Raw genomic sequence first — 71,556 nt, 5'->3', positions numbered from 1 at the left:
ACTTTCATCGTTCTACGCATAGCTAAGCAAAACTAGGCATATACGAGTTTAAAACAGGTAATATGGTAAATATGGAATAACAAGGGTGGTAATGCACCAATTAGGCTTTTACTTAACTCCTAATCACTTAATGCAGTAACAGAAAGCAAAAGCAAAATTAATTTATAAAATACAAGGTAGGGTTGTATGCATCCGGGGCTTGCCTTCGTTGACGGAAAAGTCCAATTCCTGCGACGTTTCACAAGTATTCGATCCGACCTCAACAGACGGATAAACTTCTTCCATGACTTGATTAACTACCACGTGTTCACCTTCGTTCACTACACGTAATAGCAATGCCATATTTAACATGATGCGGAATACGAAATATGATGCTCGATGATGGATGCAAAGTTAATAATTTGAATACAACTTTCCTTCGCGGTACAGTTGCAAGTCAAACAAACTAAATCTTTTTTGTAACATACATCAACTACCAAGGATCATTAACAACAAATGACCCAAGGTCATCACTCAATCCAAAAGTCCAAACAAAAACCTAAATCATTAAAGGTTACTATTTGCTTTTATGAATTAATTATTTAATTCAAAATTATGAAATAAATCAACTTATTCTATTTGAGCTCAAAATTTTAGTACATGTTCATTACATGTTAACTAAGTGGCAAAACAAATTTCATAATTTTTTTGATAAATAAATAAGCCTAGAAAAATCATGGAAATCCATTTATGAATAAATTGAGTAATTTTTATCACATTTAAAAATTACTGAAAAACACTATTTCATATTTTTCTTAAATACTATACCTCACAGAGAAGTCACTCAAAAATTTTCATAATTTTTGGAGCTCTAAATAAATCTACACAAAAATAACAAAAACAGACACTATTCATTCAAATATGAAAATAGAAAAATTCATTTTGAACGTTGAGTCACTGACATGGTGACCCCACCTGTCATCTTCTACCTCCCGTGTGTTGACTACGACGACGACGGCGCTGACCGGTGCAAACTCACCGACGGTGAGATCAACGGCGACGACCAACGTACCAAAATGACCACATCATCCCGGCGCATCGACTGAAGGCGCTAGCTAGACGAATTACTACGAGTTACGAGCTTGGCGTCGGCCATGGCGGACGCGGTGGCTCGGCAGTGCTACGCCAGCGAAACGAAGCCGAAAACGGGGAAACAGAGGGCATGGGAAGGTCCAGTAGCTCACCACGAACACTACAGAGCAGAAAGCAAGGCTGGAGAAGCAGCGTAGACGCGGGTCGATGTGAACAGCAACGGCGGCAGAGCAAGGATCGTCGGTGATGGTGTGCCGGCGACTACAGTGGATAAAACGACCAATCAATAGTGAAATGAGCACTACGGCATCGAGACGAAGCTAAAGGTACACCAATCAAGGGCAACGGCTCACCGACGGGCTCTGGCCACGGAGATGCGCATGCGACGGTGAGGTTACCGGCCGCGAGGAAGAAGGCGATGAAACTCGAGTTCCCGGTGAAGACAAGCCAAATTGGTGGGTCAGATGCACGCGCAAGGTTCAGGCGGAGCTGGGACTAGCTTATCAGCGACGGTGGAGCACGACAACGACGGCACGGGCTCGCCGGAGATGGAGCAGCGGCGGCGGGAAAAACAGAGAACGAAGAAAGAAGAACGGCGGCGGCTCTAGAGCTTTATAGGGCAGCCAAGGAAGCGCAAAGAAGCCACGACGAAGCCTTCAGCGCGCCAACGCGACGCCCAGACGGCCACGCGCGCGACTGGAAGCAAGCCGAAGCTCGCCGGCGGTGTAGCGCAAGCGGTGAACACTGTTCATCGAAATTACAAGTTTGCCATTCGCCAAAATTCACAAATTACTCCCAAATTTTCATAACAACTCAAAAATCTCCAAAAATAAAAGTTGTTCAAAATCAAAAGTTCTACAACTTTGCTTTTATAACCATCTCCTAATTCGGTCTAGATTTTGAAATGAACTTTTGAATTTGAATAGGGAAATTTACCGAATTACGCCTTTTTGATTTACTCAAAAATTTTCTAAACAACTTGAAAAACTCCAAAGATAAACTTTGTATAACTTATTAAGCTCTACACTTTTGCTTTTGGGCCCAACCCCAAAATATGCTTAGATTTTGAAATGGATTTTCAGGGTAGGGTTTAAATGTTGAAAAGCGGGGTTTTCTAGAAAAATTCCAAATCCAAACAAACATTGAACTTAAGTCAAACAATACATTGCAACACATACCACATAAATATAAACTTGTATTAGTGTATGCATCTCATAGTTTCACCAAATGCCAAATGCTTTGCAATGCATATGATGACATGTCAGATTTTAATATTTAAACACCCGAGGTGTTACACTTTCTCTCCTTGTCAATTGCAGGGTCAAATTGACTGGCGCGTCTTAGGAGGATTGCACAGGATCGACCACCCTTACGCTGAAGCTAGGCGGATCTGCTACATCGAGCGGACCCTTCCGGCTTGCTGCATGTGTCCTCGGCACAGAGACGAAAATTTTGTGTCAACACACGTTTCTGGCACGCTCGGTGGGACACCACAATCATCATGACGGTTCACAACAACGACAACATCCTTATGGTACATTATGAAGAACTGCCTGATGAAGATAAGGATACCATCAACAAAGCTACGGAAGAATTTCAGAAGAAGTGTTTGTTGTCCTACACCAAAACATGTGACAGCACAATTATTTAGAAATTTCCATTACCAAGAGTTCTACTATACGGACAGACAGATACAGTCGAAGTTGAAGAAAGGCGTTTCTTTACGGAAGCCATAGACAAATCTATTCATGATGCTCTATCAAGCCGCAATGAAGCTTTCATTGACGCATTTCACAATGCCATGAAAGAGGCGATTAATGTAATTCTAGTTGGTCAGGCTGGATCGACTTGTTATAATATTCCAGATCTGTCGACTCAAGGGACTAATCAAGTCAGTACCAGCCATCAAGAAGCAGCACCAGCTGGTAATGATGACATCCAGACACTTCAAGATTCATCTAAACAAACTCTAGGTACTACTATAAATCAGATACAATATAATCCTAGACCGTCAGTACAGCATATGCAGCAGCCAGCGGGGCAAAGTCAGAACCAGATGATCAATTTTGGCACATCAGGCCACATACCATCGTCGGCTTAAAAGATAGCACCATCAATTCAAAGGATCCATAGAGATATAGATCCTTGTGTCTATAATCAGAGACTTCAAGTGGCAAGCCAGCAAAGGACCCAACAGATTAAAATTCCACAATGCTATCACTATGGCATGGATTATAACACCCTCCACATGATACCAAATCTAGGATATTAAGGTACGCAGGATTTCAATCCACAAATGAGTCGACAAGTACCAAGAAATCCAAATCCGCAAGCTGACGAGTTGTTGCTGAAGGTGACTGAGATGATGAAGAATCAGTTCGGTCTAAAGCCAAAAGGAATGACTTTTTCGTACAAATGCCCATATCCAGAATGGTATGATTTGGTCGCTCTTCCTACAAATTATAGACTCCCAGAACTCACCAAGTTCACTAGACGGTACAAGCACAATAGAACATGTCAGTTGGTATCTTACACAATTGGGCAAAGCATCAGTTGAGGATGCCCATCGAGTTCGTTTCTTCTCCTTGTCCCTATCAGGGCCAGCCTTCACTTGGTTCTCGTCACTACCAGTCAACTCCATTACCAATTGGACTGACCTAGAGAAGAAGTTTCATACATATTTCTACACGGGGACTGGGGAAAAGAAGATAACTGATTTGACAACCGTGAGATAGAGGACTAATAAATCGGGCACTGAGTTTCTTCAAAGATTCTGGGAGACTAGGAATTTGTGCTTCTCCCTGAGCTTGGCCGATGATCAGCTAGCTACTTCAGCTGTCCAAGGAATGCTGCCAATGTGGAAGGAAAAGCTGCTAGGACAAGAATTTGACAACTTGGGTCAATTGGCTCAATGAATAGCAGCGCTCAATAGCCAATTCTAGAGTATGCGTAGAGATACCCGATTCCAGAAGAGTACCACCATAGCCAAAGCTTATGATCCATACTTAGCAGATGACGGCTATGAAGATGAAGAAGAGGAGGTTGCTGCAGCTGAATGGAATTGGGGCAAGAAGACAGTAATGGTACCAAATCCTTGGGAAAGAGGAATCGAGGAGAGCTATGACTTTGATGTCACAAAATCAGACAAGCTCTTTGAATTTTTACTTGAGAAGGGCAGATTAAATTGCCGGATAATCATGTTATGTTGCCCCCTAAATAGTTGAAGAATAAGAAGTTCTGCAAGTTCCATAATGCTACTTCTCATTCCACTAATGAGTGCAGAATTTTTCGGCAGCATATATAGAGGGCTATCCAGCAAGGGAGGCTCAAGTTCAATACGCCTCGAAAAATGAAAGTCGATGATAATGCTTTCCTAGGAGATCAAAATATGGTTGATGTTGGGTTATTCAAAGGAAAAACTAAGGTCCTAACATCGACCAAGTCGAGAGAAGCTGGAACAGTTGACCCCAAGATGTAAATATCGGCTGATGAATATAGAGAGATTAGAAAACATCGTGATCAGTAGAAGAGCCGATATGAGCAGGGGGGAACGTCAAAGGATGGAGCGACAAAGCCACGAGTCACATCTCGGATCCTATTGAATAAGTGGCAGCTGCAGAAGGAAAAGGATTATCAGTGATGGCTAGAGGATAAAAAATACCAGTGTCAACTGGAAGAAGAAAGGTATGAAAGGAAGCAAGCTGAATTGCACTGGAATTGTCCTTTCTTCAGATATTGCTGGAACGAAGGTTTGAAATTGCCTACCAGACATGACTGTCTAGAATGCAGCAATCAATATTGAGAATTTAGATAGTCTCAAATCAACCGTCAGTCTATCCATGCCCAAGATACATATCAACATAATAACATGGATCGGCGTTTAAAAATTAAAAGTGTTCATGATCGGCTGGGAAAAAGAGTTATTGACCAAGACTAGGTTGATCATGAGGAAGGAGGTAGCCAGAGGGAACATGTCTGGCAGGAAGACCAATGGTGCCCCAGAGGATTGATAAGAAGCCAGAAAAGAAGGGTGCAGCGCCTAAGGAATAAAGAGATGGAACAAGCTCAGCCATCCAGTAAAACTCAAGTATGGCGTGCCAAGCAAATAGCCGATAGAAAGCAACCATCGGCTAATATCCAAATGACTTTTCTGTTGCCATTAGAATTCAGAGCTCCGGCAGATCAGGAAGTTTATTCGGACTTTGATGAATCAGAGTATGAAGAGACAGTTGCCAAGTTAATGGTTGTGCAGCAAGCAATATTGATAAGCTAGACAAGCATCGGCACTTAAAGGCTTTATATATGAAAGGTTTTATTAATGGGAAACCGATGAACAAGATGTTGGTAGACGGGGGTGCTTCTGTTAATCTTATGCCTTACACTACTTTTCGTAAACTTGGCAAGGGACTAGGAGATCTGCTTGAGACCGATATGATGCTTAGAGAATTCAGAGGAAATACATCCAAGACCTAGGGGGCAATAAACATCAAGTTGACAATCGGGAATAAAACTCTACTCACCACATTCTTTGTCATCGATGGAAAAGGCTCATACAGTTTACTCCTTGGTCATGACTGGATTCATGCCAACTGTTGTGTGCCATCAACCATGCATCAATATTTGATCCAATGGCATGGGAATGATGTCGAGGTGGTTCGCGCTGATGAGTCTATGAATGTCGCAATAGCCGACCCAGTGTTTTGGGAGCTAGGAGACTTCGAATGCCTTTCTGACAAAACATGGAAAGGAGGCTTCGTCAGGATTAATAATGAAGGCCAATAGCTGGTTCAAGCAATCGGCTCTAAGAGTTTGTTTTGATTAATAGTCGTGGCATTGCGTCGGTCATTGAGTTAAGGAAAAATAAGCATTGAGTCTTGGAGATGGGTTTAGACTGACGTACGTGAATGCTGAGTTAAAATGTAAGTGCGATCAGAGTTAATGGATTTCTTAAGAGAAGTTCTATTTCGCTTAATAGGATGCTTGACTTGGATTGATTGATCGTTTGATCTTTAGAATGAAAAATGCATGAAGAGATGTTGTCCTGACATCTGAATTTGACAGCCGATTCATTCTTGGCTCCAATAGCCGGTACCAGGAGGGTATCGCCTCTAGTTCAAAAAGTAAAGATCTTCAAAGATAGTAAAAGTCGATACGATATGTATCGCCTATAGAGCAAAAACAAAAAGCAAAAATAGTAATACGCAAGGATGTCACACTGAAGCACAATCATAAAGAAATAGGAGTCTTCATTCATCGGTTTATCCTAAGTACAAACTAATCGAAGACCTTGTTCACCACATCCTGAGCGGGTGTGATGTCCACGATGGCCTCTGCCGCTGCGGTGAAATCTTCTATTAGATCTTCATGTCCCTTAGGGCCATCGTCGGTCGGGAAGCCAACCTCCATGGTATGGAGATCATGCCCGGTTTGGACCTGCACCACAGTTAGTGCCACCACCGCACCATGATGAATGCCATGGAGAGCAATCTCTTGGACATAGGCTAGGATGTCTTGGAGACGAACGTCATTAGGGGACCCCCCTCGCATTGACGACATCTGCGGCCGCATTCATCGCCAACTGAAGAGATTCCAGTTGCACCGTTTGAGCTGGCAATTGCAAAAGAATATCAAGACAAAGGCAACGGAAACCAGGATAGAAACATTCATGGAGCTCATCTTACCTGCTACCGTGGCATCAGACTTAGCCAGCCGCGCTCGACCGGCATTGGTCTCCTCCTCCGCCGCATTAAGGGTAGCCTGGAGGACTCCTAGACGAATCTCCAGCTAGCCATTGTTCAAAATCGCCTTGGAATAGCGGTCCTCAGCCGCCCTCCATTCTTGGAAGAAGCACCGGGCATCATCACCATCATACAGTTGGAAGAACCCGACGATGAAGCCAGCGCGGAAGATGCAGTGTCAGCGGGATTATCAGTCCTAGAAAAGGGGTAAAGGCTGTCATTCACAATGAGCTTATAGGCAAGTCAGAACAGATCATCATCATGAATAGGGGTTGCCAATCTTACCTTATGCGCCGGGGATGCTGGTTCATCGGCATGTCTTCTACCAAGATTTCCTCTACCGCACGCTTACCTCGATTACCTTCGCTGGCCATGAGGAATGATTGAATCTACAGAAAAGAGGAGTGGAACCGCTACAAGGTTTTGGCAGATCGAAGAAAGTGAAGGAACATTTGTAGATAGAGAGGCGTTTGAAGCCGAAGCCCTCAGTTGGTATTTGAAGATATGAAACGAAGAGGCGGACGCCTCAGGACACGCAAAAGGCAACTGCAATTAATAGAAGGCGAAACGCCACTCCACAAATGTCGAAGATAATACAACACCATATAACTGAGGATAGGAGATCGATGGGCTCTCTTGATAGAAGATGTGTTTTCAAACCTAAGTAGGATTGAGAATGGAAGACTGGAATCAGTTATTTACAGAAGAATCGTCTCATTAGCCGAAGCGGATGTGATCAGTCGATTGTAGTGGATCTTTAAGCCTCCTGCCTATTCGAGTGCCCCTTGGCCAAAAAGGGTTCGCGGTCAAGCAAACTCCTCTGAGCCTACTTCACCCTCAGGACCTAATCTTCAAAAAATATAAAAGGTGGACAAAACTCTAGAGAAGGCTGAGAATACATTGCCCTTAATGACCAAGAGCAAAGGAGCTAATGTGATCACCTTATGAGATCATGCATGGACACAATGCAATCTTTCTTTGGGAAGTTCAAACTGGATCAAGGCGTGTCGCGTTGCAACACGATTTGTCAAACCGAAGTCTACCAGAATTTTGTGATGGATGACTTTAAGGACTTGAGTTGCCTTCAGCTACATGCTCTTGAAAAAACATTGAAGCCAATAAACCGAGGATTGTGAGATATTACGATTAAAAGGTCAAGATCAAGCAATTTTCTGAAGGAGACTTAGCCTAAAAATCAAATCGCCGATCGGGGCGGAGAACAGCAAGTTCGGTGAAAAGTCACCCAACTGGGAAAGGCCTTATCGGATCAAATGTTATGCGCCTGGTGATATTTGTATTTTGGGGGTACTGAGAAGAGAAGGAAATTTGGTAGAGTAATCAAGTGGGAAATATTTGAAGGAATATTAACCTAGCATTTGGATTGACACTTGATAACTGATTTGCTCGACCGTTAGTTTTAATAGTGGATACCGAAAGGGTATCGTTGCTAGCAAGAGGGTAAACCCGGAGGGGTGAAAGCTAGTACGATGCGTATCAAGTATGCCAATAGAGTGGTGCGTACAAAATGAAGCACGAAACAAAGAGAAAATGCTCAAAGCAAGAAAATTGTTCGCTAAATACTGCCTATTACAAGTTATGGGCCAGAAAACACTCTATCTACTATGTCATCGGCCAGGGTATTGAAGGCCATGGAGTCGACAGCGCTAAGTAAATCTTTAGTCAGACGCTCATGATCCCCAGGGTGCACCGCATCCGGGAAACCATGAGGAAGAAGCCGAAGATTGTGGCCAGAACATGCCTGTGCAGCAGCCAACGCCATGGCAGCACCATGATGAACACCATGAAGAGAGACCTCCCTGACGTGATTCGGGATGTCATACAGGCGAACTATTGGGATGGTACCTCTGGCATTGACAAATCCTGCCACGTACTCCGCAACTAGTTGAAGGCTCTCTAGTTGGGTGGACAAATCTAAAAGGTTCAAGAGAGAGAGATGATCAGAATCCTAAAGGTGAAATTGAAAGGAAATGAAGGTTATGATATCTCACCCGTAATTCTGGCCTCGGCTTTGGCCAATTCATCATCCACTGAATTAGCCATGGGAGGCGATCGGCATCGAGCCAGGGCTAGGGTTGATTCTATGAGAGAGAGACATTCGGCAAGACCCTGGCCATGATGGTCAATGATGGCGAGCAGGTCATCATTGCCAATCCACCACCTCAGGTAGTGAAGGGTCGAGATGGCGGACTAGAGGGGGGGTGAATAGTCTTTTTAAAATTAATCGCGTCGGCTAACCAAAACAAGTGCGGAATTATAACTATTGGTCTAGCCAAGACTATACCCCTCTATCTATGTTCTCTAGCACCTTCCAAAGATACTAATCAAGCAACAAAGGTGCCGGGCTAGCTAGAGCTCACCTAACCAATTCTAGGAGCAAGGTTACACAAACCTATGCCACTAGTACTTTAAGCAACAAGGGAGCTCCTACACATGCTAGTAAGCAAAAGCACAAAGCTAACTAAGCTCACTAGCAATGCTCAATAACAAGGCAACCAATGCCTAATTAGAGAGCGCAAAAACTTAGCTACACAAACTAAGCAATGTGACTAACAAGGTTACTAAAACCAAATTAGCCACGCAAGGGAGCTACTTCTATGCTACACAAGCAAGAAGGTAATTAGCAAGCTACACAAGCTATCTAATTACAAGTGCAACTACACAAGCTTAATATGTATAAAAGTAATTGCAAACTTGTGTAACGGGGATGCAAACCAACAGGAAGAATAAGGTTGACACGATGATTTTTCTCCTGAGGTTCATGTGTTTGCCAACACGCTAGTCCCCGTTGTGTCAACCGCTCACTTGGTGGTTCGGTGGCTAATTAGCATCACCCGCTAAGCCTACACGTCAGGCGCCGCAAGAACCTACCCCAGAAGTGAGGGTAGCTCAATGACACGCTTTACTAGAGTTGCTCTTCGCGGCTCCCACGGGGCGAGCACAATGCCCCTCACAAGCACTTCTCTGGAGCGCCGCACAAGCTTCTTGCGCGCTTCAACGGAGACCACCACCAAGCCGTCTAGGAGGTGGCAACCTCCAAGAGTAACAAGCACCACCGGCTTGTAACTCGATCACCTAGTGCCACTCGATGCAACCTCACGATGCAATCGCACTAGAATCGCTCACTCACACAATCGGATGATCGCTATCAAGTATGTGTGAGATGGAGGGCTCCTAAGCACTCTCAAGCATGGACACAAAGTCCCCCAAGGTGCTCCCTGCCAGCCATGGCCGAAGGCCACTTCTATTTATAGCCCCAAGGGCTAAACTAGCCGTTACCCCTTCACTGGGCAAAAATCGGGCCGACCGGACGCTCCGGTCGTGTTGACCGGACGCTAGACCTCAGCGTCTGGTCGCGCGCAGACGGCCACGTGTCTCGATTCCAACGGTCACTTGACCTGACCGGACGCAGCAGCTTCAACTGACCAGACGCTGGACCCCAGCGTCCGATCATTTCCAGTAAGGTACCCGAGGCATATTTCTTCGACCGAACGCGTCCAGTCGCATGTGATCGGACGTAGCCCAGCGTCCGATCACACGCCAGCTTCTGCGTCACCGTACGTCAGCCTGACCGAACGCACCCTGCCAGCGTCCGGTGCTTTTAGATCCAGCATCTAGTCAGTTGACCGACGCCAGCATCTTCGCGATCAACTCATTTTCACTTCTAACTTCTTCACCCTTGCTCTAATATGCCAACCACAAGAATTTGTATCCGGCGCAATAGAAAATAGGCATTCCATTTTCCCGAAAACGCCAAACACCACCTCCTTTGTAAATGTGCCAACATCACTAAGTGTACACCACCATGTGTATGTGTGTTAGCTTTTCACAATCATTTCCCAAAGGATGTTAGCCACTCAACTTGCCATACCACTCGATCCTAGCGACGATGCAAAGTTAGATCACTCGAGTGGCACTAGATGACCAATATGCAAACAAGTTTGCCTCTCTTGATAGTACGGCCATCTATCCTAAACCCGGTCATAAACTTCTCTACACACCTATGACCGATGGAATGAAATACCCTAGGTTATACCTTTGCCTTGCGCATTCCATTCCATCTCCTTCAATGTCGATGCAACACATGCACCAACACGATCAATAATGATATGATCCACTTCATATCATCACGTGATCCTATTGGTTCATCGATCTTGACTTCACTTGCTCTTCACCGTTGCCATCGTCCATCGGCGTTAAGTCTTGCTCAAGCTTCACCGCCACGCGGTCCATCACTCCAAAGCCTTTGACTTGCCCTAAGTTGTCACTCAATTATCAAAACTAAACAAGGACCTTTCAGGTAGCAAGGAAGCTGGCGATAAGCTGACGATGAGGAAGACCCCAGAGGCTAGACAGAGTTAGCCCTATAACCTGAGGCAGTGGGCGCATCATGGGCTGCACCCTCTTGACGATGAAGGCGCTGGCGTGATGATGCAGATCCGTTGGGAGCCCCCTCAGCAGACCTTTTGTTGTTCTCTATGATCTCAAGCTTATGGAAAAAACAGGGACTATACTGAGGGTGCCGAGGGATTGAGATGAAAGCGGGTTGTTGCTCGACCCTCAGCCATAGCCCGTATATATAGCCTGGGGAGACAAAATCGGTTCCGCCAGAGGTATGGAATTGAAATCAGAGACAGAAACGGATCGACACTCCAGGAATTCAGGGGATGGATAACGGAGAGGTAACAAATTCGAACTTATCGCTTCCCTAAGTTACGAAGCATCGTGGGACGGATACAAAGAATTTGCATGGATCAGAAATCAACCCACCAAGGCTTCTTTTGGATTGAAGGGAGTCCGGATCCCCACAAGGCCAAATCATAAACCAAGTTACATTAGCCCATTAATAAGATTATGCCAAAGAAAGGGAAAAGTCGCCTGACTAGCAGATACCCAGCTGATTTCTTTGTGACTGGGAAACCGCTAGAAAGAAGCTTGTGGTTTTCCCAATAGGCATTTGATGGAACAAACAAGGGAAACATGTCCACACACTATGGCCCTTGTAAGCACTAGAACAGCTCTACGAGCTTGGTGAGAAGACGATATCATAAGACTTCTTCTAGCCGCAGCAACAGATTCTTTTGCTCGATAAGGTGCTAGAATGAGCGACACAATCACCCTACGCACAAGAATTCTTCTAACCACTCAAGATCTTTATTGCAAAGAGATAAGCCATGGAGGGTCCAGCGGAGTTGGGAGCACTCGAAAAGATGGATGGAAGAGAAACATGGTTGAAGTGGTGAGTTGCTCTCACCAGGGTCGGATAAGTGTTTTATAGCCAGTCCGGTAAGATGAATCTGAATGCCCATGAAACAGTGGTGCTCTTACAAAAGTTTTGAGGCATAGGCTCGTGAATGGACGCAAGCGGCAATGAACGGTGGACCCTAGATCAAGGTTCTTTACCCGTGACTGTGGACCAATCAGGGATGAAGACAGGATAATTTTGGAATAAAATTACTTTTATCCCAAAATTAAGGGGCATGCGTTTACACTGGAATTTGGAGGGAGGATCTCAGAGAGGAATCAATTGCGTGCGAATCGGAACAAGTTGATTCGGATGCAACACTAGAATCGGCTTTCTGCAAATAGCGCCAGCAGATAACGACAAAGGCTATGATTAGCGCTGGGACGAAACATGCTGGACTCTGTAAAAAAGGGAAAGATTAGAGTACAAGTTATCTTAAATTATGAATGTTTTCATTCTTATGCCAAGGGTTGTAACAAATTGTGCTTGAGTAGGATTCATGCTTAGATTCTGGGTATAACTACCAAACCCCGGCTATTGTAAAAGGACATCAACCAATCAAATACAAAGTCAAGTACTTTTTTCGGCTCCGGCCACCCCTTAGGAGTAGGAGTAGAGTAGATCTCGGTGAGTTCTTCAGCAAGTATGGCTGCATCGATCCGGTCGACCTCCACCGCTTGTCTGTAAGTACCGTCATGGTTTATACCTCTGTTTATATGGCTGCATCGATCCGGTCGACTCCCACTACGACTCTAGTATAGGCTAGTTATCGACTCTTGTCTAATTCAAGTATAGCCTATGTGATTCTGCCTCACACCCCACTACTTGAATTAGATCAAGGTCAAGTTATCGGCTCTACCTTAGCATGGCAGTCTTTGGTAGATTCATTAAGTTACCGATATTGCTTATTGCTTTCATTGTTTATCTAATTACAGCAATATCACTCTGCCCGATTGAGATTGATTTGGATCGGCCTTACATCTTGTTTAACTCATCGTTTGCTAATCTAAAACTGATCTAATCTACATCTTAAGCGATGAGTTATATTTTTATCGGCTGTTTTGCGTCAATCTTAATCGTGCATAGCGTGCGGTTAAGGCATGTTCGATCTTGAGTAGATCTATTAGTTAACGAAAACTGTTCCATGGCCCGTCATCATGGCCTATGGGATTCTGCCTCTCACCGCACTGTTGGCACCGTGGAGTGGGGATCGTTAGTTGGTAGACCCGTTCCTGAGAAGGCATGACCTTAACTGTGCGCTATGCCTGAATCGGCTATTTAGCCGATATCGAATGCTTTCATGAATAGTTTGCATTACTAGGTCGTTGAAGTAGAAATAAGTTGAAAGATATGTTAGCCCCATGATCTTGTTATTGTATTACGGCCTATATAATTCTGCCTCATGCCCCACTGATATTAGTAATGAGTTAGGGTTATCGAGTCTATTGTTGTTTCTACGGCCTGCAAGATTCTGCCTCATGCCCCACTGGTCATGGCGATAGATGAGATCTAACATGTTCATTAGATTTATCTTTATTAAATGATTAAGTGATGTTGAATTATTTCTTTATATAAAAAGGAGTTCGGTTACTTATAATCATTGGCCCAGTACAAACCGATCACTGTTGATATCTTATTGTCATTGATTAATAATTGCTTAAATAACGTTTATCCTGAATGATAATCGATTCTTCTTATACAACCCCATGAGCTTTAACCGATTCATTCTTGCGAATATGCTGGGATCGACTATTTAGTCGATCTCCTATCATATCGGCTCTCAGAGCCGCACATTCGGGACTGTCTGGCAACACCGGCACGTTCCGCCCTTAATTACTGATGAGCTTTCTCTCCTTGTCAATTGCAGGGTCAAATTGACTGGCACATCTCGGGAGGATTGCGTAGGATCGACCACCCTTGCGCTGAAGCTAGGCGGATCTGCTCCATCGAGCGGACCCTTCCAACTTGCTGCGTGTGTCCTCGGCACAGAGATGAAAATTTTGTGTCGACAAGTCCATCAACCCAAAGCTAGAATATTAGGAGAGGTAGGGGCTCTTCTACCCTTCCAGTTCCCTAAAAATATATATATATTAGGAGAGCTAAATATTAAAATTTTGTTGATAAATTTAGTACCTGCAACTAATTAAAGATGCTTATCTGAACTTACCCTCTCTCATTGTTCATTTGCCAATACAATACATATTACATAACCTGTAATCTATGTTGGGGTTGTGGTAAATTTACTAATTACTATACATGTTTCGCCATAAGTAATTCTTGTTTTTCACGTTTGCCAATTCTTTGTTTGTGGGGTACAACCCCGGATACCCATGGCAGGCCACATGAGCTACGCCCCCAGGGGCGGCCCAGCCCACAAGACGAAGCCTTGCGGGGCACGACGTTGCTCGGCGTCTCCCGCAAGACACTGGGAAGATATCCTGAAGATACTACGAGATCTGTTAGGATACGTATGATCCCATGATTCCTGTAATCTATTATTACTTTCCGATTATCTTCTAGATCTAACTGACTTGTAACCCTGCCCCCCGAACTATATAAGGCGGACAGGGACCCTCCTCCAAACACACGCAATATCATACGATGGTCAATACAATCCAACAAACCACATGAGTAGGGTATTACGTCATACTGACGGCCTGAACCTGTCTAACTTGTGTGTCTCTGTTGCCTTCTTGTTCTTGATTACACGCCTCTCTGTCGATCAATCTACGTTCGTGGGATACCCCTCGGAGGACTGCCGACGATATTCTGTCGACATTGTTTCTCCAATATATATGTTTAGTTCAAACCTCACAAAAAAAATAATGTTAGCTCTTGTTGAAGCCCATATATTGTGACGTATGAATAATTTTGGCTTTTAAATATTATAATTTTATTAGTCATTGTTAATTTTTATTCACATCTTAAATTGAAACTCTAATGTTTATTTTTATTAACATTCTTTTTTGTATTTTATTAAAAATGATTGTTGGGAAAGGATCCCTTCGGGAAGCCACCCCTCGGCCACGTAGGAAAACGATTCATGCTGTGAGTTCTTTCGCAGGATGTGGACGCGAGACGATGCACGACAGCGAGTCAAGAAAAAAAGACCTTCACCACCGCACCGGCCATGGAGGAGAGGCGAAGGTCCCGGTGAAAGGGCCACCGGACCTCCGCCCGGCAGTGGGAGCGGTTGCCCCATGCCCCCCCCCCCCCCCCCCCCCGGCTCGCCCCTGCCAAACAACATAAAACCTTTGCAACATGAAATTTTTTTTAATACAACATACGTCTAAAAACAGATAAAACACTTAGAAAACGCATTTGCAACATATGTGAACACATAAAACATCCAAAAAATAACCCTTGCAACTTGCAACATGAAACTACTTGCTGCAACATAAGACTGAAACAGCTGAAACATTCTAGAACATACAGTGGCAACATATGTGTGAAACATATACAACATCCAGATAAAAAACGATTGCAACATATATCTGTAAACAGATGAAACATTTTGAACAAACGCTTGCAGCATTCATCTGAAACACTTGCAACATCCCCTCATCTACTTTTGCAACATCAAAATAGAACAATTGCAACATATACATCTTAGGGGACGTGAAGGCCGGGTGCCGGTCGATTCCAGCCACCGGGGTCAGAGCCGGCAGCAAGCGGCGACGTGCGAGCACCACCGCCACTAGCAGCGGGCTTAGCTCGGCCGAGTGGGGCACCAGGCCACCAGCGGCGCACGCGCACCACCACCACCAGCACCGCTCTTGGCTCGGTCGGGTGGGCGACGTGCGCGACGGGCTGAGCGAGCACCACCAGCACCAACGCACATGACAGGAGAGGGCGAGAAGCGCTCGCGACAAGGACGAGCGAGCAGCGTAGGATGGGGCACGCGACGACAGCGAGGTATAGTGGCATCTGCGTTCGGGACGAGGCGAACGGAGTGACAGCCGCAAGGCGATGTGGTGGAGAGGAGAGAGCAGAAGGGATAAGAAGGTTTTTTTCTTTTCTTTTTTAGAACGGTTGGGGGTGAGGGCGAGTGGATGAGCGGTTGTTGGACTGTCGCGGCCCACCATCGGCACCGTCCGTGGCGGACGGACGCCCTATACCCACCATTACTGTTAGGCCTTGTTCGTTTTATATTCAAACCATGGGGTTGAAGGGGACTGAGGAGGATTTAATCCTCTACAAGTCAAAATTCCTCTCATTCCCCTCCAATCCTCTCCATTCCCCTTGGGTTGGGATCAAACAAACAAGCCCGTACTTTTTTGCATTCCTGTCTGGATTATCCCACGTGCGGACCTACGAGCAAGTTTCGTGGGTCACCTGCGAGCTTCAACCTGATCACTAAGACCTATACTACACTTTTTATTTACTGGAATGTTATGAACAATCATTTTTTTTATAAAGCATTTGTGTGAATTTGCAGTACAAATATGACCTGTTTGAGAGCTCCTCCAAAATCTCTGTGGAAGCTTGGACGTTGATTCTCTAACCGAAAATGTTTCTCTATGATTTTCTATGATAAACTCTATGCAAACGGTGACTCTTTGCATAGAATAAATTAGGAGAAGCTATTTTTTTCAGCTCTTAATCTCTAGTTTATTTTAGAGAAACACTTTACAGAATCAGCATAAAACCACTTCTTAATAAAAAATTGTTTGACAGAGCTCTCAGAGCTTCTTCCAAACAGGCCCATGACCATGCAAAACATTTTTCTACCTTTCGGTTTCGAATGAAAAATTGAATACAAATATTGACTACGATAACACATTGCAGCTGTACTGTGAACTCGAACTGTATTTGTTAAGGAAGTAGCAGTCACATGAGGTCAGGGTTTCCCCACGCGAAGGCGAGATATTCTCAACTGTTCATGAAAAGCATCTCAAGAAATCAGAATGGTCCTGATTCTCTGTTCTTTCGTCTTCGTATTCCACTTCACCATCCCAAAGATCCTCCAAGCTATTGTATCTACTTTTCGGGTGAACTGCAAATTCGACTTTTAGCAGCCTAACCTGCATGTCACGAATCAAAAGAAATATCAGATAGGAAAAATAAATGAAAACCTAAATAGAGGAGGTCTGCATTAAAAAAAAGAGAGGATGTCATCATTCATTGCGATTCTCCATGAAATGATCAATGTACAAATACAACATACTAGATTTAGATCATCATATGCATAGACAATATGATGGGAAAGGTTGCTTTGATACATGCCTGTTTGATTGCAGAGAATTTCGCCATCAAATCGTGAGGAATGGACCAATCAAATATGTCGAAGTTCTCTTTGATCCTTCTTTGGTTGGCACTCTTGGGAAGTACACTCTGGCCCAATTGTAGCCCCCAGCGCAGAGCGACCTGGGCAGGCGTTTTCTGCAGCTTCTCAGCAACAGATATGACAATGGGGTTGCTAACCACGCTTGGGCCACTGTATCCAGGTGATCCAGGTGAGCCTAATGGCGAATACGCCTGTAATGTGACAACAGAACCAGAAGTGTAGAAGCAGAAACTCAGCCAATGGAAACTGAAAACAAATGCTGGAATATTTGATTGCTAAATGCTCTCTAAAACTTACAGAAAGATGAACGCCCGTTGACTGGCATAGCTTACGTAGCTTGTCTTGCTGCCAAACTGGATGGCACTCAACCTGGTTGACTGCTGGAGGCACACGTGCAACAGCAAGCAAATCCTGCAGCTTCTTACAGGAAAAGTTACTCACACCGATCGCACGAGCTTTGCCTGCGTAGTATAGCTTCTCCATGGCTCCCCATGTTGCAGGGATATCAGTAGGGATAAGGTTTTCCGGGATAAACATGGTTCCTTTCTTGATACGGATTGGACCATGAATCTGTAAAATAAGGTCGTTACAGTTTACAGCATCACAATCCAGATCTTATATCAGCAGGTAAACAGTGGGCAAACTATCATCTTATAGGTATCAAGATCAAGAGTAGGAATTTACAAGGTACAGATCTACGTAGTCAAGTTGCAAATCTTCAAGGGATGAACCAATATCCTCCTGCACATCTTCAGGTGCATGATTACCAGGCCTGCAAAATTCGGAGTTTCTGATTTTAGAACATAAACTAGTTATCCATTTGCTTGAGATAAGGTTGGGAAGTGAAGCCTAACCATAGCTTGGAGGTGATAAACAAATCTTCACGCTTAACCACGCCATCCTCAAATAATTTCTTTAAAGCCACTCCAACCTATAAAAGAGAATAAACTTCAATCTAACAACTTGACCTTGGCAATGAGTTCATAGGAATTTCATAACTTCCCTCGTGTATCTTGCATGCGGTTCATGCGTTTATATAAAAACTAGCGTGGGTGCCTCCGCTTCGTGTGGGAAAGAGGGCGGGAAAAAAAAGGAGAAAAAAAGATGGAACGGGTGTGCACTGTTCCGTAAAGGACGCATACTGTTCCGTATCGGGTTTGTACTGTTCCGTATCGGATTGGTACTGTTCTTTATCGGGCTGGGATCGTTTCTTGTTGGGTTGAGTACTGTTCATCGCGGATCCGTGCAATGTCCATCGTGGATCCGGTACCCGGTACTGCTGATCTACAGTGTTCTATGTCTTGGGGATGAGCGGATGAACAGTATGTTCTTATATAGATATAGATGCAACAGGCCAGATTGCAAGACAAAAGTGACTTAAATAATTTGGAGATGAAAGTTGGTGGTTAACAATTCCCGTATTGAAGTCTCCTTAGCTACACGGACTTCGGATACCCATGCTGATTCATCATTATATTAAAAAAGGTTGAAATAACCACTTTATTTAATAATAGAGAATTAAGAAAAAAAGACCCAATTTAATTAGAAGGAATTAAGCAGTTTTTCTTAAAAATAGTCATCTAGTATATTCAAGCCAAAGAAATTTGAACCAGAGTGATTGGGATGCACGACCCTACCATCTACCCTAACCAAACCTACACGAACCAGTTTAGTTATGCTCATTTCCTAAGTCCTAACAATCAACAGAAATTGAAAAAAATGTATATAATTTAAATATATCTTTGCAGGACTAGTAGATAAACATGAGTAGTATTGATCAAATGTATCTATATTGATTTTAGGGTTCTCTTAAAGCAACTTATAGGAAATGGAATATAAATGATCTGGTGGAGATGCTCTAACAACTGCAAGGTCATACCGGTCATACCCTTTCTTGTTGCAACACAAGGACAGGGTGGTGCAAGACGTAGGTAGCAAGAGCTGACCAGATTACAACAACAGATGATGTGATACGTCAAAACTCTATGTAAGATTTTAAAGCATGCTTGTCATATCTTACTGTTCAGTTAAAAACGGAATGATGTCATATTCATGTGAAGCGAAAAATCATAAAGTCAAAAATCAATTCCTGAAGGTGCCAACCAGTCCAACTTATTAATCAGTTGCAATGATTCAATGAAAAGTACTAGCATGGAAGGGGTAAAAGGTCATGGGGTGCTATGGTGATCAGTCACCTCGATGGTAGACACCGAGTTACTAATTAGTAATTACCTCCTCCTGATTGCGGTATGCTACAGCAGAATCAATATGCCGATACCCAGCCTGTGTCAGAAAACCAGCAAAAACTTCAGACTGGAATAGGAGAGAAGAAATGTAATCGATAGATACTAGAACTTAAGAACAATAAACTTCCGCCTTGTACTTCTTGCTAAAACAACATTGGAGCATATTACGAACACTTCAAGAGCAAGCTAACCTAGAGCCTGTCAGTTCTTTGTAACAAATGAAACAAGTTAGATGGCTACCTGGGTAAGTTTGTCAAAGCTCAATATAGAGATTCAACAAGCTCAAGATAAAACAAGTATGATTCCGCTCAAACTTATACACACGCAGGGAAAAAAACTTTAGAAACAAAGGAAGAAAAGCAACAATGACCAATCTGGAGAAACTTTATTTTCAAAGGGAAATAGGCCAGAATAGCAACCAGAAAAGACCTTAACAGCAGCATAGATGGCGTCGCTGACAGCTCCAGGCTCTATTTGCCATGTGCCAAGGCCAACCGACGGAATTCTTGCGCCAGTATTGAGAACAAAGGATTCAGCCATCTTAGGGCACGAAGGAAAAACAGAGAGTAGAGGAAATGGCTTGGGAAAAAGGTTGTCAACGAAGGTACGGTCATGGTGTTAGTGGTTATGCTTTTGAATATTTAGGCCGGACGTGTTCTCAAAAAAGAAATATTTAGGCCGGACATCCTGGATCTGGTGGTCCATATCCAAAAGAAAGGAGTCTAGGGATTTCCGGTGGTGGAGGTGGAGCAGGAGCTCAGTCCAACAATTACTAATATATCTGTGCATGACTGGAAGCCGTATGGATGGCACATTGGTACCCCATCATTGGTAGCGCCCAAATTGTTTAGAGTACATCCCTCCCCTCCTTTCGGACCTGTTGGGCTGGTATTGAAGTCAGCTGATAAGCCGGCTGAACCTGTTTTGTTGTGAGAAAAAAATATTATAGATTCTGATAAGCCGGCTGATAAATTCAAGCGAACAGGCGACAACGGTGGGTCGGTACGTGGGACACCAATTTCTTGACTCTTGAAGCACGTTGCTTTTCATAATACTGTTCTTTTAGTTATAACTCAAGAGAGTGCCTCGTATCTAATATTTGTCAAGGAAAACGGTAGCTAGTAAACAAAATGGCAACTTAACATTAAAGCTCTAAAAAGTATAAGTGCATGAAAGGCCAATACGGTCATCCTTTTTTTCCTTTGACCATTTGCCTCCTGTCGGAGCTTGAAAATGACAATAAAATGAAAGTAAAGGAAAAAGAGACATGCAAACATCCTCGTCATAGAAGGACGTCAAGACCGCATAAGCTATTCACCGCCGGTAATGAGATCTAGTAACCACAAAAGAACATCATCTAGGAAAGTCAAGATGATGTAGGTTTACAATCCTTCATCATTGAAACAAAGTGTTGAGAGAAACCGGACCATGCCACAGAACAGATCGAAAGACAAGATCAAAATAGTTGCATCGAAAACGAACCAAATGCTTCCCCGGATGTAAGGACCGAATTGCCCAAGAGAAAGGGTGAATTGAGCTTAAAAATTTTAATGCTACAATATTAGCCTATGCAAACTCTAGCCGTTGAAAAAAAAACTGACAAATGCATACATCACCTGATAATTTGCCGCCCCACGGGCCACGCTAGATCATAGGGTGACGCTAACCTAGTTGATTCCTCTAGCGGCTAGTTGGAAATACACCAAAATATTCCCTTCTGTATAATATGTGGTGGGTCACACAGTCCCAGCGGCAGTGCCGGTCCTATGATCTTGAGGGCCCTCTGGTGAACTCGTCACCATGGCTCCTCTAAAATCTTATAATATATAGGCGCTAATTTTACTTGCAAAGCGAAAATAATATAGTAATATATTTTTAATCTAACACCTAAATTAGAAGGAAACCATAACTATATGAGTATAAAATAGTAGAAGTCTGAAATACTATACAAATAATTAATTTGGATTAAAAAATGAACAAGAAAAAAATACCTAGGACGTGGACATGAATTGAAACAACTGATCGGCGAATGCAATTCACAAGGAGGCAGGAACCAAGATGTCGTCGTCGTGGAGCCTTGCCCGGTCGCCACCGTCGTACGTCTGGCGGTCCAGCTCTCTGCGCGTCAGCGCGTCGCGAACTCATGAGTCGTGATCAGAGTGCGCGGCGTGGTTCCTCGCCTCCTCTCTGCCTTGGAAAGAAAGACCAACATTGGATTCTTGGGTGGCCTAGCCAATTCTCTGCGTATCTTTTGTCTTCCCATTAGTTTGCTGATGATGCCTAATAGACTATTGGTCCTGGGGTTTGTATACCAAGACTTGGGCCCCTCCCCAGCATAGGCCCTCGGCCGTCGCACCTCGTGCCCTCCCCTAGGTCCGGCACTGCCCAGCGGAACATATTGTGCACCATAGAGACTTGGCCAACTGGTCACATAGTCAACATAGGCCACCGGATGATCCTCCACCTTGTCACATACTCCACGCTAGATCATACGATGCATTCTAGTAACTATGCCAACAAGTCACTAAGTCAAGTTGGTCTTTCATCGGATGATCCACCGAGGTCAAACAGTCCTCGCCGGATCATATAAGGTATCAGAGTGAGCTGGCCAACGAGTCACCAATTCAAGCTTGGCCTCATCAGATGATCCATCAATGTCACACAGTACTCCACTATATCATAAGACACTCACATGGTCACTGGGTGTCTTCGCTGCATACTCCGGCACTGTTTTTCAGCCCATTTCAAGTCCAATCTCGACCAGTCCAACTTCTTTGAGATCCTTGACTTGAAATCATTCTTAATGGGGCCACTTTTCATCATAAACTCGACTGTGAGTTAGCCTATTGTACATCAACATGCTCTTGCTTTCTCTCTCCAATTGAACGTCTTAGACCCTCTCCTAATAGTACGATCAAAGAAAAAAGCAAAGCCCTAATACACACTACTAGTGAATGTCTCTGCACGTAGCCTACATTCGCTTTTATAGTGTCCTACTGTCCTTAGTCTTCACGAATATCCTTTGCATCAGGGCGAAGCTACATTCAGCTTAGAGGGTGCAAATGAACCACCTAAAATTTGTTAAAACAACGATTTTCTCTAATTTTTCACTATATATGCACCCACAAGGCAAGAGCACCACCCTCTAATTTGCTCTAGCTTCGCCACTGCTTTGCACCATGCTTCAGTCAATGAACCAAGTCTTGTGGCAAAGACACTTGTCACTCATTGTGACTAACCTAATTGCATTTACCACTGCAAAACACATTGTGTTCATCGATCACGAAAACCTCCAAATCCACCGTATTAGGGACTATGCATTCAATCTCCCTTTTTTGTGATGGATGACAATACAAGACTCCAAAACAAATAAGGATTAGTTGAAAATGCCATTACTGCACTTTATTTGGTCGAAATTGGAACAGTCATCTTTGGATACAATGAAACATAAAGCTTCTAGAGGAATAGCAACAGGGGCAACTATCCTGAGGTTCTTTCTCCAAACCAAGGTAATCATATCTCAGCTGTCCAAGCAAAGCATCTGCCATGTCAGAATAGTTTCCTCATTTGGCTCTTTTATTCTGAAAAAAATTGTATGCTTTCATATTTCACCATCCCAAAAATCCTCCAATGTATTGTAGCCGCCCTGAGGATGAACTGCAAACTCAGCTCTCAGCAGCCTGACCTGCATGTAATAAACCAGAAGGAATATCATATGAGAAGAATGGAAGTGTAAGTACCCAAAGACTTCACTCAGTGCATTTCTACAAGAAACGACTGGTGCATTGTATTGAAATATGCATATTGTTCTGGTACATGAACAGTTGTAGCAATCATAGACGAAGACAATCAATGAAATGCAACTAGCAGAAAAAAAAAAGGTTACATTAGGGCATGCCTGTTTGATTTCAGAGAACTTTGCCATCAAATCTTCAGGAATAGACCAGTCCAATATGTCAATGTTCTCCTTAATCCTTGATTCATTGGCGCTTTTTGGGAGTACACTATGGCCCATTTGAATTCCCCAGCGTAGAGCAACATGGGCAGGTGTTTTCTGCAACTTATCTGCAACAGAGACCACAATGGGGTTCTTGAGGACACTTGGCCCATTGATCCCAGGAGATCCAGGTGAGCCTAAAGGCGAAAATGCCTGAAATAACAGCAGGTTAGCAGCATGAGTTTAGAGAAAGAAGCTTGATTAGTAAAAAATAAAAAATGAAGGTAAGGCTTGCATTTTTAGAGAAAGAAGCCTTAATACACACCACTGTGTAAGCAGGATTAGTAAAGAATAAAAAATGAAGGTAAGGCTTGCATTTTAGAGAAAGAAGCCCTAATACACACTACTTGTGAAAAACTGGGGTGCAAGTAATTACTACCTCCTTCTCATTGTTGTATGCTGCAGCACAATCAATATGCCGATACCCAGCCTGTGTCAGAAAACCAACATCAATTTTAGACTGGGGTAGAAGAGATGCAAACAATCCGATGGCGTATCAATGACTTGGCAACACATTTTGAACAGAAAAAGTTAAAAACAGAAAAAATCTGTTGCGTTCTTCTTCTATATTTAAATTAACATTATGATCCTATTCCCTAAAAAAACATTATGATCCTATTCCTTTGGAGCATATATGAACACTTCGAGGATAAGCTAGCTAGGTTAGCTGAGGTAACTGCATCAACATAGATTTCCAATTGCACATAAGGTTGTCCAATAAGACCTTATAATCTACAGAATACAGGCCCAAGGCATAACAAAGGATATATCCTATCCTAATCCTAGTATCCTGATGAAACGAAACCGGTAATTCAGACTGTTAGCACATACATACACAGGCAACCTTCGAAAGAAAATTTTCGTCTGAATGGGAAAGCAGAAGGGAATCAGAGCAGCGAAAAAGACCTTGACAGCAGCGTAGATGGCGTTGACAGCAGCGTCAGGTTGCATTTGCCATACGCCAAGGCCAACCGATGGGATCCTCGCGCCGGTATTGAGAACAAAGGATTCGGCCATCTTTAGTCAGTCAGGGAAACCCGGGAAGATGGCAAATTAGTTATTGGAATTTGGAATCATCTGTAAGGTGCCGCCTTTATATCTGTCAAAAGCTTCAGACCACGTTACAACGCAGGTGCCGCCTATTTGTTGCCAACTTGCCATGTAGATTCTTTTTTTTTCTGACGTGGAGCACGGAGAAACAAGAGTGACATGCTCCTTTTGATGCCCGGCGCTAGTCTCTAGACTCCAGTCCTGCCCGGCGCTGCTCCTTTTGATGCCGACTTCAGAACAACAGAGCAGTCGTGTCACCTCACCTGGGAACGAAGTGCTCAACAGTTTGACTTCCGAACTCGATTTGAAGCTAGTAGTAGTGTTCTCCAAATTGGGGGCATCAGTCGCAAGTTCAGTAGGGACAATTCCGGATTTTAAGTTTGGTATAATAAAAAACGAATGCCAAATTGTCAAATGACAATGCTGGCAAACTGAAAAAAAGGACAATTGAAAATTATTGGAGTACCGAGTACCCGAACACTACGCACAAATTTATTCTTCCACGCACAAATTTATTCTTCCACGTACGTTTGGCCAAGTTCCGTAACTCAACTCCTCCCAGTCCCAGACAGTCATCGTTCAGATCTCGCCATCCAAAAACTCTTCGATGGATTTGAACACGCCTTCGGGATCAACAAAAAAGCCCGCGCGAATCAACTTCTCCTGCAAATCACAGCCACGGTCACGGAGATGAAAAAGGTAAGACATTTGCAGTGCAGGTGCAGCGGCTGCAGTGTTTCGGGCTTTCAGCTTCCGATTGAGTTTCTGATGCCACTTCACTTGCCTGCTCGATCTCCGAGAACTTGGCAAACAGGTCGTCCGGGATGGACCAGTCGTAGACGTCGATGTTCGCCCTGATCCTCTCCTCATCGGTGCTCTTCGGGAGCACGCTGTGCCCCATCGGGATGCCCCAGCGCAGCGCCACCTGCGCCGGCGTCTTCCCCAGCTTCTCCGCCGCCGAGACGACGACCGGGTGCTCCAGCACCGCGCCCGCCTTCACCATCATCGTGCCTGGCGACCCCAACGGCGAGTAGGCCTACGCGACACGACGACCGATGATCGAGAACCTCTGATCACACTACCTACCATAAAACTTTTCAAAAGAGCTCTCTGCTGAACCGCACGTACGGAGAGGTGTATCCCGTTGGAGTCGCAGAAGGCGCGGAGCTTGCCCTGCTGCCACACGGGGTGGCATTCGACCTGGTCGACGGCCGGGGGCACGCGCACCACGGCGAGCAGGTCCGCCAGCTTCTTGCTCGAGAAGTTGCTGACACAGATGGCGCGCGCCTTGCCGGCGTCGTACAGCTTCTCCATCGCGGCCCACGTCGCGGGGATATCTGACGGAACAACGCTCTGCGGGCCGAAGCCGGCGCCTTTCTTCATTCTCACCGGCCAATGCATCTGACGAACCGCAGGCATGCGTGGTTGGTGTTCTTCCGGACTTACGAGGTAAAGATCCACGTAGTCAGTTTGCAGGTCCCTCAGTGTGCCGTCCAGCGCAACCGGGACGTCCTCCGGCGCATGGTTTGTGTTCCTGCACAAATGTTCCAAGACGTATGCCATTCAGTGACGCTCCGAGATTGCAAGTCCTTGGTGACATTCAAAAAATGTTCAGGTCCCGGAACGAGAGAAAGGACTGACTGACTGACCAGAGCTTGGAGGTGATGAAGAGATTTTCACTCTTGACTATGCCCTCGTCCAGCACTTTCTTGAGACCAAACCCGACCTGCAGTGCAGTGCAGAGCTGTGAGGAGGACATCAGCACATCACCTCTTTTTCGTTGTTGTATGCTTGAGCACAATCAATGTGCCTGTAACCTGCCTGCATGTTATTCAGTAGGGGGGAAATCAGGAATTGCAACACTCAATCAACAGTTCAAGAAAAAGGAGAACTAGTGTGCATGCATTAAGTAGACTGAAGCATTGAAATTGGACCTAGATGAACACAGAAATGACAAATGAACATCCACAAGAACACAGGCTGCGCGGCCGGACAGGAGAACAGTACTAGCTGGAACCAAGAACCAGGATATCAAGGATCAACGATGGGCTTACCTTCACGGCGGCATAGACGGCGTCGCCAACGAGTCCGACCGACGGGATCTTCGCGCCGGTGTTGAGGACGAAGTGGGTGGCCATACGCTCGCTATCCCCGCTGCCGTAACCGCACGCTGCGTACCAACGCTTCGGTACCTGCCTCCAAAGGCTGGAGCCACAGAATATCTGCCTCGACACCCGACAGTGGCAGATGGAAATTGGAATGCACTCGCGTCGGACGCCGAGAGAGCAGCCTACACGGTCCGGTGCAGTTATAGGCCGGGCTCGGCAACCAGCGTTGCATTGTTGTTTGTCGGTGACGCCGATGCGGCAGCGATCCGTGCGGTGGTCCTGACGCGACGCCGCGACGGTGAAGTTTTGGGCGGCTTCGTCCCGGGCTCCCGGCCGGGTGGCTGGCATGGTACGCCAATCGCGATTTCGCGAAAGCGAGACAGGACAGCGGCGTTCGCGCACGAGACAAGGCGAGTGGGCTTGTGCCGCTCGTCGTCCCAAGGAATCCGTGGGCTACTTGAAGAATCTTTAAAAGCCCGTCACGTTACGGCCCAACCCAAATGTGGGTCTAAGTTTTTTTATTAAAAAAATGTAGATGTGCTTTCAAGCTGCCAGTGGCGGACCCAGGATTTCCAAGTTGGGTATGCCCAAGCCCCAAGCTAAAGAAAATATATTATAAATTGAGCAAAGATCAAAGGAGAACTTGAGTTGTTGCCTCAGAATTTGGTTAAGAAAGATACCGAAACCAGATCTGTTTGTGCTTCCAGACGGCTCTAGTGGTGTGCGTCTGTGATGGCGACCACATGCCATCCTAGCCGCTGGTATCTAGTGGGGGTGTGAGGCGACCCGCGGTTGAGCTACACCTGCCTGCTTCCCGAGTGCTCGAGCCACAATAGTGGTAGATCAGCTACAACACTGTGCGTTTTAGGGCAACACCGCACTCGGGTTATTTTTAAGGTTGTCGGGCGGCGTGGTCAACGTCTTCGCTAGGCATGCGTTAGGATTTCATCTCGCGGGAGCATCCGTCGAGCTCGCGGCTATTGCCCTTTGCCTCACGAGTTTCTTGACAAGGGAGGAGAATGGACTAGAATCAGCCTTGATGACCGAGTGAGCAGATAGGTAATGGGCTGCAACGTGGTTTCGTGGGCTGTTTTTAGAGGGCCTGTTCACTTGGAGAAATTCTGAAGAAATTTAGATGGTTTAAAGGAATGCTAAAGGAATTTGTGAGAGAGAAATACTGTTTTGAATGAAAAAAGAAATAGATCAAACCGGATTTAAGGCCACGCCAACGGGGCTGGGTTGCCATGGATTCTGCTGCCGTGGGTTGCCATGGATTCTTCTACCACTGCTGCTTCGCTTCTCCTGTGTTGATGACTTGATGTTTGCTTGTTCATCTCGGCTCCATCGATTTCATCGATACAGGCATACCAACCAAGGAGCAGCGCCGCCATGACGAGCTCGCTAGCAGCCGAGGAGTACCTTCCTTATCCAAGCCCCGTGCAGCACTAGTGCATGCAGCACCCCCATGAGCATAGCCAGGCGCAGGGCTCCACCCATGGCCGCCGATGCACACTGACTACTCCGGCGGACCACTAGTGCATGCGGAGATCAATTTGACGGTGCTGCACTGCTGCAGGACCATGAGCATAGCCATGCAGTGCTGCTGTGTCCATGCACACTGACTACTCCGGCGCCGCGAGGCCCTCGCCGGCAAGGTCCAGTGCCGCCAGCGCGGAGACGGCGCCGGCGATTACAACGACGCGGCCGCAGCTTTCCGTCCCAAGGACCATGTTAGTTAACTGAGCTGAGCGACAATGACATGACACGATGCAGCCCCGCTAGGCGAATTCCGCCACTGTTGTAGGAGCACGCACCACAACAGCGTCGACGACGCCGGCGGCGGCGGCGGCGGGACAGCTCTTCGTTTCTCTTCCTACCAGAGCTTGAGTGACGCAAGGAGCATTACTGCTATAACCCGCCCCAACCCGTTTCTCCTGTATACCCAACCCACCCCGACCCGTGAGCTACTGCTACCCATTCTCACCCATCCACACAGAACCCGTTTTAAAAACCCAACCCATAATACCCGTTGCGCCCCGAGCCATTAGCAGGCCTACCTAAGTACCTAGAGGCAAATGAGCACGGCTTCCTCTATGAAAGACGCCGAGTCCATCGATCGCATTCATGCATGTTCTGTGCGTTCTCAGCAGAAGGAGCTGTTCGGTCGACGGTCTCCCACCCATCCACGCAGACCCCGTTTTAAAAACCCAACCCATAATACCCGTTGCGCCCCGACCCATTAGCAGGCCTACCTAAGTACCTAGAGGCAAATGAGCACGGCTTCCTCTATGAAAGACGCCGAGTCCATCGATCGCATTCATGCATGTTCTGTGCGTTCTCAGCAGAAGGAGCTGTTCGGTCGACGGTCTCTCACCCATCCACACAGACCCCGTTTTAAAAACCCAACCCATAATACCCGTTGCGCCCTGACCCATTAGCAGGCCTACCTAAGTACCTAGAGGCAAATGAGCACGGCTTCCTCTATGAAAGACGCCGAGTCCATCGATCTCATTCATGCATGTTCTGTGCGTTCTCAGTAGAAGGAGCTGTTTGGTCGACGGTCTACGGCTGATGCTGATTTATTACGGCTGATAAACTGGCTGATACTGATTTATTATGAGAGAAAAACACTGTAACATGGCTGATAGGTTGATAAATTTAAGCCAACATGCATGGCCGAAGTACGGTGGAATGTATTCGCAGCCATAGAAAAGCAGTTGTCATCAGCTATGCGGTTCTGGGGACTCTGGACAGTGGACCGGAGCACAAAAGCGCATGGCACTGGCACAAAAGCGTTTGGTCGGGCTTCCGCGGGCTCCGGCTCCTGCACTGTAGCGTCCTGTCGGTCTCCCACGAGCCAATAGGTGCCAACGGGAGCCGGAGCCGCGGGAGCCAGAAAAACGAGCTTCTCTGGCTCCGGTGGTGTTAGTAAGAGAGGAAAGGAGGAGAGAGAAAAACGGCTCCGGTGAACAGTGTAGCGTCCTGTCGGCCACCCACAAGCCGATAGGTGAACAGTGCGGGAGCCGGAGCTGCCGGAGCCCAGCCAAACGGGGCCTAAACGTGACGAGCACATGTGTGGTTTGGCCGTTTGGGATGCCCCTCCAACCCCCCTAGAGCGCTTGTCAACACAAAACGCGTGGTTGTACGATCAAGCTATCGCTCTACTAGGCCTGCACCTGTACGTTCCTTTGGAACCGAGGCCTGCCGTCTGCACGAGAAATTTTTCCTAATCCGTGAATCCCTGCCCCAAAGGGCAAATGCTATCGGCCCCGTCGACGTCGTCCACCTCTGCAAAAAGGCAATGCCTCACTTTCGCTTTCCTAGTACGGTCCGCTCTTTATTACACGTCGGGAAACCGCGGCCTTCCGGTCACTCACCGCCACCCACTCGGCTGACCAGGACCGTCCGTCCGCCCAAATTTTTTACAGTTTGGCCCTTTTTTTAAAAGTTTCTCATGAATAGACCCCTGGCGAAAAGAATTCAGGAAATAGACCCTTAGCTCAGCGCCATTGATGCTGGCGCCAGCGTCTCTGGCGCCGAGCTCCTAGGCATGGCCAATGACCTGCCAGGGGCTCGGCGCTAGTGACTGGCGCCGAGCTCGGCACCGTAGTGACTGGCGCCGAGCTCCCTGCATTTAACCCTGGCCCAACCTTCTTGCCCGAGCGTTCTTCCTCTTCTTTCTTCTCCCTCTCAGGTTTTTCTCTCCCTACTTCACCCTACCTCACGAATCATCATATTGGACCTTGAAAACCTTGATTTGATCCGTAGATCTTCGAGAGCAAGGTATCCTCGCTCCCCTCCTTGTTTTTTTCGCATCGATTCGGTATATATTAGTTAGATTTTTGAACCTAAGAATCGTCATCACTTAGGGTTTCATTGTATCCCTCAATATATGTATTATACAACCGTAGGCTGATTCCAAGGCATGGAAAAAGCTAGCAAACCTAGGCGCATGTAGTTATGTTATGAGTTCATTGTTGTAGATCAAATGAGAAACCCTAGGTTTATGGTTTAATGTTAACTACTTTCGGTTCTTAGAACAAAATTGGTTGTATTGTAGTTATGGTTCTCATTGATATTTATTTGTGATGTTTTGATTTATGTTTGTTAAATTACATCCATTTTGTTAGATGCAAGAAATGTTTCGGGAGGAGTTTTAGCGAAAACAGGGTCGTCCTCAAGAATTATACCCCAACGCGTCTAGCAAAGATGCCCCCGTCCCTCCTAACCTCCTTATCCCTAACTATGACTGTGGTTTCTCGGCCCATGTTTTTCAATCGAAACATTCGGACACAGCGACACGTTGCTTCTACACATGTAGTCGGTTTAATGTAAGAAATTGTTTGCACTATCCTTTTTCTTTATTTGTGTAAGTATGCTACTAATATTTTGTTGGAATCTCGTTGTGTAGGACCATGAGAGGTGTTTTTTCTTTCAGTGGATCGATGGTGCAGACAAGTTTGATCCTAGGTACCTCTTTTTCGACGATTGGTTTAGAGGGAGACATCCACGTGAGCACTTCAAGCGGTGGGTTCCACCCCCCTAACCCTTCGCCAATGATGGCTAAGGAGAAGCACCTAGCCATAGTTAGATGACTCAAGGAACCTCCTCTATGCGATTATGGATATCGAGTTGTGATAAACCCTGAGAATACGTTGGAGTTTGTGTGTCCAAACAAGCATGAAGTAAGTGCAAAGTGTATGTGTTGAAATCTTGAGCTATATGTGTTCATGTACTAATGTCTCATTATTTAGGTGTTTTCAATGGCGAAGTGTCGTTTCAAGGAGTGGTTGTATGGTCCTAAGAACTAATGACTGGAAGAACCACGGAGGGTTAAGGAAAAGAAAAAAGAAAGGGTAATCTGCAAAGCACCTCCTGTTATGTGTGAATGTGCTGTAAAATCCAACTATGGCCTAGTCCCTTCAGAGCTTGGAATAAGAAATTATTGTGGCCATATGATTGAGTATGATGAGGTTCGTTATTTTTCTGTTAAACATGAAATCGTATTTTGTTTGTTTTGCTAAGACATATATGATATAATATTTCTTTTGAACAGAGCACTAGGAAATGCAGTTGGGAATGTTATGATGGTCAAGCTAAGTTCTTGGATGAACTAAAGAAGAGGCAACTAATTGCATGGAAGGGGGGATATGGACCTGACTACATCAACCTATTCATTAAACATCACAAAGAAAAGATGTGTGAGTTTGCTAGACAATGCGGTATTTATAACACGATCGATGTTGGGCTTAACAAATGGGGATTGGAGAGACGGATAACATTAGAGGAGAAGAGGGCAAGGAATGAGGCAAGGGAGGAGACAAGAGTATAGATGCAGGTCTTGAACGAGCATGTTGCTACATTATGTGCCAGTGAGTGCTTGAAAACCTTTTTTTCGTTGCCTGGTTTTAAATGTAATATAACCGTGTTGCTAACTGATTGTGTCAGTCCAGAAAGTGACCAACTAGTGAATATTTGTAGTTTTGCTATACGTTATGATCGGAGGTGGCCTAGCACTCAATGACACGGGATTTATACTAGTTCGGGCAACGTGCCCTACGTCCAGTTGGGGTTGGTTGGTGACTTTATTCCTGAGCCCAGGTGCTCGAAGTCTGTAGTGGGGTTACAAACAAGAAGGAGAAAGGAGGCATGTTCAAGAGGCCCGATCGGGTCCGGCCGGAAGGGCCAAGGGCGACCAGAACTCTGCTATGAGCTAGAAGTCCAGGCGTGTGCTTGAGGGGTTGTGAGCTATCGATCTAGTGAGTCTGAGCTTGAAGAAGTCGACCTCCTCTCGTTGGAGGGAGCGCATCCCCTTTTATAGATGAAGGGGATGACTTTACAGGTGAGAGGGAGAGGGTATGGATGTTTCTAAGCCTTGTTGCCCACGCTAATGAAGACTGGATAATGGTAGGCGCCCCCAACACTATTGATGTCATTGTAGAATGTCGGATGCGCATGGCAGGTCGTGCTATCTTCTTCAGGAAGGATGGATGCCAATACCTGCAAATATTATTTGATGCCTAGTGGCCTGTGAGGAGTCATGCTATGTTCACCCAGTATGGCAAATCCTGATGCCTATACCGCGATCGATGTCCAGAGACACGCGGGAGGCTTACCATATGGGAGTTTTAGCGGCCCCTACAATTCTATAGGGGGAGATGGTGGCTGTAGAGTATTGTTTCATGTAGGGTATGGTCCTTGGTATAGTGGTTTTGACTTGTGAGCCTTGTCTTGCCTTTCTCCACACGTCTTCTGGTTCCTACCGAGCAGGGCGCTCCTGGTCGGATGGCTCCAGTCAGCTCTGAGTGCGCCGGTCAGAGAATAGCGGTGAGCAGGGTTCCCACGAGCCCCGATCGTGGGATCGGAGTCGCGGGGTCAGAGTAGGAAGCAGCATTTTGGGCCAGGCCTTCTAATTGGAGAGACCACTTGGAGACGCCTGGTGCTTAAAGCGAGTGCTCCGGTCAGAGAGGTGGGCCGAATAAGTTGATGAGCGGGCGCTTGTTCTTTTAGGTAGACCTTCCGGTCGGCGACCGGACTACCCTTTCGGCCCATTGTGTTTTAGACTCTTGGGCCGGCCCATGAACTACATGTTGTTTTCCTAGGCCGAGCCCGGGCGTGGAAGCCGGTCCCCGAGGGACCCCGAGTTTATGAACCCGACAGGAACCTCCGAGCCCCCGAGTGATTTGGGTAGAATTGTCTGGGGGATTTTTGTCTTGTGGACGGGTGCGCGCGAGCGCACCCGCGGGTGTAGCCCCCGAGCCCCTGGGCGGTTCGGGTGGAACCGTCTGGGGGGGTTTATTTTTAGCAGTGTGTGTGCATGTTTTTAATCTGAGACAAAATTTTGTTTAACCATGGCATTGTTGTGCAGCCGAGGCATTTTTAGGCGCGGGGATTGGATCGAGACAGAACTTGCTGATCTCAGCGTCGGTGCGCGCTGGGGATCGGGCGAGGAAGTTTAGTTTGGATGCGACAAAGCTTATTGATCTTTTGCGTTGATGCGCACAGTGGGATCAGGTGAGGTGGAGTCATGAGTAGACCTAAGCGTCGGTGCATGCTGTGGATCGAGAGAGTTAGTTTTAGTTAGTTTCAGTTAGTGAAGCCGTTACGCGAGTTTGGAGTCACGGTCCCAAGAGCCGTAGCCGGATGTCGTCGATCCTATCGACGTGAGTTTGGAGTCACGGTCCTAAGAGCCATAGCCGGATGTCATCGATCCTGTCGATGTGAGTTCGGAGTCATGGTCCCAAGAGCCGTAGCTGAATGTCGCCAATCCTATCAACGCGAGTTTGGAGTTGCGGTCCCAAGAGCCGTAGCCGGATGTCACCGATCCTGTCGATGCGAGTTCGGTGTCGCGGTCCCTTAGCATTTGAGCCCCCGAGCCTTGTTGGGCCTTCGTGGGGGTCGATGTGAGTTGTTTTGCGCTACCCCATCCAGTTCCTCACAACCGAAGGGGCTGAGTTTTGTCGCCTATCCCAATCGCTCGGGCTCAAAGACTAGCTCGGTGAGCTCGCTAACAGGTGTGATTGAGCAGAATTCGGGTCCGTCGTTCATGATAGGGTTGGTATAGCCCTCTTGTGGCATTCCACTACTCCTTTACCTGCAACCCAGTAGATGCCTAGGTCATTCCGGAGACCGACCTGGGTGGCCTAATGGCCTCCCCTCGATGGAGATTCTGTGGACTTGGCGAGAGGTTTAGGATCGAACGAGAAGGTTGAGATGACCCAGTTTGCTAGATCGGGCGAAGGCCGCACGGTGCTCATCTATGGTTTTCTCCCCTAGCTTTGTTGTTTTCTCATGTCGAATGAGGCAAACGCCACTTCGTGGCGCAACACAGAGCGTTCTGGTGCATTTCGCTGCACGTGCGGTGCTTAGTTCCCAAGCCCCCGAGCAGTTCATGCCCTAACCATCCAGGGGGTTCAGGCATATGAGATGAATGTGCGTATGGATGTATGAATGATTTGTAAAGAAATAGAGGGGGTAGTGTTTACCTTGACGACTGGAGTGACGGGGCTTAGAGAGCCTCAGTCAAAAAAGTCCAACTAGGACCTTGACGACCTGAGTGACGGGGTTCGGAGAGCTTCAGTCGAAAATGTCCGACCAGGACCCGTGCTCGTCATCCACGACAGAGTCGGCGTGGCCTACATGGGGTGCCCCTTCGCTTCCTTACCTGTCATTTGGTGTCTATCCTTACCTGTCATTCGGGTTCCTATAGGTCTGGCCTGGGGAAGTGGGGAGCCACCTACGTGTGGTGGCGCTTTGGTTCCTGCGCCCATCGTGTGGTAGTGGTTGATCATGCGGTAGTGGTGGGCCATGGCTAGGCCACGTCCCGTCTGATCAGGAGCCGTTCCATTGAGCGAGGCGCATCTCATCGGTTCAGGGCATGTCTTATCTACATTAAATGAAAGAAAGAGAAAATCCCGCCCCATCATTCTAGCTTCACCGATCAGCGTGTCCCTCCATAACCGTTGCTCCCTTTCCCTTAAGTAGGAGAGGGGAGAGGGTTTTTGTTCCGCTCTTTTGCCTATTCCTTGTCTGCCGCCGCCTTCTCTCTTCCTCTTTGGTGTGAGCGTTCCCGAGAGCCACGGAGGTTTCTTGGAAAGAAGGGGAGAGAGCGAGAGAGAAGAGAGGAACTCACCGACATATTAGACTAGAGGTCATCCACTGTGAGGGCGTCGATGCTAGAGGCGTTCATCACAAAGGGGTTCCTACCACCGTAGGAGGTGGTGCACTGGAGGGTCCCCGGGAAGGAGGAGGAGTTCCCACAACCTCATCCTGATGAGGTGGTTTCTTTCCTTACCTTCCATGAGCGTGGATTAGGATACCCCACACACTGGTTCCTGCACGAGCTCCTCAATGAGTGGGGTCTAGAACTACAGCACCTTAATCCGATGGGGTTGCTGCACATTGCTAGTTTTGTGACCGTCTGCGAGGCTTTCCTCGGGATGGAGCCACACGTGGATCTCTTTCAGCTCTTCTTCTCCAGGAGAGCTATGGCGGACTGGAGTTTGACTAAGATCGCACTGGTCAGAGGCTTCGCCCTATAGAGGAAGTTGCATGTGAGAGGCTAGTATCCCACATATTCCCCATGTGACTCCAATCAGGGATGGCATGGGGAGTGGTTCTACATCAGGAATCCAGCGGGGGCGTCGTTTCTAGCGTTTACCGATGGGAGGCCGGTGAAGCAGAAGAGTTGGTCATGGGGCTATGCCCACACAGAGAAGCACAAGGTGGAGACCATCGAGGAGGAGCTCTAGAAGCTCGTAAGGGGCAGCCTCGATGGGGTGTGGGTGTTCCACACCCTTTTCTGCCACCGGGTTGTGCCATTGGCGGAGAGGACGCACCCGATGTGGATGTATGGTGGCCGGTCAGACCTAGACTATGCGTCACCGAAGGAGCTACCGGACGACAAGATCTGGAGTCATGTCGGTCGAGTGCTGTAGCTAAGGCCCAGAGAGACGGTGGTGGGAAAACCCATACCGTTTAATGCCTCGATCGTGCACATGCTGGTATGCTCCCTTATTTTGTTCGTGCTTTTTCTCTGCCCCCCTTCTTTTTTTATTTCGGTTCATTCATTCTGTAGGGGCTTGGGAGGTACAAGTCCTGGCCGCACCTTCCTAAGGGACCAGCGGGTCAGGCCCGGTAGGCCGCCCAGAAGGAGGCGGTAGACGCCCGAAAGAAGAAGAAAACCAAGGAGGTTTATCGGAAAGAAGAGAAGAAGGAGGTCGCCCGGTGTGTGAGGGCCGGGGAACATATGAGTGACATTGAGTCGGAACTCGCATCGAATGATCCTACGGATTTGGATGACATGGTATTTTCCGATGAGGAGGAGAGTCGGGAGGTCGTTGTGATCTCGATGGTACGTCATGACCCTGTGGCGACGTCCACCAGTGAGGAGCAGGAGGCCACATGATGTGCAGAGGTTCCTACGTCGAGGAAGCATGCTACGAGTGCGGATGTCATCGGTGAACAGGTGGCGAAGCGGACGTGGTCACCGCGCCCCTCGGTGGCGTTGCCAGCTCCGTCGTCGCCTGTGGCAGACGTGGCTGGACGAGCTGGGCGGTCCGAGGAGCGGACTAGCACTTATGCGGTGATGGGGTCGGTGCCAATGCCGGACTTGTGGCTAAAGGAGGCCCCACCTATCCTGGGTGCGGTCGAGCAGTCTGAGTGGTCTAAGGGCCAAACTGGCGCTCGGTCGACGCGCGACTCGTAGTCGGGGGATGCCCCGGCCGCTGCTCCGGTCGGGGAGCCTCGAGCCAGATGTCGTAGCGACCCACAGGCTGGGCAGGAGCTGGTTGGGATGACTCTGATCCCATCTAAAGTGAGGGGGCATGGGTCATAGTCCAGGAGCGGTCCTCATCCTGTGGGCCCGTCATCGTCGAAGCCTACCTTCAGAGTAGTGCCGCTCGCCACCCAGTATGTTTCCTTTTGTTGCTTCTTCGACTTTTGGTGGTTGAGTCTTTTTGGAGTGTGGCTTACCCATGATTTTTGTCAGCGGCCGGAGGATGCCGGGGTTGAGCATTGCCCCGACCTCCGTGCGGGAGGTTTGGAGGCCCACTTTGCCACGTGTTGCAGTGAGCGAAGGGGGTAGTAGGGCGGCAACGAAGCCTTCCCACCTAGGGGTGGTGCCTCCTGGGGCGGCTGCTGATAACATGACAGCAGCGGCGACGTTGTTGGCAGTGATCCTGGTGCCAACGGTGGAGGTGGCATCGGAGGTAACTCTTATGGCCCCTCCTCCGCCGGTTGTGGTGGAGGAGATGAGGGGGGCAAGCTCCCCACCTCGCCGGGTGGAGAGCTGCACGACCCATCCTTGCCATCGAAGCTGAAGGTGCAGGAGGGAAGCATGGCCGGGACAGAGTTGGGACATCCGGTGGCATCTCATGTGAACGTGGTGGTGGAGATCCTATCTGACAATGAGGTGGATACCATGGCAGAACTGTCGGTGTCGCCGTGGGAGCTAGCGGTGTCACCGCGAGAGCTGGCGATGGTCTAGTCAGAGGCTGGGCCCTCCGGTAGTTCATCAAAGGGTGACCTAGAGTGGCCCTTCCCTGAGGACCCATCGAAGGTGAAGTTCGTCCTCTAGGATTCCTAGGAGCACCAGCTCTGGGACATTTTTGGGGGGCAAGGGCATGCAGCAGTGTCCAAGCTCACCAAGCTATCCGCGAAGCTTGAGAACGCCCAGAAGTAGGCTTAGTTTGCTCGGCAGCTAGTTGAGGTCGACCTGTAGCTCGCCATGGAGGTGAGTTTTAGGTACTTCTCCTTGCCCTTTGAATCTTTCGTCGGTTGTTTTTAGCATGCCTGTTTTTCACAGGAAATAAGAAAGTTGTTGTCCCATAAGTCTTAGTTTCTTTGGGTGGAACATGCCTGGATGGCTGAGCTTGAGTGCCGGGTGGAGTCCGCTTACTGCGAGTCCTAGGTCCGGGCAGCCGCGGCATGGGCGGAGGGGCAGCATGCGGTGGAGCAGGCGACTACTGCAGAGCAAGGCAAGGCGGCAAAGGTCCATTAGGAGGAGACTGAGATGGGGCTGTGGACATCCCTAGCAAACACTGAGGCAGTGCTTCAAGAGGCCTTGGCAGCCCTTAAGCTAGAGCGGGCCACCCTAGAGTCAATGTAGAAGGCCCTAGAGGCAGAGCAGAGGGCTCGATCGGAAGCGGATCGGGAGGTGCTCGTGCTCTAGGACTAGGTGATGGGGATGGAGGACGCGAGTACTCGACTGCACAAGCAGTTGGCTCGGCAGGTAGAGGATCTCTCCACCCTTGAGGCCTCTCGCATCGATGCATACCTTTTTCTTTTCTCGTGGTGTTGATTTTTTTCCCCCTAGCCTATTTCTGAGCTTGTCGCCCTTCTTGCAGAGCTAGGTGAAAAGGTGAAGGTGTTGGAGTGAGACCTAGAGACGACCAAGGTGAACTTCAGCCAGAATGTTGAGGAGCTGGCCAAGTCTCATGAAGAGCGACGTGCACTAGAAGGGGAGCTTGGCCAGATCCACAACACTGCCTAGCTCATCATCTCAGAAGTCTTTGGGTCGTCGCCAAGTACCAGCATGCCTGTGGTTCAGCTGGCGGAGGTCCTGGACACGGTCAAGGACCTTGTCAAGAGTGGGCTGTTTTATGGAGTGTTGGGGGTGCTGACCTCAGTGGCGACGTACCACCCGAATCTAGACTTCGCCACTATCTACGGCGGATATGCTGAAGGCCTGATCATGGAGGACATCCAGTCAATCGGGGTGAGCCTACTGCCACACACGCGGTCGGTGTCAGAGCAAGTCTCCGTGGAGTGGGTGATGGATGTTCACCGTCAATACATGGCCCAAAGCATTTGTGAAGAGGATGCCTTTGAGCCTGTAGATAGCATGGAGCCTACTTTGGGGGGGGGGGGGACGTCGCCTCAGCCCTGATCGAGCCAAACGTCGTGCTGCCAGGGAGCGAGCAGCCTGCGCCTTCGTCGGTCGTGCCATCAGCAGATGCCGTTGGGTCAGTTTAATACCTTTTTAAATACAAGTAGTTAGTAAATGTAAGAAGTTTAAGTTCATGGGGGGGAACCCCTGTGTAAAACATTCATGTGTGTTTTAATGACTGCAATTGGTTTTTGTTTTTGTGATGGAGTTGCTCCATTCAGGGAAGCTTGTTTCCTTTCGTTCCTTAGTTCTCCCTTAGCATAATTTTGTTTTAAATTTCTTTCTCTCTCGCACCTACCCGTTTGTTCTGTAGGCTACAACTTTGTGAGCCTGGGGCATGGCCCGCGAGGCTCGGCCGGTCATAGCCATAGGAAAAGGCGGGGTGCGATCAGTCAGAATGTTCTAAAGCAAAGTTACATAAGGTAAATTAAAGGAATGAACTGCCCTTTTGTTTGGGTAGGAAGGAGTTTCTCCATATAAAAGTGAAAGAGTACTTAAGGTAAAAACAAAAATAGAGGGGTAGTAGAGCCCCCAAGTGCCCCAAGCCAAAAAGTGTTTGGGTCGAGGTGCTCTTATAGGAGCGTTCGCTAAGTAAAGGTAAGACTAAAACTTAGAAAAAGAAGAAATGACATAGCTATTCCAAGGTCCTCAGAGAGAGCATCATCGTCGTTGTCCTTCAGTCGATAGGCTTTCAGTCAGATCACTTCATCCTTCAGTCATCTAGATCCTTGCCCGCTACGCCCCCTTCTTCGGTCGCTGCCTTCTCGCCTTTTTCTTCCTTTGGCCTGCTAGTTACCTTAGCAGATGCTTGAGGAGCCAGCAGTCCTTGTAGATGTGTTTGACGAGGTAGTCGTGGTTGGTGCATAGGCTCCCCATGAGATCATGGAAGTGGCCCAGAGGGTCTTGCTGGGGCTGCATGCCCGCAAGATCGGCTGCGGTGACCGACACAAAGTTAGCCGGTTGGCGGTGATCCTTTCTTTTCTTTTTTCCCCTCTACGTGGAGGGGCCCTCATCTTGATCCTAGTGCTTGGCCTTACCTTTGTCATAGCCTCCGTTGAAGTGCAGTGGGAACGACGCTTGCTGGAGGTGTTGGACAAAGGTCTGTGGTCCCAGGCGGTCAGGGCTAGGACTCCGGTCAATGCTGCGCATGTCTCGGTTCGACCCGAGCCACGCGTAGACAGGTGGTCGGCATAGGGCGGTTGACAAGTTGAGGTGAGCTGCCATTGTGGCTTCCTGTGCTGCACTCTGTGGTTGTTGTGGTGATAGGGTGTAGTGCCCCATCTGCTGTGTCCCTGTTCCCCGAACGGGGAGAGAGGTCGTGAGTCGATGTCGCGATACGGAGCACTCCGCTTGTTGAATGGCGGTGGTTTCCAGCAGTGCCCGATGGTTCTGGTGGATCGCCCGTTCACAAGGGTCATTCGGCTCGGGAAGGTCACGTAGGAGCATTACCACGACGACAACGTTCTGACTGGCCTAAGCGAATTGCAGGGGATTAGTCCCCTGAACCAGGACATTGCGCTGGGGCTGATGGACACGACCCCGAGCGCCGTTCGTCGGTCTATGTGCTTGGGGCGTAGTATGGTGCGCCGAGCGTGATGGTGCAGTCAGTGGCTCATGCAGCCATTGTTGTTGCAGTTGCTCCCCGTGCTCACATGTGAGCTTGGGGGCCTCCGCATGAGGAGCCAGAGGGGCACGAGTCCATGAGAACTCCGCTTCTGTCGGTGGGTGTCCCGAAGGGTCCGCCATGGCGCACTCCTAGGATGGATGGTGGCTAGGTGCCATGTTGTCGATGCTAGAGCCATCACTCTCGCCATCGTCATCCATGAGGTCAAAGAAATAGGTGGGAGCATAGCTCGCCATTCCCACGAATTCGGATGCGAGAGGAGGCGGCGCGAGCATCCATCGGAGCCCCTAGGCGTATGTGTCCATGGAAGACACGAGGCCATAGGGGAACTGGCCGTATGGTGGTTGTGTTAGGGACCATGGGGTTCCGCCGGGTTGTAGGATCTACAGAAAGCTAAAGGAGGCCTAGAGGGGGGTGAATAGGCCTATAAAAATTGAACTCAAAACTCTGTTAGAATAGAGGGCGGCACTATCGGCCTTTCAGGGTGGCACTGCCGCTCTATGAAAATAAATCTAACACGGCTAAGATTTTATAGAGATGAACCTAACCCCACTAGATGCTTAATCCTGCAATAGAAAGACAAGATCTAGTTCGAAGACTGAATACCATAGAAACTTCACACAAGCATGGATCGAGCAAACAAACCCTAATAACAGCTAGCAATGAGTCAAACCAGCAAGTAAACAAGATGAAGCATGCGAGACACAAGATTTATCTCATGGTTTAGCTCACCACAAAGGTTTGCCTAAGTCCACATTGTTGAGGAAGCCATAAAAGGCTTGGCCTTGCCATAAAGGCTTGCCTTACCCTCGTTCTCAGATCAAGAGAGCGAACTCTTAAAGTGAGAGGTGATTTCTTAGCTTTTGAATGAGGTTACAAACCTCCCAAGACTGCCACACGAGTTAGCAAGCGTAAGGGCGATGCCTAGCCGGCTAGGAGCAAGCTCCAAGAGTAACAAACCCTAGAACCACCGGCCAAACGTGAACCAAATGCTCTTAGACTTTGGGAATCAGTGGATCTGCTCTCCAATCGAGTTTTGCTGCCTTTTCTCTCAAGTTTTGATGGTTGGAATCAAGGATTTGCTTGAGGGATGGTGGAGCAACAATGGAGGAGAGAAGTGAGCTTTGGTTCTATCTTGTTTTGAGCAGAATGACTCATTGAAGAAGATGACCATTATGGGCCGGACCTGAAGGGTATAAATACCCCTTAGGTCCAATGGTCAGTTAAGAGTGGCACTGCCGCTCTTAATAGGGCGGCATTGCCGCCCTAGCCAAAACAGGTAAGATGATATGAAATTTGGCTGTCTGTTTTGATTAGGTGAGAGGATGTAAATCTATGAATTTGAGCATCTGGTTCACCAGTTGACCAACTGTCCTAAAATCCCTCTTAATAGTACGGCTTTCCCTAAACTCAATTTCAAAACATAAAAGAATTTAAATTTCCTTTGAGCTAGGTTTGGCCACCTTTTGTAATTAGGACACCTGCAACTTGTACATCATCCTCATTTTTTGATTTCCTACTTGTCATCTCGATAAACCTCATTACTCCTCTAATTTGGTGGTCATCCATGCCAAAACCCACAATAGGGCTTGATTGCACTTACAATCTCCTCTTTTTTGGTAATTGATGACAACCCAATTAGAGCTTACAAATGATATGAAATCTAAACTGAGATTTTCAAACCATGGGTGTAGGAGCCTCCCCCTAAATATGTGAATAGAGATTTGAATTCTCAATTTGACATGAAAGGCCATGATTCACATTTTAGGTGTGATGGGAACCTCCCCCTACATCCATGCCTGTTGTGGAGTGCTGAACAAGGTGTCACAGGAATAAACATGATGCATATGATAGGTTATATCAGTTCGAGCACACAAGACCCTAGCTGATACAGCATAGGGCGGCACTGCTGGCCACAGAGGGCGGCACTGTCGTTTTGACTATATCAGTCAGGTAGCAATTAGATTTCTATAGCAGATTATATGAATATAAAACAATCTAAACTTAGAATATGACAAGCTAAAACAGTAACCATGAATACATGTCCATATCCGAAGGAAATTAAGTCACAAAGTAGCATATTTCATAAAATAGAGTTTTGAGTGACTCTCAAACTCATAGCCTAACCACTACTCTAATTGGATCTAAACATAAGGCGCAGCTGCACATAACTCATGGCGTCGAAAATCTATTGACCCCTCTAATTTTCTCCCCCTTTGGCATCAAGTACCAAAAAGAGAAGAAAAAGAAGAAAAATCACTCGTCACTATTGGAGTCAACGTGGGCACGTTCGACGATGTGGGTGTGTGAAGTGAAGCATGCTGAATGTCGTGGAGGAGATACCCTAGCTAAAGTAGAAGGACCTGGCTGATCTATCGAAGGACGCGGTCTCCTGGAATATGGCGAAACAAAGCTGCTTGAACCTATGGATCGGCCTTTGTAGGGTGAATCTCTGCACCAAGGTCCTGCTGCCTTGGGGGCTCCTCAAACTACTGCCCCTATGGATATCCATAGTATAGACTGAATGGCTCATATTAGTACCCATACTGCTGATCATCTGGCTGTTCATCATGGTGCTCATGTGGCTGATCCTGCTCTTCGTCAGAAGAAGATAGGCGAGGCAAGTTAGGAAACTGAGGTGGCGACTGCACTGGTGGAAGGGGTGGCAGCCCTGCCATCTCCCTAGCATGCCTCACTGCTTCCCTATTTTCCATTCTATCCTCATAAACAGTCTGTGAAGCATATGCACAATGAGCAAAGATTGCCTTTATCCATGCACTCATCTTCCCCCACTTTGACTTCTTCTTTTGTTCCCTAGCTCTAGATGGCTCAGGAATATCTCTATGTGTAGCTCCAGAAGAGTGAAAGTCTATTGCCCCACTATCTCCAAGTCCTTCAGAACTAGTGTGCTGAGTAGCTGAGCCAAGTCCCCCTAAGCCATCATGGGTCTTTTTGATCTTGTAAACAGTGTGCTCATAATCCTTAGGGAACCACATGCCAGTCACTCTCTCAATCATAAACATGAGGTAAGGAGCATAGGGCAAAGATCTCCTCCCATCATCCAAAGCATAAGCTAGCTCAATCCAAATAAATCTTGGAACATTAAACTTTTCATAGCTAGGAAACCTAGATAACACATTAGTGATATAGCCATTCAAATCTGTTGCATTGTCTTTGGGGTTAAGAGTGATCCTGAAAAGATTGTTGATGATGTAATAGAAGCTCTTGAGCTTGGTCCTTGACCAATCAAGAACTACAAGATTTTGATCTTCCCACATGAAGCTTACTTCCATTGGCTCAAGACGACGCTCATTATGAATCCTCTCATATCCCCTCTGGATATGTCCAAAACCAAGAATACGACAAAAGGTGACAAAATCAATGCGATAATGTCACCCGTCAGTCATCCAATAAAGCTCATCCACTTCCCTATTCCAATAGTAAGTGGCATGGAACTGTGCAAGAATCTCCCTGTTCTAATCATACCTAAAACTCATGATATCTGTCATCTCAAAGCGGTCACAGGTCTTGATAGCTGCAGCAAACCCATGATCATCCCTGCTCTCTAAGTCACCAAAATCAATGTACTACATCTTGCTAATCTTTCCCTTTGACTTGGATAGGATGGCTATGGCATAAAAATCAGATTGGAAAGCATTCCAAAATCTATAATCAATGCCATTAGATCTATTAGAGGAGTAAGGATCAATCTCTCTAGCTTCACCAGTCTTCTTCTAACTCATAGAATAATCAATGACCTTATGGTTGTCACTATTTTGGGGAGGATTGAGGTTGAACACATCAGTAATTTCTCTCATGTAGCTGCTATCAAACTCTGAAATGTGCAGAGGAGAATTAGGCCACACATAAATGGTCATTTCCATCTTCTGAATTCTTTCTTCTTCAGTAAGGTCTTCATCAAGATTTCTGTCACTGGGAATATAGGTTGCATGTCCCCTGCCTCTCTTGACCTTTTGCTTAGTTGACATCACTTTCCTTTTTCCTTGGTCCATCTATGCAATTAAATGAGACTTGATAAGAAACTGTAAAGGATGATGAGTTAGAGACAGCTGCAAGCAGGTTTTAACAAGAAAAAGAATTTTAAAAATGACATAGGAAGCTTTGCTGGATTTGGAATCATCATGGTAGGGTAGCACTGCCACCCCCTAAGGCCGGCACTGACGCCCTTAGTTGCTTCACTAGTTCATTTTCACTTTCTCATTCTGGTTAAATCCTACTTCCAATAGTGTCTATCCATCATCACAATTTCATAATCACAGTCTAAACAAAAAATACATGAAACCCTAGCCATGGATTTGAAAGATTGAGTATAAAAAACATTTAGAAACAATTTTTGATAAATGAATCTAATCCATTCTGAACTTCCAAATTAATGAGATTGATTATAGCAGTTAGAATCTGCTAGGGGTACCATTAATGGTCCCATGGGTGGCATTGCCGCTCTCCCCAAAATCATCCAACCGGTGAAATTCAAAATCAATCCGATTCAACCATCAAAAACCTTTCTAAACCCTTCATACTCCCCTAGAAACAGGAATCCATGACTAAAAGCTTCACATTGCATATATCGAATGGGGTTAGGGTTTCACCTTGCTTCCAAATCGTTGGAGTGGAGGGAGAAGAGGCGAAAGGGCTCGGCCAGGAGCTTCCTACAGGGACCAGCGATGAGGACTCGACCAGCTGTAGGGGTGGCACTACCAGGGTGGCAGGCCACAAGGAACGACGGCGACACATGCTTAAGAGAGAAGAAGAGAGGAGCATGGGTGTCGACATTGGCTGGGAGAGAAGGGAAGAGTTGAGTCAGGGGCTAGAGAGAAATAGATAGAAGAAAATAGGCCCCGCAACCCAGCCAAAATTGGCAAAAAAACGACCTAGTTTTCAGAGAGCGGCACTGCCGGCCATTAAGAGCGGCACTGCTGGGCAATTTTGCAGGGATTACACTAAAACTCTATGACCTTCTTTACCATAGATATGGATATATATTATCTAAATATCATGACCAGTAAGCAATTAATAATACAGACAATGGTCATAACACTTAGTTGGCCTTTTGAAATGGTTTTGATTTTGGAACACAATATAGTATCCTTTTAAATCATTTTCCTATGTCGCTAGGTTGTCAAACAGAGGTGTGCCATATTTCAAACCACGTTACGAGAATCAAGTATATTTAGCTCACTATGCAAAGCAGAAAACCTTGACTCATCGAGAGGCTTAGTGAAGATATCGGCTAGTTGTTTTTCGGTACTCACATGACGAATTTCGATATCTCCTTTGATTTCATGGTCTCTCAAGAAGTGATGTCGGATGTCTATATGTTTGCTTCTTGAGTGGCTTACGGGATTTTTTGCAAGCTTTATGGCACTTTCATTGTCACACAAGAGTGGGATCTTGGTGAATTGACATCTGAAATCAGGAAGGGTTTACCTCATCCAAAGTAGTTGAGCACAACATGCACCGGCTGCAACATACTCAGCCTCAGTAGTGGAAAGGGCTACACAATTTTGCTTCTTTGAACTCCAAGACACTAGGGACTGTCCAAGGAATTGATATGTCCCTAAAGTACTTTTTCTATCTACCTTGCAACCGGCATAATCGGAATCCGAATAGCCAAGTAGATTGAACTTGGAGCCCTTGGGATACCACAAGCCAAGGTTAGGAGTGTGTACTAAATATCTCAAGATTCTTTTAATAGCCACTAAGTGACACTCTTTCGGGTTAGCTTGAAATCTAGCACACATGCACACAGTAAGCATTATGTCCGGCCTAGATGCACATAAGTAAAGTAGAGAGCCGATCATGGATCGATATACCTTGATGTCCACGGCTTTCCCTTCTTCATTTAGATCAAGATGTCCATTGGTTGGCATGGGAGTTTTGATAGGCTTGGCATTCACCATGTCGAACTTTTTAAGCATATCATGGGTGTACTTGGTTTGGCTAATGAATGTCCCTTCCTTCATTTGCTTGATTTGAAATCCAAGATAGAACTTCAGCTCACCCATCATGGACATCTCAAATCTCTTAGTCATGATCCTACTAAACTCATCACAATACATATGGTTAGTACTACCAAATATTATATCATCGACATATATTTGGCACACAAATATATCATTTCCAACTTTGTGAGTAAAGAGTGTAGGGTCAGCTTTGCCTATTTCAAAGCCTTATTTAAGCAAGAATTCCTTAAGGCATTCATACATGCTCTTGGTGCTTGCTTAAGCCCATAGAGCGTCTTTTGGAGTTTATAGACATGATTGGGGAACTTGGGATCTTCAAATCCTAGTGGCTGCTCCACATATACCAACTCTTGTATTGGGCCATTGAGGAATGCACTCTTGACATTCATTTGGTACAGCTTGAAGTTATGATGGGTAGCAAAGGCTAGAAGCATTCTAATCGCTTCAAGTCTTGCCACTAGTGCATATGTTTCTTCAAAGTCCAAGCCCTCTACTTGAGTGAAGCCTTAGGCCACCAATCTTGCCTTGTTCCTTGTCACCATGCCATTTTCATCTTGCTTATTGTAGAAGATCCACTTGGTACCAATGACATTGGCATTGGGCCTTTCCACCAAGTTCTACACTTGATTTCTCTTGAAGTTGTTGAGCTCTTCTTGCATGGCCATGACCCAATCTGGATCTCCAAGTGCTTGTTCTACCTTGAGAGGTTCCAAAGAGGAAACAAACAAGTAATATTGACAAAAAATTGCTAAATGTGAATGAGTTGTTACCCCCTTTTGAATGCTCCCAAGGATGTTGTCAACTGGGTGATCCTGTTGTATAGTGTGACGTAGCCTTGGATGCTCAACACCTCCTTGTTCTTCCTCTAGACTTTTAGCTTCTTCTTGTTCAAAGATAGGCTCTAGGTTGAGCCCTTGAAGTGGTGGAGTAGGAGTTGAAAGAGCTGCTACTGAGGTGGATGGGGCGGCACTACTACCCTTAGGAGCAGCACTGCCGCTCTACTGATTTTCAGTAGGTGAGTGCTGCCCTTGTCGATGGAGTACGTCAGTGAAAATTTGTGCAGCAACATCCTGTGGATCCTCATCATCAGTGGCTCGATCTTCTTGTGGCCTAATGTCACCTATAGCCATTTGCTTGATTACTTCACATGGTGGATCCTCCTTTCCTACAACACTTGAATCAACTTGCTCCACTTGAGAGCCATTAGATTCATCAAATGTCACATCTACCATGACTTCAACTCTACCCATGGTTTTGTTGAAGACACGATAGGCATACTCATTTCATCCATAACCAAGAAGAATGCCTTCATCAACTTTAGGTGCGAATTTAGAGGTTTTGGGTCTTTTGTTAAGTATAAAGCACTTGCACCCAAACACTCTAAAGTATGACACCTTTGGTTTGTTACCGGTTAGAAGCTTATATGAAGTCTTCTTGAGTTTCTTGTGTAAGTAGAGGTGGTTGACAGCATGGCAAGCGGTGTTGACGGAGTCACTCCAAAAGAGGTCCGACGTCTTGTACTCATCTAGCATTGTCCTTGCCATATCAAGAAGTGTACGGTTCTTCCTCTCTACTACACCATTTTGTTGAGGGGTGTAAGGAGTTGAAAACTCATGCCTGATGCCCTCATCATCAAGAAACTCTTTAATTAGAGTGTTCTTGAATTCGGTCCCATTGTCACTTCTTATCTTCTTGATAGGAAGACCGAACTCCCTTTGTGCCCTTCTCACAAATATCTTGACTTTCTCTTACACTTGGGACTTATCATAAGCAAAGAACACCCAAGTGAAATGGGAATAATCATCAACAATAACTAGACCATATTTGTTAACCCCAATGCTTAGGTAGGCGACCGGTCCAAAGATATCCATGTGAATCAACTCCAATGGTTGTGTGGTGGTCATGATGCTCTTTGGTGGGTGAGGTACACCTACTTGCTTTCTGGCTTGGCAAGCACTACAAATCCTGTCTTTCTCAAATTGAATATTGGTTAGTCCAAAGATGTTGTCTTTTAGGAGTTTGGCCAAGTTCCTCGTCCCAACATGAGCTAGTCAGCGATGCCATAGCCAACCCATGCTTGATTTTGCCACTAAACAGGTCTCAAGCTTAGCTTTACTTTTGCTAAAATTAACTAGGTAAAGCTTGTTCTTGAGGCGACCTGTAAAGACAATAGAAGAATCCTCTCTCTTAGAGACTTCCACACCCTTATCCATGGAGAGACAATTGTAGCCCATCTCACATAATTAAGAGATGGACAATAGATTGTACTTCAAGGAATCAACATGTAAGACATTTGTAATTGAATGATCAAGTGTAATAGCTACTTTACCAAGTCCAATCACACCCCCTTTTGAATTGTCACCAAATATAATATTCTCATCTAGATTTGTAGTTGGGGAGTATGATGAGAACATACTCCTTTCTCTGGTCATATAATTTGTACAGCCGCTGTCAAGCACCCAACTTGACCCACCAGAGGAGTATGCCTGCAATACAAGTTTAGTTCCTAGTTTTAGGTCCCCAAATATTCTTGGGGCCTTGCACGTTAGTCATCAGAACTTTAGGAACCCAAATGGAAGTATTAAGATAAATATTTCGACCATTGCCAACAAACTTGGCAAACACTTCCCCCTTGTTGTTGTGCTGCAAAACAAAGTTAGAATTTAAACATTATTGGGGTGCTTTTGCCTTTGGTTGATAAGCATATCTATTTGGAGTGATCCAGATAGATTTCTTTGGTTTCTAGACAACCTACTCAGGATGATACACCTTCTTCTTGGGCTTGACATGAGCAGAGGAGAAGGAGGTGGTCTTCCCTTTTCTGTGGGGGGCGGCACTGCCGCCCTTCACAGCGACACTGCCGCCCATAGGCTGCGGTGCTGCTCTAGGCTGGCCTTGTGCCACCATCTGTGTAGACCTATCTATACCTTCCTGCCCTTTGCTCACGAACTGAACACACTCATATCCATTGATTACCTTTCTCCCATTGGTTTTACCTCCATGAGTGTGCCCAAGCCCATCTTTGATACATAGATTTCTTCCACCTTTGTATTGCGGCCTCTTCGGTTTTTCAACTTTACCACCAGCAGGTTTCTTTCCTTTCATGTATCTTTTTCCTAACATAGCATTGAGCCTAGCAATCTCCTTTTTCATAACCTCCAAGTTTGCAAGGTTAGTGGAATAAACATTTAAGTCAAGATTATAGCATTTTCCACATCCTTGGCTAGTGGAGGGAATAGAAGTGTCATTTGTGTTAGAGGGAAGTGGGGTGCTCTCGCATAGAAGATTATATTGCTTCTTAAGTTTGTTGTGCTTTTCAACTAAGACACAATATTTGTCATTGAGTGCAATATTTGCCTTCTTTGTGAGAGCATGTTCTCTTTGTTCTTTGGCCAAGGCCTTGTTCAAAGAGTTCACCTCACTTATCTCTAACTCAAAAGCTTCCTTGCAGCCAATATACATCTTTTTGGTTTCCTCAAGATATTCATCTCTATCGGCTAGCTCAGCTTTGACACTTTCTAATTCCTCTATTAGATTTATGATGAAGAGCTTGGTCTTAGGATCCAACTTTTTAGTCAGTTTAGCATATTTCTCAACATCACTAGTATCATCATCACTAGAATCACTAAGTTCACTACTAGAGATATCACTAGGAGGTGGAGGAGATTTGGTTCTTCATTTTACCTTCTCACCCTTTGCCATAAGACAAACGTGAGTGGAGCAGTGGTCATCATCATCGGATATGTTGTTGAAGAGCCTTGGTGTAAAGAATAACTTTTGAATGGCCACAGTTGCAACCTTCACATTCTCATCACTTGACTCCTTAGTTGAGTCCCACTCATGCCTAATGTGTGCCTCTTCCATTTGCTTGTATCTCTTTTTATGTTCATGCTTGCCTTCATTGTTGTCCCTCTTGTATTTATTTTCTTTCTTGTCATAGGGACACTTAGCAATGAAGTGCTCCATGCTGCCACAATTGTAGCAAGTTCTCTTCTTCTTGTTTGGGAACCTTCTTTGCACTATTTTATACCCATTCTTTTTTAGCCCCTTGTGATAGCTCTTCATGAACAAAGCCATGTCATCAATCTTCATGTAATCAGCGCCATCATTTTCATCTTCACTTAAGGATGAACTTTGATCATCATTTTGTGGGGTTGGCTTGATTTCCTTGGGTTGACTTGTTGATGCTTGCTTGCTGCCCTTTGCCTTGTTGGAGGTGCCTTGATTGCTTAATTGATTGGCCTTGAGAGCTACTTCCTTGATTTTCATGCCTTCTAGCTTGGCTTGCAACTCACCACGTCTTCTCCTCTCATTGGCTTCTTCTCTTTGCATGTCAAATGTCAACAATCTTCCAAGCACATCATTAGGTGTGAAGTGCTCAAACTTCTTCTTATCTCTAATCAAGGTAACTACGGTCTCATTTCTTGGTGAGTAGGCTTCCAACATAACCTTCACCACTTTGTGATCATCAAGCTCATCACATCCATAGCCTCTAATCTTGCCCACCAAGGTCATCAATCTATCAAACATCTCTTGTGGCCCCTCTCCATCAACAATCATGAACCTATTGAGCTTAGCCATCAACAAATCAATCTTTGCTTTCCTCACTTTATCAACACCTTCATGTGCTAGATGCAAAGTGTCCCAAATCTGTTTTGCAACATTGGCATTCATCACTTGGTTGTACTCATTTCCATCCAAGGCACTAAGAAGAATACTTGTGGCTTGGCCAATGAGATGGACAGTAGCTAGCTCCTCATTTGTTGGCGCTTCAGGATCTTCTAGTGGCTGCAATCCATTCACTACAATCACCCAAAGACCGGGGTGAAGACCTACAAGATAGGCGCTCATCAAGTGCTTCCACTTGGCAAAGTTTGTCTCATCAAAATGAGGCAACTTGCCCGCGGGTACATTGATAAAGGACCATTTATTATGGTTAGACAAATAAGAATAATTAAAGAATATGGTGGCATATTTCTTCTTGTTGTTGTTGCTGCTCTTGTCATCGCTATCCTTTTTCTTGTCCTTGCTCTTCACCTTCTTGCTATCTTTTGAAGCATGGTATGACACATCATTGTAACACCTCGGGTGTTTAAATACTAAAACCTGACATGTCATCATATGCATTACAAAGCATTTGGCATTTGGTGAAAACTTTGAGATGCATACACTAAAACAAGTGTATATTGATGTGGTATGTGTTGAATTGTATTGTTTGACTCAAGTTCAAAGTTTGTTTGGATTTTGAATTTTCGAGAAAACCCTAATTTTTCAGCATTTAAATCCTACCCTGAAAACTCATTTCAAAATCTAAGCATATTTTGGGGTTGAGCCCAAAAGCAAAAGTGTAGAGCTTGTCAAGTTATACAAAGTTTGTTTTTGGAGATTTCAAAGTTGTTATGAAAAATTTGGAGTAATTCAAAAAGGTGTAATTTGTTAAATGTCACTTATTTGAATTCAAAAGTTCATTTTAAAATGTAGACCGAATTTGGGGTTGGTTATAAAAGCAAAGTTGTAGAACTTTGAATTTTGAACCACTTTTATTTTTGGAGATTTTTGAGTTGTTACACAAATTTGGGAGTAATTTGAATTTGAAAACGAAGGGCAATTCTATAAATTCTGTGAACAGTGTTCACCGCTTAAGCTACACCGCCGGTGATCCTTTGGCTTGCTTCCAGTCGCGCGCGTGGTCGTCCGGGCGTCGCGTTGGTGAGGGAAATGGAGTCATCATGGCTTCCTTGAGCTTCATGGCCATCCTTTTTAACCTGAGCCGTCGTCGTCTTCGCCGTTTCCTCTTCCTCTGTTTTCTTCCGTTGCCACCGTCAATCTCCAGTGAGCTTGTGCCGTCGTCTCAGCGCGTTCCAGTCACCGCAAAAGCTTGCTATAGCTCTGCTTTGTCCTTACACGCCCAGCCAACCCACCAATTTAGCTTGATTTCGCTGGGAAACTGCTGTGCGCGCTCTTCTTCGTCGCGGCCGGTAGCGTCGCCGTCGCGCTTGCCTCACCGTGGCCAGAGCTCCATGGTGCGCCTCTGCCCCTGCTGAGTCTTGTTTCAGCTTCACCATGATGCCGTGGTACTCTATGACCCATTGTTTTCTCATTTTGACCACCATAGCTACCGGAGCATCGCCACCGACAACGGTCTGCTCCGTCGTGCCTGCTCAGAACGTCGACCCACCTCTCTAGTGCTCCTCCAGCCTTATGCTCTGCTCAGTCACGTTTAGGGTGAGCTACCGGTGCTTCCTGGGCCATCTGTTTAAGCTTTACAAGTCTCACATCGCCAGGGTAGTGTAGCCACACCGTCGTAGCCACCATGGCCAGCGTAGTGCTCGATCCAGTCCATAGCTAGTCCGGCTTGTGCCCTAAATCGATGCGCTTAGTCGAGGGTAGAGTTTTGGTACCTTGGTCGTCACCGTTGGTCTCACCATCGGTGAGATATCGCCGGTCAGAGCCGTCGCCGCCGTGGTCAACCGCGCGAGGTTAGGGATGACAAGTGGGACCCGATGTCAGTGACTGCGTAGTTCAAAATGAATTTCTGTTTTTTAGATTTAAATGAATAGTGTCTATTTTTGTTATTTTTGTGTAGATTTATATAGAGCTCCAAAAAATTATGAAAATTTTTGTGTGACTCCTCTGTGATGTATATTATTTAAGAAAAATGTGAAATGTTATTTTTCAGCACTTTTTGAATGTGATGAAAATTGCTCAATTTATTAATAAATGGATTTCCATGATTTTTCTAGGCTTATTTAATTGTCCAAAAATTATGAAATTTGTTTTGCCACTTACTTATCATGTAATGAACATTTACAAAAAAATTTGGGTCAATTGGAACAAGTTGATTTATTTCATAATTCTTAATTAAATAATTAATTCATAAAAGCAAATAGTAACTTTTAATGATTTAAGTTTTGATTGAATTTTTGATTGAGTGATGTCCTTGGGTCATTAGTTGGTAATGATCTTTGGCAATTGATGTAAGTAGTATAAAAAAGATTTGGTTAGTTTGACTTGCAACTGTACCGCGAAGGAAAGTTGTATTCGAATTGTTAATTTTTGCATCCATCATCGAGCATCATGTTTCGTATTCTGCATCATGTTAAACATAGTATTGTTACTACGTGTAGTGAACGAAGGTGAACACGTGATAGTTAATCAAGTTGCTGAGGAAGTTAGTCCATCTGTTGAGGTGGGATCGAATACTTGTGGAACGTCGCAGGAATCGGACTTTTCCGTCAACGAAGGCAAGCCCCGGATGCATATATCCCTACCTTGTGTTTTACAAATTAATTTTGCTTTTGCTTTTCTATACTGCATTAAATGATTAGGGGTCAAGTGGAAACCTAATTGGTGCATTACCAACCTTGTTTTGTTCCATATCTACCTTGTTACCTGTTTTATTCGTAAATAACTAGTTATGCTTAGTCATGCTTAGTCAGCTGATTACCTGTCACCTAAGAATTTTAAATGAATCTTTGGCTACTTATGTGAACATAAAATATGAGCTTGTGGAGTAATAAATCTAGACCAGGCGGACTCGGTGTGTGAGAGCCACAAGACATGGAAGTCTTGTGAGCGGCTTCTTTCCGCCTATGTCGATTAAGGTCCGTACCGTTGTTGAATTGTATGAGGTGAGAATTTGTAGTACTAACCACATACTCCGGTAAGCCTTAACTTGGCGATTCTATTACAAAAATGGCTACTCGCGCACTGGGAGTGGATTGATGGCGGGAATAGCGTGTACCCACATGGCCATAGGCTGGATTGGTGGAGTATTGTATTCTTGGGTGGCGCAGACCCGTTCTTGTTTTAGAAGACCTGAGGGTAGGTTGGTATATGTAGGTCGGGGACCTATATATGTCGTGTGGTCTAGAATCCCCAGCTGGGTTTATAATCGGTTCGAATCATCGTTGCTCCTCGGTTATGGAGACTCAACTCACTGTTCATCATCAAAGTTTAATAACTAAAATTGAGAAGATGTTGGATACGAAGTTTCATGATCTCAATACAGATCATGTCATCTTTGTATGTGATTTTATGAAGTTTTAAATGTCAAATTAAAGAATTTTTATTAAAGAGCTTTTACGCAAAATTAACTTTGATTATTGCTAAAGCCATACCTTGAATCCCTGAGCCTGAATCCCTGAGTTTATTAGTTCTTATTTCGGCTAAGTCTTATTGAGTACTTTTGTACTTAGGATTCGTTGACCCTTGTTGCAGGTGAGCCTCATGAGCAGATCTATTTTGGATCGTGTTGCATGACTATTGTTCGATCTGACGATGAGAAGTAAATGTGTGGTCCTTGGGCAAGGTAGTTTTATTGTGTGTTTTGTGTTATGTAATAATGCCACTCCACTACTAATATGGTTTGTAATAATTATCGAACTTAGTTTGTAAGGTGTGAAACAACTGGTTTGTAAATTAAGTTATCGTAAGACTTCCGCTATTTTACTCTGATGTATATATTTAAATAAATGTTGTAATACTGCAATGACTATGTAATATGATCCTGCTCAGAAATCGTGGATGATTCAGGGTTCCCCGAGGACACCCGATAGACTTCTTAAGTTACTAGGAACATATGCATAGTTGTCAAAGGTCATTGGACAGTGACAAGTGCATGTGGGTCCTATAATTTAGAAGGTTCTACCACAATCATCATCCCCATCATCCAAGCTACTAGAAAGCTCACTAGATGATGCATCATACTCATTCTTCTCTTTCTCTTGAGATCTTGCTACCCTTCTCTTGGCTCTTGCCTCTCTTGTGATTCTTCTAGCTTCTTTTCTCTTTTTCTTTTTCTTGAGCCGCTGCTCTTTCTTCTTCTTTTCTCTAGCTTCTCTTGCTGTGATTTTGGCGGCTTTTCTTTCTTTTCTTTCCTTTCTTCTTTCGGCATCGGTGGTCTTGGCTTCTTTGATGGTGGCATCACTTATTGTCAACATGGATAGCTCGCTGCTGCTGCCAACATCCTTGACGTGCACACCACTTGTGTCCACATCATGAATGGTCCTCAAACCTCCTCCTTCTTCCATACTTCACGTGGTGAAGCGTATACGAAGCAACCTCGCTCTGATACCACTTGTAGGATCTACAAGAAGCTAAAGGAGGCCTAGAGGGGGTGAATAGGCTTATAAAAATTCAACTCAAAACTCTATTAGAACTGGGGGCGGCACCGCCGGCCTTTTAGGGCGGCACCGCTGAAAGGTCCTTGTTTGGTTTTGGTAATTGAGTGACAACTTAGGTGGACTAATTGTGTTTATGTGAGATACACAGGTGATTAGTCCACAGGTACATGTGTGTGAGCAACATATGCCATGAAGGTGAAAATGGCTTGGAGATGTTGCAAAGCTCACACATGTGATGATGAAGGAGCTTAAATGCACATGAGACATGACATTGAGTCATGTGATCAAGGTGGAGAAGATCAAGACAAGACTTGGCTTGATGGACCGGTTGCAAGCGTGAAGGGCAAGTCAAAGGCTTTGGAGTGATGGACCGCGTGGCGGTGAAGCTTGAGCAAGACTTGGCGCCGATGGACGATGGCAACGGTGAAGAGCAAGTAGAGTCAAGATCGATGAACCAATATGATCATGTGATGATATGAAGTGGATCATATCATTGTTGATCGTGTTGGTGCATGTGTTGCATCAACATTGAAGGAGATGGAATGGAATGCGCAAGGCAAAGGTATAACCTAGGGCATTTCATTTCACCGGTCATAGGTGTGTAGAGAAGTTTATGACCGGGTTTAGGATAGATGGCCGTACTATCAAGAGGGGCAAACTTGTTTGCATATCGGTCATCTAGTGCCACTCGAGTGATCTAACTTTGCATTGTCGCTAGGATCGAGTGGCGTGGCAAGTTGAGTGGCTAACATCCGTTGGGAAATGATTGTGAAAATGCTAACACACATACACATTGTGGTGTACACTTGGTGGTGTTGGCACATTTACAAAGGCGGTGGTGTTTGTAGGGGTGAGATGGGTTTGGGTCCCTCTCTCCCTCCCGCCGAGCTTGTGAGGCGGGATTCGGCGCTTTCGGGAAAATGGAATGTCTATTTTCTATTGCGTCGGATGCAAATTCTTGTGGTTAGCACACTTGAGCAAGGGTGAAGAAAATGGAGAAGATGCTGGCGTCGGTCAACTGACCGGACGCTGGATCTAAATGCACCGGACGCTGGCAGGCTGCGTCCGGTCGCACTGACGTGGAGTGTAGCAGTCACTGGAGTATGACCGGACGCTGGCTGCGTCCGATCGCGTTCGACCGGACGCGTCCGGTCATGCTCGGGAGCTTACTGGAAACGACCGGACGCTGGGGGTTCAGCGTCCGGTCAGTTGAAGCTGGAGCGTCCGGTCAGGTCAAGTGACCGTTGGAACCGGGACACGTGGTCGTCTGCGAGCGACCGGACGCTGAGGTCCAGCGTCCGGTCAACACGACCGGAGCGTCCGGTCGACCCGACCGTTGCCCAGTGAAGGGGTAACGGCTAGTTTAGCCCTTGGGGCTATAAATAGAAGTGGCCCTCGGCCATGGCTGGTGTGGAGCACCTTGGGGGACTTTGTGTCCATGCTTGAGAGTGCTTGGGAGCCCTCCATCACACACATACTTGATAGTGATCATTCGATTGTGTGAGTGAGCGATTCTAGTGCGATTGCATCGTGAGGTTGCATCGAGTGGCACTAGGTGATCGAGTTGCAAGCCGGTGGTGCTTGTTACTCTTGGAGGTTGCCACCTCCTAGACGGCTTGGTGGTGGTCTCCGTCGAAGCGCGCAAGAAGCTTGTGCGGCGCTCCGGAGAAGTGCTTGTGAGGGGCATTGTGCTCGCCCCGCGGGAGCCGCGAAGAGCAACTCTAGTAAAGCGTGTCATTGAGCTACCCTCACTCAAGGGGTGGGTTCTTGCGGCGCCCGACGTGCGGGCTTAGCGGGTGATGCTAATTAGCCGCCGAACCACCAAGTGAGCGGTCGACACAACGGGGACTAGCGTGTTGGCAAACACGTGAACCTCGGGAGAAAAATCATCGTGTCAACCTTGTTCTTCCCGTTGGTTTGCATCCCCATTACACAAGCTTGCAATTACTTTTATACATATTAAGCTTGTGTAGTTGCTCTTGTAATTAGATAGCTTGTGTAGCTTGCTAATTACCTTCTTGCTTGTGTAGCATAGAAGTAGCTCCCTTGCGTGGCTAATTTGGTTTTAGTAACCTTGTTAGTCACATTGCTTAGTTTGTGTAACTAAGTATTTGCGCTCTCTAATTAGGCATTGGTTGCCTTGTTATTGAGCATTGCTAGTGAGCTTAGTTAGCTTTGTGCTTTTGCTTACTAGCATGTGTAGGAGCTCCCTTGTTGCTTAAAGTACTAGTGGCATAGGTTTATGTGACCTTGCTCCTAGAATTGTTTAGGAGAGCTCTAGCTAGCCCGGCACCTTTGTTGCATAATTGTTATCTTTGCAAGGTGCTAGTGAACATATATAGTGGGGTATAGTCTTGGCTAGACCGATAGTTTTAATTCCGCATTTATATCGGTTAGCCAACGCGATTAAGTTTTAGAAAAGACTATTCACCCCCCCTCTAGTCGCCATCTCGACCCTTCAACCGCCAGCCTTTTAGGGCGGCACTGCCGCTCTATGAAAATAAATCTAACACAGCTGAGATTTTATAGAGATGAACCTGACCCCACTAGCTGCTTAATCCTACAATAGAAAGACAAGATCTAGTTCGAAGACTAAATACACAAAAACTTCACACAAGCGTGGATCGAGCAAACAAACCCTAATAACAGCTAGCAATGAGCCAAACTAGCAAGTAAACAAGATGAAGCACATGAGACACAAGATTTATCCCATAGTTTAGCTCATGATAAAGGTTTGCCTAAGTCCATGTTGTTAAGGAAGCCACAAAAGGCTTGGCCTTGTCACAAAGGCTTGCCTTACCCTTGTTCTCAAATCAAGAGAGCAAACTCTTGAGGTGAGAGGTGATTTCTTAGCTTTTGAATGAGGTTACAAACCTCCCAAGGCTGCCACATGAGTTAGCAAGCGCAAGGGCGACGCTTAGCCGGCTAGGAGCAAGCTCTAAGAGTAACAAACCCTAGAACCGCCGACCAAATGTGAACCAAATGCTCTTAGACTTTGGGAATCAGTGGATCTGCTCTCCACTCAAGTTTTGCTGCCTTTTCTCTCAAGTTTTGATGGTTGGAATTAAGGATTTGCTTGAGGGATGCTGGAGCAACAATGGAGGAGAGAAGTGAGCTTTGGTTCTGTCTTCTTTCGAGCAGAATGACTTAGTGAAGAAGATGACCGTTGTAGGCCGAACCTAATGGGTATAAATACCCCTTGGGTCCAACGGTCAGTTAAGGGCGGTACTGCCGCTCTTAATAGGGTGGCACTACCGCCCTAGCCAAAACAAGTAAGATGATATGAAATTTGGTTGTCTATTTTAACTAGGTGAGAGGATGTAAATCTATGAATTTGAGCCAACAGTTGACCAACTGTCCTAAAATCCCTCTTAATAGTACGGCTTTCCCTAAACTCAATTTCAAAACATAAAAGAATTTAAACTTCCTTTGAGCTAGGTTTGGCCACCTTTTGTAATTAGGACACCTACAACTTGTACCTCATCCTCATTTTTTGATTCCCTGCTTGTCATCTCAATAAACCTCATTAGTCCTCTAATTTGGTGGTCATCAATGCCAAAACCCACAATAGGGCTTGATTGCACTTACACGGGTAATTGGTGGAAAATAGAGAATAGTAAGTACATAACAGCGTGTATATTACTCACAGCAGGGTTTGAGCAGAGAGTTTGCTTGAAATGAAGTGTAGATGCCGTGCTGTCGAAGTCATGTGCCCCGGAGTCGATGGAGGATGTCTCTCCGACGGGTACCGGGTCACGAGCCTCCTCACAGAGGTGGAGTACGCCGAGTCGGTCGGTGACGAAGTCTAGGCTTCCAAAGAGGAAGGTCTAGGATGGCTCAAAGATGGGTGGAACCCACATCCCGGTGGGCGAGAGTGCGAAAAACTCTAGTGAGCCGAAGCAAATCGTATCGTCCGAGCCCGCCACGACAAGGGTGGCGGAAAAATGGGCCATCCGATGAGCGAAAAGTGTTGAACGTACAGCGTCTTCCCCACGGACGGCGCCAACTATCGGTGCAGAAAGTGACCAAATAGTGAATATTTGTAGTTTTGTTGTACGTTGTGATCGGAGGTGGCCTAGCACTCAATGACACAGGATTTATACTAGTTCGGGCAATGTGCCCTACATCTAGTCGAGGTCGGTCGGTGACTTTATTCCTGAGCCCAGGTGCTCAAAGTCTGTAGTGGGGTTACAAACGAGAAGGAGAAAGGAGGGATGTTCAAGAGGCCCGGTTGGGTCCAGCCGGAAGGGCCGAGGGTGACCAGAACTCCGCTATGAGCTAGAAGTCCAAGCATGTGCTTGAGGGGTTGTGAGCTATCGATCTAGTGAGTCTGAGCTTGAAGAAGTCGACCTCCTCTCGTTAGAGGGAGCCTATCCCCTTTTATAGATGAAGGGGATGGCTTTATAGGTGAGAGGGTGAGGGTACGGATGTTTCTAAGCCTTGTTGCCCACGCTGATGAAGACTGGATAATGGTAGGCGCCCCCAACACTATTGATGTCATTGTAGAATGTTGGATGCGCATGGGAGGTCATGCTATCTTCTTCAGGAAGGATGGATGCCGATACCTACAAATATTATTTGATGCCTTGTGGCCTGTGAGGAGTCACACTATGTTCACCTGGTATGGCAAATCCTGGTGCCCATACCACGATCGATGTCTAGAGACACGCAGGGGGCTTACTGTATGGGAGTTTTAGCGGCCCCTACAATTCTATAGGGCGAGATGGTGGCTGCAGAGTACTGTTTCATGCAGGGTATGGTCCCTGGTATAGTGGTTTTGACTTGTGAGCCTTGCCTTGCCTTTCTCCACACATCTTCTGGTTCCTACCGAGCGGGGCGCCCCCAGTCAGATGGCTCCAGTCAGCTCTGAGTGCACCGGTCAGAGAAGAGTGGTGAGCAGGGTTCCCACGAGCCCCGATCGTGAGGTTGAAGTCACAAGGTCAGAGTAGGAAGCAGTGTTTTGGGCCAGGCCTTTCGATTGGAGAGACCACTTGGAGACGGCTGGTGCCTGAAGCGAGTGCTCTGGTCGGAGAGGTGGGCCAAAGAAGTTGATGAGCGAGCGTTTGTTCTTTTGGGTAGACCTTCCAGTCGGCGACCGGACTGCCCTTCTGGCCTATTGTGTTTTAGACTCTTGGGCCGGCCCATGAACTACATGTTGTTTTCCTGGGCCGAGCCCGAGCATGGAAACCGGTCCCCAAGGGACCCTAGGTTTATGAACCCGATAGATTGCATTTTATACATGAAGGGATTGGTTGCAACGGGGAACATGCGCAGTGGTGGCTCATACAAGGTATGAGGAGAAGAAGTTAGATGACCATAGATCATGAGCTAGTCACATAGTTCAATCACCGATTGTGTTGTCTAATGAGGGAGACGAGGATGAGGACAACACTGCCAGACTGAGTGAGCTCATTGCTCTAGTAGAGGCGGGCATGCAGGCATAGGAGGCTGAGGATGACACTGGTAGACTGAGTGAGCTCATCGCTCTAGCAGAGGTGGGCATGCAGCTGTAGGAGGCTAAGGATGACACTGGCAGACTGAGCAAGCTCATTGCTCTAGCAGAGATAGGCTTATAGGCGGAGGAGGATGACGACGTGTTCTTCACTCAGGCTGCAGCGGCTGTAGATGAAGTGGAGGCCGCTTACTACAAGCGATAGGTAGGTCAGAGAAACATAGTTGAGCCTAGCCACAGCAACAGGATTGTAGTAGAGGACTGGTACTCAGATGATGAGTTGCTTACTCAGTATGTTTCAAACTGAGGATTTAGAAGTGCATTTGCCCCTATGTCTACTATTGGCACGTAGTTGTAGTATTAATATGTTGTGTAATATGGCATAGTATTGAACTTTTCATTATGTGGTTGTTTTCATTATCTATGGTCTTAATATTCCGCTTAATGATACAGACATATTGAAATGTGAACACGTGCTGCAAAAAAACTAACGACGTACGACATTATATAAATCAACACACGAAACACATCAAATGGCATGTGACTACATGTACCGAACCTAGGTATAGAGTTTCCTTCGACTAAACCTAACATGCCTTAGATAATTAAACCTAGGTACATGTGAAAAAGATAAAGTCATCCTAGTGGTGTGGCCACATAGCAAATTGTGTTGCACCTTCTCCATAGTAGCCTCCCATTGTTGTTGGTGGTGGTGGCAGGGGTGACAGGGGAGGCCCCTTGTTCTTGTGGTTAGGGCAGGTGCAATATGGATCATTGCAGAGTGCCTCCTATGAATCGGCACCATTGTTGTTGTTGTCCTGTCCATCGTCCTTGTAACTGCTGCTAACTTCCCTTTCTAGATCGAAGATACGGTCCTGTAGGTAGTAGATGTACTCCGCATGTGGATAAATAGGTTGAGGATCGACCCACCTACTGAATCCATAGTTTTCTTCGGCCAAGGAAGACTACAATAAGTATGTCATGTAAGTTATATACAAGACAAACATATTGAAGAAACAAATAGTAATAGCAATTATCCATGCTCATGGGCATTTGAAGAAACGACGACCTCCATCTATTCCCTCAGTGAACATCTGCACTAGGCAGTCCTCACCTTGCATGCATTTTGGCCACTCTTCTTTCCTTTCATTGTATCCTCTCAGTGGTGCCTCTTTGGTGAAATCACTTTTGCTCTCAACTGGGAACCTCTCATAAAGAGCTTCCTCAAAGAAATCAGGACCAAGAGGACCCTCCCACCCCTAGGTAGTTCCCTTCCCCTTTCCTCTCCCTCTGGACGACCCTCTAGACATTGGTACTACAATAAAAGCAAATGCTGAGGAGTGTTCTTCTTCCTTGTTGTGTGTGTGAATGAGAGGGAGTGAGTGGTTATTTATAGGTTGAGAGGAGGGATGGAGGCCTCTTAGTGTGCCATGTCAGCGATCTATGTGCCTCTTCACCTAAGCCCTTGGATCAAACAATAATAAGATGGATGGTGGAGATAGAGTGGAGTTGTGCTTCCTTGCATGCTAGTACTATATCAGTGATGTGATAATTTGCTGCTGTCCCTATATCTAAAAAGTCTATGTTTATTGTCTGAAAAGCATAGATTCGTTCACTGTTGTTTGGTAACCCTAGATTCATCTACAAAGCGTATGTATGATATGTTTGGATTATACATGTTCTAATAAATTTATAGTTAATCTGTGTACTACATTTGTGCCTTTATAGAAGTGCAGTATGATTAATGTTTCACAGGAAAAATTCACAAGAGTTTGCCTTGTCTTAGGAGCATCCACAGTTACAAACAGAGACATCAATATATATTCCAAACATTTAATCATCCAAGGAGCATAATGCAACCACAACGAATATCACAACCAACATAATATGTCATGTAAAGTCCAAATAGTCCACAATGTCCTTATAGTCCCAAATAGTTATAGAAAAGTAAATACAAAATTCATAATAGTGCATACTAACAACTACCACATCCCTCACTACCTCCTACTCTTGCCCTTACCCTTGTGACCGAGAGCGCTCATACCTGGAGTGCAAGGGTCATGCGGACGGCGTCGCCTAGTGCCTAGAGGTGGTGTAGGATGAGTCGAGGGAGCTTCATGGAGCTGAGAGGGGCCAAGCTCCTCGTGCCTCTTGTCCACATCGTCGTTGTCATCCTCATCCTCATCCTCATCCCCATCCCCTGTAGCTGCTTGACTATAGGAACCCAAGCCTCATCTTCTTGCGGAAGGAACATACACATCTTGCATCATGTCTATCCTACAACCACAATGACTAGCCGCTCGGTGTAGACGACGTGATAGCCTCTATTGTACAAAACTATGTTAACTGAAAGAATATAACATATTAATGATATGTTTGAAAGAATATTTTTAATCTTACATCTAGGAAGCCAAGTATGTAGTCATCATTGACTCTCAGTCGAACACGCTCGATCTCTTCAACTGAGCATTTGAATGTATTGCCCTGCAACAAAGTTCTCAATAATAATACTTCTGAACATATAGCAATATGTTTTGTTTTCTTTTGTACAAGAATCTAATGTATTATAAGGGTTATATGGCTCGAAGGTTGCACTAACTACAATAGATAACTCCTAATGTCAGTCTAAGAACGCCTAATGTATTGTTATGCAACTTAACGTATAAAAATAAGGCAATTGGCTTACCACTCTGTCCAAGATCGGTCCTGCCTCCACCTGCCTTCCAGCACAAGTCAACTGGTCGTACACCGTGTCTTCATTGTCGGAGGAGTCGATGTTGGCATAGTCAGCTTTGGTCCACTGTAGCCTCAGCCTGCACCATGTCGCATGCTGGTACCAAGCTTGGTACCGCCTGAACTCACGGTTCGTGTGTGGCTTGTTGTTGTCATCCACGTTGTCGTGCTTCTCCTCCCATTCCTCAATGAAGGACTGGTGGTGCCTCTCCTAGTCAAAAATCTTCTTGTCCCTCTGACGATCTAACCTGCACGTATGTCATCGTTACATGAATCCATGTATGTGTCACCATATTAATAGAAATGGACCATCATCATGAGATATTTGAAATATCAAAACACTTACTTGTGTAAGTCAACACCAGTCGAGAACAAAGCCATAGGCCAAAGCTGTCTCACTCCAAATTGGCGTGCAACCCTATCTAGCAGGTGGAACTCGACAGCATAGAAGCAGATTAGAGGGCACCTCATCCTATAGAAGTCATCGTCGGCCCCACAAACGTTGCTCAGCTAAAAAGGAAGTGCGACCTCTCCACCATATGGCTCCTACTCCACCTGCAACATGTCCAAATATGATATTAGATGGCATACTAATCCTTTTCCAAGCAGCATGGAAAATAAAATTTACTTACACTAGACGTCGTCAGCATGTCTAGCTCATTCATGTACTCAATGTACGCCCGGTGTATCCTCGTGTGCGGAACCCTAACCTAGTCCCAAAGGTACACCCACGTCAGCTGGTGACTTGGAGGCTGACCTTGGAACCACTCACGATGATCTAGAACCTCTGGATGGCCAACTGGAAGATGAGTCCACATCCACAGCTGTAATAGGTACACGCATCCACCAAGTGACAGGTTGGACGAAGCCCAACGACACCCCTCGCACAGCTAACGGTATAGAAAACACAAGACTACAGAGCCCTAGCTGTACTAACCCGCCCAGTCCTAGTCACTAAAGCAGTGGATCCACATCTAGGACGCACTGTCACCCGTGGCATTGGGAAAGAGAACACAGGCAAAAAGGTGTAGGATCCATGTCCGGTAGTAGTACCCAACCGTCTCCTCATCTGCCTCCTCGAGGCACTGTGCGAACTCTTCACATAGCCAAGAGATGGGAACTCCAGAAGTGCGAGCCCCTTGCTCACCAAGCTCACGCCCAAGGAAGGCCTCCACTCGTGCTCTCCAGCCCTCTGACCTACACTACCTGGTGACTGGGTTGTCGTGAATCCTTAGGCTTAGCATCTTCTGATAGTCCTGGAGCGAGACTGTCATCTCCCCAAAAGGTAGGTGGAAGTTGTGAGTCTCCGGCCGCCACCTATATTTAAGACAAAGCAAGATTACTTATCAAAAAGTCAATCGCATGAACAAATGGCCATGAATGGAGGCAATGATTCACAAAATGAGTGTACCTACATCCAGGCCAGCCCTTTACAGGAAAGGAGTGTACCTATCATCGTACCGCATGTCCAAGAACCCACTATGGGTTCTAGGACGAAGGTGCGGAAGGTCCTACATCGAATAAAACATAGTCTCCTGTTACTTCACGGACACATGTACGAATAAAACTTATAGATTATTACCTGCCCCAGCGCTATAAGACGTCCTCAATGGGTCACCTCATATGTCGGGTCAAGCAGGTGGAATTGCTCCATCCTACAAAAAAGTGAATGAATTAGAATTCCAATATACAATGAAATATGAACTTAGAAATGTATAAGTAATTTACACAAATACAAGCATAAATTGAGACATGCATAATTAAATATATGAATACAACAAATATAAAATAATAATATAAACCAATAGTCCTACCTCACTAATCTGCCAATGGCAACTTCATGAGTTGTGGCCAAGTCTACCACACTTGCCGCACTCGTACTGCTCGGGATCAGTAACAAATGGAGTTCCTCTCCCACGCCTAGTTCTTCCGGGTATCTGATCCATAACCATCCTATGCCTCATCCTCTACCTTCATCCACGCTTATTCCAATGGTAAGCTAGATCCACAATGTACTTCGGCCCATCATATGGAGGCCACTCTCTAGGGTCCCTGAAAGGCACGAAGCGGGGGCTCCATGTAACACCTCGGGTGTTTAAATACTAAAACCTGCCATGTCATCATATGCATTGCAAAGCATTTGGTCTTTAGTGAAAACTTTGATATGCATATAATAAAACAAGTTTACCTTTATGTGGTATGTGTTGAATTGTATTGTTTGAATCAAGTTTAAAATTTGGTTTGGATTTGAATTTTCAAGGAAACCCTGATTTTCAGTATTTAAATCCTACCCTAAAAACTCATTTCAAAATCTAAGCACATTTTGGGGTTGAGCCTAAAAGCAAAAGTGTAGAGATTGGCAAGTTATACAAAGTTTGTTTTTGGAGTTTTCAAAGTTGTTATGAAAAATTTGAAGTAATTTGAAAAGGCGTAATTCGTTAAATGTCCCATATTTGAATTCAAAAGTTTATTTTAGAATGTAGACTGAATTAGGGGGTGGTTATAAAAGCAAAGTTGTAGAACTTTGGATTTTGAGCAACTTTTATTTTTGGAGATTTTTGAGTTGTTATACAAATTTGGGAGTAATTTGGATTTTAAAATGAATGGCAATTCTGTAAATATGTGGAACAGTGCCACGACCACCGCCCCACCGCCGGTGACCTTCTGCTCGGTTCCAGACACGCCTGTGGCTGTCCTTGGCTTTGCGCTGGCGTGGAGAAGGCCACTATGTGTTGCCTCCTTGATCTCTTGGCCGCTCTATAAAGCTTAGACGCCGTCGCCGTTCTTCCTTTCGTTGCTCTGTTTTTCCCGACGTCGCCGATCATCTCCGTCGAGCCCTCGCCATCGAACCAACGTCTGTGCCATCATAGTAAAGCACTCAATAGCTTCACCTACTCCTTGCGCGCCTAGCCATCCAACTATGGTCGTCTGATTTCACCGGGAACCCACGGAGCGAACCCTTCTTCCTCATGGCCGGCAACCTCTCAGTCGTGCTTTCACCGTCGTGGCCAGCACTCCCCGGTGAGCCTTTGCTCTTGCTCAGTGCACCTCTAGCTCCACCTTGTTCCTGAGATGCTCTATGACCAATTAATTGCTCATTTTGTCCATCACAGTCGCCTGAGCACCGCCGTCGCCGAAGTTTGCTCCGCCGTGGCTACTGTCAACGTCGACTCGCGTCACCGTTGCTTCTCCGGTCTCACTCTTTGCTCCAACGTGTTCGTGGTGAGCTACTAAACCTTCCCGTGCCTTTTGTTTACACTCTACCGGCCTTGTTTTGCCAGTGTGGCATCGCCGAGCCGCTGCGTTCGCCATGGCCAAGGTCAAGCTCGTAACTCGCTATAATTGCTCAAGCTAGTGCCTTCAAGCGATGCGGGGTGGTGTGGGGAGTGTTTTGGTACTTTGGCCGTCGCCGTTGGTCTCACCGTCGGCGAGTTTTCATCGATCAGCGCCGTCACCGTCGTGGTCAAAGCGGGAGGTCGGGGATGATAGGTGGGGTCACCCTGTCAGCGACTGTGTAGTTGAAAATGAATTTTCTCCTTTTCTGAAATGTTTGAATAGTGTTGTAATTTGTTATTTTTGTGTAGATTTCCTTAGAGCTCCAAAAATTATGAAATGTTTTGTGTGACCTCTCTATGATGTATATTATTTAAGAAAAATATGAAATGCTATTTTTTAGTACTTTTTGAATGTGATAAAAATTGCTCAATTAATTAATAAATGGGTTTCCATGATTTTTCTAGGCTCAATTAATTATCCAAAAATTATGAAAATTGTTTTTCCACTTAGTTATCATGTGATGAACATTTGCAAAAATTTTGAGCTCAATTGGAATAAGTTGATTTATTTCATAATTTTGAATTAAATAATTAATTCATAAAAGCAAATAGTAACCTTTAATGATTTAGGTTTTGTTTGAAATTTTGGATTGAGTGATGACCTTGAATCATTAGTTGGTAATGATCCTTGGCAATTGATGTATGTGTTACGAAAAAGGTTTAGTTCGGTTGACTTGCAACTGTACCGCGAAGGAAAGTTGTATTCAAATTATTAATTTTACATCCATCAACAAGCATCATGTTAAACATGGCATTGTTACTACGCGTAGTGAACGAAGGTGAACACGTGGTAGTTAATCAAGTTGCGGAGGAGGTTAATCCATCTGTTGAGGTCGGATCGGATAATTGTGGAACGTCGCAGGAACCTAACTTTTCTGTCAACGAAGGCAAGCCCCGAATGCATTTAACCCTACCTTGTGTTTCATAAATTTTATCGCTTTTGCTTTTATATATTGCATTAAGTGATTAGGAGTCAAGTGGAAACCTAATTGGTGCATTACCAACCTTGTTTTTCCGTATCTACCTTGTTACCAGTTTTAATTCGTAAATGACTAGTTATGCTTAGTCATGCTTAGTCGGGCGATTACCTATCACCTGAGAGTTTTAAATGGATCTTTGGTTACTTATGTTATCATGAGATATGAGCATGGGAAGTAATAAATCTAGACCGGGCGGACTTGGTGTGTGAGAGCCATAAGACATGGAGGTCTTATGAGCGGCTTCTTTCCGCCTGTGTCGATTAAGGTCTGTCTGTTGTTGAATTGCATGAGATGAGACTTTGTAGAACTAACCACATACTCCGGTAAGCCCTAACTTGGCAATTCTATTACGAGAATGGCTACTCGCGCACTAGGAGTGGAGAGATGGCAGGAATAGCATGTAGCCACGTGGCAATGGGCCGGATTGGTGGAGTACTGTATTCTCGGGTGGCGCGGACCCGTTCTTGTTTTAGAAGTTCCGAGGGTAGGTTGGTATATGTAGGTCGAGAACCTACATATATCGTGTGGTCTGGAATCCCCAGCTGGGTTAATAATCGGTTCGAATCGTCATTGCTCCTCGGTTATGGAGACTCAACTCACTGTTCATCATCGTAGTTAGTAACTAAAACTTGAGATGGATTTGAGAAGGAGTTTGATATGAAGTTCATGATCTTATTATGGATCATGGCAGATTCATATATTATTCTTATGAAGTTTAAATGTTTAAATACTAAAATTTTGTTAAAGAGCTTTTACGCAAAAGAACGTTGATTATTGCTAAAGCCATACCTTGAATCCCTGAGCCTGCATTCCTGAGTCTTCTTAGTTTTTATTTCGGTTAAGTCTTGTTGAGTACTTTTGTACTCAGGGTTTGTTGACCCTTGTTGTAGGTGAGCCTCATGAGCAGGTCTATTTTGGACCTTGCTGCATGACTGTTGTTCCTATCGATGATGATAAGTGAATATGTGATCCTTGGGTAGGATGCTTATTTTGCGTGTTATGTTTATGTTAATTATGCCACTCCACTACTACTATTGTTTGTAATAATTATCGAACTTAGTTTGTAAGGTTTGAAACAACTGGTTTGTAAATTAAGTTATCGTAAGACTTCTGCTATTTTACTCTGATGTATATATTTGAATAAATGTTGTAATACTGCAATGACTTTGTAATGTGATCTTGCTCGGAAATCGTGGATGTTTCAGGGTTCCCCGAGGACACCCGACAGACTTCTTAAGTTACCAGGAATATATGCATAGTTGTCAAAGGTCATTGGACAGTGACAAGTGCATGTGGGTCCTACAATTTAGGAGGTTCTGCCACAGAATGGTATCAGAGCGATCGTTACAAAGTCTTTGTTGTATTGTTTTACAAAAACTTCAAAATAATTTGGGACAAATAAATATAACTTGTAATTTGGTCCAAATTGCTTCTGGCTTATCTTATTTCATTCTCACCATTCCTTCATTGATTAAAAAGGCTTTGTGTGGTGGAGTAGTAATCTTATTATGCCCTATATAAAAATAACTATGGTTATGTACCTTATAAGCTTTGATGTTTTTATTCATAAGAACAATTCATGCATCATGATTAATTCACTTGTTACTTCCTTCACCCTGAGTCTGGGTTGGATAGTGAGTTTGGGTTGAGTTATGTAATCCATCCTGGCTGCTCTTTAGACTTTGATCTGATGGTCTTAATTAGATTAATCTTGCTTCCTACAGTATGGCTCGCACCAAGGTAACGCCTCATAAGTCCGTTGGACCTAAAGGAGTTCCTCGTCACCAGCTTGCCCCTAGAAATGACAGTGCTAGTAGTAGCAGCTCTAGGCCTGATCCCCAGGTAGAGATACAGAGGCTTTTAGCAGAGTTAGCACAGGCTACTAGAGATAGGGCCTTGGATACCATCCAGCTGGGCAAGTTAAAGGATCAATTGAAGTGTAGCACCACCGCTCATAAGAACTACGAGCGAATGTTAGTTCATATGGTGGAAGGGAGAAATGAGGCTTGGCAAAGGGAAGATGTAGCTAGAGCTAGAACGCATGAGCTAGAATTTTATGTAGAAGATTTAGAAGAACATAATACTACTTTGCATGAAGAAGTCCATAGGCTGAGCAACCTCCTAGATCCAAATCATGAACCTCAAGCTGATGCAATGGACCCTGGTGTCATCATTGCTGATGATGATGAACTTGAAGAGGAAGAAGAAGAAGAAGATCTAGAAGAATTATTGATGGTTGATGAAAGTGATAATGAAGGTGGAAATATTTTTGGAATGGATACTGATCACGAGGTTTGATGTGGTCGAGGAGAAGAGTAGAGTTGTAAAATAGGGAATCTAGTTAAGTTAAGTAGTCTTGTTTAGGTGCGGGCTTGTGCTTAAATAAGTAAACCCAGTGTAATGTGCTTGTAGTGAGCTCTTTTATATCTCAATAAAAGCTTGTAAGTAAAGTTTGGTTTGTTATGAACAGATGCCTCGTACACGTGCTTCGGATATTCCTAGTTCTTTGCATGAAGAGGGTGGTGTTCCCAATCCACCACCAGTTCTGCCAACTTTAGCTAATGCTATAGCAGCACTTGTCCATGTGACTGTAGAAAATGCTCGATTGCTTCGAGAGATAGCTCAGAGTAATTAGAATATGGTGCAAGGAAATCGTGGCCTCAATCATAACAGACAGGAGGCTACGTATGTTGATTTTACAGATACAAGACCCCTAGTGTTCAGTAAGGTAGATGAACCATTGGAGGTTGATGATTGGCTTTGGACCATGGAGCAAAAATTTGATCTTATTCCATGCACAGAGATGCAGAAACCAGTGTTTGCTGCCCAGCAACTTAGAGGTGCAGCAGGTGCCTAGTGGGCAAATCTAGTGTCTATGCAACCAGCTAGCATTCCAATAACTTGGGCTAAGTTCCATACTGCCTTCAGAGCTCATTATATTCCAGAAGGAGTGATGGCCATGAAGTTGGATAAGTTCCTTGCTTTGAAGCAAGGGGATCAAACGGTTATGCAAAATATGTGGGTAGATTCAATCACCTATCACAGTATGCATCTGAACATGTCAATACAGATGCTAAGAAAAAGAAATGGTTCATGAGAGGACTGAATACCAAATTATAGACAATGATGACAGCATGTGCCAATGTTACTTATCATGAGGCAGTGAATATTGTAA

The 71,556-nt window shown here is 45.7% G+C and overlaps 3 protein-coding genes and 1 pseudogene across 3 annotated transcripts; all 4 read right to left on the bottom strand.

The window, feature by feature from the left end:
- Window positions 1-16,732: 16,732 nt before the first annotated feature.
- Window positions 16,733-20,145, bottom strand: LOC136514356 (aldo-keto reductase family 4 member C10-like). The gene is made up of 7 exons (XM_066508331.1): window positions 20,035-20,145; window positions 19,592-19,642; window positions 18,214-18,290; window positions 18,044-18,131; window positions 17,657-17,929; window positions 17,299-17,550; window positions 16,733-17,096 (listed from the first exon to the last, which is right to left on the bottom strand). Exons 1-7 carry the CDS (start codon window positions 20,143-20,145, stop codon window positions 16,953-16,955), a joined length of 996 nt encoding a protein of 331 aa, XP_066364428.1. The 3' UTR covers window positions 16,733-16,952.
- A 2,818-nt stretch (window positions 20,146-22,963) lies between these two features.
- LOC136514358 (aldo-keto reductase family 4 member C10-like) lies at window positions 22,964-24,647 on the bottom strand. Its single transcript, XM_066508332.1, has 4 exons — window positions 24,509-24,647; window positions 23,982-24,032; window positions 23,504-23,755; window positions 22,964-23,290 (listed from the first exon to the last, which is right to left on the bottom strand). Exons 1-4 carry the CDS (start codon window positions 24,617-24,619, stop codon window positions 23,207-23,209), a joined length of 498 nt encoding a protein of 165 aa, XP_066364429.1. The 5' UTR covers window positions 24,620-24,647; the 3' UTR covers window positions 22,964-23,206.
- A 533-nt stretch (window positions 24,648-25,180) lies between these two features.
- On the bottom strand, window positions 25,181-26,918 carry LOC136514355 (aldo-keto reductase family 4 member C10-like; annotated as a pseudogene).
- Window positions 26,919-55,392: 28,474 nt separating this feature from the next.
- LOC136511017 (uncharacterized) lies at window positions 55,393-55,788 on the bottom strand. The gene has a single exon (XM_066505267.1). It carries the CDS (start codon window positions 55,786-55,788, stop codon window positions 55,393-55,395), a length of 396 nt encoding a protein of 131 aa, XP_066361364.1.
- Window positions 55,789-71,556: the final 15,768 nt, after the last annotated feature.

This window comes from Miscanthus floridulus, chromosome 16 (assembly GCF_019320115.1).
Source record: "Miscanthus floridulus cultivar M001 chromosome 16, ASM1932011v1, whole genome shotgun sequence".
Taxonomy (NCBI): domain Eukaryota; kingdom Viridiplantae; phylum Streptophyta; class Magnoliopsida; order Poales; family Poaceae; genus Miscanthus; species Miscanthus floridulus.
This window is presented reverse-complemented; position numbering and strand designations above follow the sequence as displayed.

What these genes read in the sequence shown, in the direction of transcription:
- LOC136514356 (XM_066508331.1), bottom strand. Translation starts at nt 20,145, where the DNA reads ATGGCTGAATCCTTTGTTCTCAATACTGGCGCAAGAATTCCGTCGGTT. An exon ending in ACTACGTAGATCTGTACCTT is followed by an intron (nt 17,930 to 18,043) that starts GTAAATTCCTAC and finishes CTTATTTTACAG; the next exon opens with ATTCATGGTCCAATCCGTAT. An exon ending in AATTCTCTGCAATCAAACAG is followed by an intron (nt 17,097 to 17,298) that starts GCATGTATCAAA and finishes CGTGACATGCAG; the next exon opens with GTTAGGCTGCTAAAAGTCGA.
- LOC136514358 (XM_066508332.1), bottom strand. Translation starts at nt 24,619, where the DNA reads ATGGCCGAATCCTTTGTTCTCAATACCGGCGCGAGGATCCCATCGGTT. An exon ending in CCATCTACGCTGCTGTCAAG is followed by an intron (nt 24,033 to 24,508) that starts GTCTTTTTCGCT and finishes TTTCTGACACAG; the next exon opens with GCTGGGTATCGGCATATTGA. An exon ending in AGTTCTCTGAAATCAAACAG is followed by an intron (nt 23,291 to 23,503) that starts GCATGCCCTAAT and finishes TATTACATGCAG; the next exon opens with GTCAGGCTGCTGAGAGCTGA.
- LOC136511017 (XM_066505267.1), bottom strand. Translation starts at nt 55,788, where the DNA reads ATGGAAGAAGGAGGAGGTTTGAGGACCATTCATGATGTGGACACAAGT.